The following is a 72,089-nucleotide window of genomic DNA, read 5'->3' as shown; positions in this document are numbered from 1 at the left end:
CACTATTTGAATTGTGAAAGTTTAATTTGGACTTTCAAGTTCCTTTAAATTATGCCCTTTTCAATGTTATTTTTGTACGTTTTATTGAAATGCTTATTTAATCCAATTATCACCATCGGCCTATGTTGCCTCCTCATTTTTTTGATGTCCTCTCCTTTATCTGTTTTTACCTTCACTTAAAACCATCTCTCTTATCTTTCTTTCTTCTTCCAGCTACTCTCTATGATGGTTTTGGAAGCTGGTGTGAGTCAAATGAGGTGCACAATTCATGCTTATAAAAGGCAACAAAACCTTTGTGGCAGTATTTCATTTTGTTATCAGTTTTACAACACTTGTATCCTTAGTTAACATATATATCATTTTGTAAAGATCTGCATACACTGTTGGCTCAACATAAATATAATTATACATAATGGAAAGAAATATCAATGTTCTCTGGCTTAGTGTCCAGTAAGACTTTTTCACATTACTCTTTCTTCTGCTGTTCATAATATAGATATGGATCTATCTTGTTTGAAGGAGGGAGGGAAAGTCATTATCTTTTCATTCCATTTTCTTAAAAAAAACAAGGAATTGGAGGCCAAAGTCAAATCAGTTACTAGCTAAAGGAATAATTATTTAATTAAAAAAAATATATATATATACAGTATATACAGACATAATCATGCCCGTCAATGTCCTTAAAATTATTTTGTACATACGCCAAAAATGTGCTATTCTAAAACCATCATTGTTTTCTGCAACACAATCTATGTAATATCAGAGTATGTTGCTTATGGTGAAATATGTCAAAAGTTTACATCCCATTCAAAGATTCACACAATAAAAGCTTCTGTGGTTTTGGAATTTATAAATATATCGGCTTAATTTTTTTAATTAAATTTAATTTACATTTTCATATACTTTTACAGCCATATCCTAATTTTTGATTTGTCTAAACATATTGTCAATTTTTTGTTCTCTATTTTGTTTTCTCCACTGCAAAGGAGTTAAATATAATGTCAGCATTATGCTCCCGCACCATTCCAAATGAGGATACAGTTGGTGAACAAACGAGAAGCAAGCTTAAATATGTATGCTCCAGTCACTGTTCATATGCTTATCTGGAGCACAATGGGGGTGTTCAAGGGGTGCAACTTTGATTATATGTTTAATTATCTTGAATATGTTAAACATATAATGAAAGAAGGGAAATTCTTTAAAACAAATGTAACAAAGTTTTTAATTTGACAATAGAACATCCCCTTAAAGGGACATGACACCCACATTTTTTTCTTTCATAATTTAGAAAGAGAATGCATTTTTAAACATCTTTCTAATTTACTTCTATTATCTAATTTGTGTTATTCTCTTGATATTCTTTGCTGAAATGCATATCTAGATATGCTCAGTAGCTGCTGATTGGTTGCTGCACATAGAAGCCTCATGTGATTGGCTCACCCATGTGCATTGCTTTTTCTTTAAATAAGGATATCTAAAAAATGAAGCAAAATAAATAATAGAAGTAAATTGTAATGTTGTTTAAATTTGTATGTTCTATCTGAATCATGAAAGAAAGATTTTGGGTTTAGTGGCCCTTTAAGCTATCTAAATTTTTAATATAATATAACTGGAAAATCAGTGCATGTTTCATTTAAAGTCAGTGAAAGCAAAAATTAACAAAGTAACACGTTAATTTGTGTGTAATAGTTATGCATAAAAATGCTGGTGCCAAAGAGCTTTTTATCTCATATGGACTCAAGCAGCAAAATTGTCTAAATGAAATCAATTTGAATGTCAAAAAGGGACAGTAAAGTCAAAAATTCAACTTTTATGATTCATGTAGAACATGCAATTTTAAGTAACTTATTTTATCAAATTTACTTTGTTCCCTTGGTATTCTTTCTTGAAGAGTAAACCTGGAAGGCTCATAGGAGTATATGTGTCTATAGTGCATATAGTACTCTATAGCAGCAGTGTTTTGTAGCAATATTATACAATATCTAGGTTTACTATTCAACAAGGGATACCAAGAGAACAAAGCAAATTTGATAACAAACGTAAAATAGAAAGTTGTAATTGCATGTTCTCTTTAAACCAAGAAAGTTTAATTTTGGCTTTACTGTCCCTTTAAGGATAGTGCAAGAAGTGCAGGCTGGTATTCACAGTAACCGCACCTAACTGCCACCTGTCTCGTAAGGTTTCCGGTGCATTTATATTTTTTATGCTCCATTATTTATTAAAATGTATCAGCCCAAGAACAATGGATGTATCATCAGGCAAAACAGTTAGACTTTTTATTAATTTAGTTTTTATAAGGGCAGGAAATAAATTTTATTAATATGTAAACTAAGAAGACACAAAAACATAATTTAAATGGACATGAAATCCGAATGTTTTTATTTTGTGATTCAGAAAGAGCATTCCATTTTAAAAAAAAGTTTTCAATTTACTTTTATTATCAAATTCACTTTGTTCTCGTGGTATTCCTTGTTGAAGAGATGTCTAGATAGTTAACGTGCACATTTCTGGAACAATACATGACAGGAAACACTACTGCAACCAATTGTTTTTGTAAATGTGTAACACGTGCATGCTCCTACACCTTCCTACCTGCTTTTCAGCAAAGGATGCCAAGAGAACAACGTACATTTGATAATAGAAGTAAAGTAGATTTTCTCTTTCATTTTACACCCTATCTGAAAAAAAAGCCATGCAGGCAGCTAAGATGTACTATTCAAAACAAGCTGAAATGTATTATAAAGTGGTAAAGGCTGCTGATCTAGTGGGATCTCTGAATACAAAGTATCAGTGGAATTAATGAACTTAACACCTTTTCAAAAACATTTGTAAACCACCTAAAAATCTGTGCAAAGTACTTCAGACAGCTCTTCTACTGTATTAGAAATTACTCCTATGTATTTAACCCTGTGCTTTTTCCAGATGAAAATACCACTGGTCATATGTATTCATGTGTATATCTGTATATACATTATGTCTGTAAATACATATATACACATATAAATACATAAATACACATGTACACACACACACATATATACATGATGTACATCCCAATATTTTAAACTTTTTGTACCATTAAAAGTTATTTTTTATATGACAAGACCAGTGAGTGCTGCCGTTTTTGCTTAGTATATATATATATATTTGACTCCATGGTGCCCTGCCAGATTATTCTTAGGCAGATATAAACCGTGTGATATGGCTCACCTCGTAAACAGATGATGGCGGTGGATCCAATTAGTGTCCTGCAGCCTTAGTTCGTAACTAAGCTAACACACTCACAGCTTCGAAAATGATGTCCAATAATTGCGTCTCTTTGGGCTCTCGCCACTCCTATCGTCTCTCGTGCAAACAGGAGACCGGCAGCAGCAGAAGTCGAATTTGCCTGTGAAGACCCGCACTTAGCGTATGACACGTGCGGGCAGTGAACTAGGTACCTAGTGAAGATTGCTCTTGCAGGGAAAACAACTTCCTTCTCCGTGTTTCACCCAATATAGGGCTTTATCAAGATGACAGTTGTTCCTGGAACAAGGTTTAAAAATCCGCTGCTGCGTCTCCATAGGTCAATTTTCTTCCTTAATTGTCTCTAAAGGTGGAAATCTTTTAAGGTGGATAAGTATATTCAAAAGGTATTTAAAAACTTAGACATGATTTGATTTAAAACTTTCTTGAGACATACGATGATACCAAACATATTCTTCTTTATGAAAAGGACTAACTCGTTAAAAAGATATATAAAAATAAATATAAAAATGTATAATATATGTATAAAAACATGTAAGGGTGGTAAACTGCAGGATTTATGGTATTAATAAAGTTATATACTATGATTGACAAATTAATAAACAAACATAATTGAAATTGAATCTACATGAGAAAATCTAACACTAATCTAGTATGACTATAGTTTTATATATATATATATATATATATAAAAAAACTGCTAAATATAATGGGAAACATTAATTGTAAATAGTGACCAAATCTAACCTACATCAGGTGCTAAAATACATAGGAGGTGCATTATAAAAAATATTGTAATATACTAAAAGGAGGGAGATAAAATTACTAAAATGAGAGGGGGAGTCAAACTCCTAAAAATGGGGACAAATCTAGCTCGGAGTTGAGGCCCTTAGGGTAAAGAGTGTCAAATTTATATATCATCTCTGATTCTTTTTTTAAAAGTTTTCTTTCAAAATCACCTCCTCTCCAATCTCCTCTGACTATACAAATGCCCCAAAATTTTAAATGTTGTAAATTATTATTGTGGATATCCCTAAAATGTTTATATAAATGGGTGTCGAGATTTCCTTTTTCAATGTTATAGAGATGTTCTTGTATCCTGTCTCGTAACATCCTAGTAGTTTCACCAAAATAAAATAGATTGTATGAACATTTTATAAGATAAACAACACCTTTCTGTAAGCATCTAATTATGTCTTTAATATGAAGATTTTCTCCTATTACTGTTACTGAGCTGCTTTTAGTGCTATATTTGCAGGCCCTGCATAAATGACATGGGTAGAAACCTTTTAGGTTCCACCCAAATAAATCTATGTCCGTCACATTTGTTCCCTCTTTTTTTAATTCACTAGGAGCCAGAATTTGTCTTAGGTTCTTTGCCTTTCTAAATATAATCTTAGGTTTAAAGGCAAGTAGATCTCCTATTAGGGGGTCCTTTTTGATTATGTGCCAGTGTCTATTAATAATCTTCCTTAGTGCTGAGTGATTCTCACTGTAGTCTGTAATAAGAGCTACATCATATACATTGCTGTTCATAGTATCATTGGTTAAGGTTTTATCTTTATATTTTACAAGTGAGCTTCTATCTGTCATAGATGCTCTATTAATGGCCCCTTCTAATTCTTTTTCAGAATAACCCCTATCGTAAAATCTTTGTTCTAAGATATTGATTTGTGTTTTAAAATCAATATGGCGAGAATAGTTCTTTCTGATTCTAAGGAACTGTCCTGTGGGTATGTTTTCTTTCCACCCTTTCTGATGACAACTCTTCTTGTGTAAATAATTATTGCAGTCTACTTGTTTGAAGAAAGTTCTAGTGGCAAGGTCACCATTATCTACAAACAATTCAAGATCTAAAAATGAAATGGATGTTTTACTTTATTCATAGGTGAAGTGGAGACCTCTATCATTTGAATTCATGGCTTGGAAAAACAATTTAAGGTTATCTTCTGATCCTCTCCATATAATTAAAATGTCATCTATGTACCTTTTGAAGAGCACGAGGTCCGCGCCAAACTCATGGTCCTCCCAGTTACCCATGAAAATATTTGCATAACTTGGCACGAACCTCACACCCTGTAAATAATATTTGCCATTAAACTCAAAATTATTATTTTCTAAAATAAATTTAATACCTTTTAAAATGAATTGACTCAAATGTTGGCTAATGTTTACATCTTTATCTAAAGTATTCTTGAAGGGATATGAAAGCCAATTTTTTTCTTTCATGATTCAGATAGAGCATGCGATTTTAAATAGCGTTCTAATTTACTTCTTTTATCAAATTTTCTTAGTTCTCTTTGTATCTTTTGTTGAAATGCAGGGACTTATGCTTAGGAGCCTGCACATTTCTGGAGAATTATTTGGCAGCAGTTTGGCAATATTGTTATCCATTTTGCAAGAGCACTGTATGTAGTAGTCCAGATGCCTACATTGTTATCTCTTCAACAAAGAATATCATGGGAACAAATCAAATTTGATAATATAATATTTTTTTAAATGGTATGGAATCACAAAATATTGTTTTTCGGTTTCATATCCCTTTAATCTATTTAATTTATGTTGTTTTAATAATGTAGTTTATTTTAGCTTGCTTTAGTCTCATTCAGGTTTAATTTATTTTCAATTATTTTATCTAAGTTGCTAATGATTCTTTAATTGTTTTACAAAGATCTTATGCTGAATAAAGTCAGTTTAGGGGGAAAGTATGTATGATTGATTCAGTATAAAAAATAAAGTAAAACAAGGATTATCTGTTTTTCATTATTCATCTAATTTCAAGCCATCTACATCTGCATTATTTAAAGTTTAACCCCCTCCCCCCCCCCCCCCCAACTTACATAGTCTGTATCTAATTTTTGCAAATTACTTGTATTTATTCCTGAAAGCTGCTCTCAAGGTTGTGCACATTTTCTGTAACTGGCTATTTTTTTAAGTCTGTCAGAAGTTTAAAAGGTTTTAAGAAATAGCCAGGAAATACAGAAACTGATTTAAAAGCGTATCAATCAGGATCTTATAGCCCTATCTACATTATAAGCAGTCACAGAATATGCTGGCCTTTGCCATTGCATCTAAATTTAGCATTTCAAAGTTGAAAACAATATTGACTTTCTAAGTAAAATTATGTATTATGTGATGCATGATCCATGGGTTACTAGTTTATATAGGAAGAGTGGGCAAATCTCCAAGCTGTTGTCTTTTCCACTCTAGATAACAAGACATTCCATATATCTTCCCATTTTCCTTTTGAGCTAATGAGCTTCCTTGCTGTATATAAAACACAGCTCTGTATATCTTACAAGTAGATTGCCTAGTAGCTGTAAGCCAGTTTTTATCTCATAGAATGGCTGGTTCATTTATATGAAAGATGTAGATTCTATGCCACGTGCCAACCACCAATCATTAATTGAATTGAACCAATTATTAAAAGCATAAAGATTTAATGTAGTTTATATACTATTCTCTATCAGAAAAACCTGCTGTGACACTGAGATACAACCGTATTTAAATCTGCATTAAACATACTTTCTGTGGAGGATATTTGCACTATATAGATGAACCTTATTTGCAGACAAACTATTTCCACTTTCTAGAATTCTGCTGTGAGATACCAGCAACTTTACAAGCGAGCAACACCTATGTAAAGTTGTTTCATGTCCCTTGATGGGCAATATAGGTAAAGCTAATAAAACTAGTAATTATAAAAATAAAGCTATGCCCTTTACCTGTAGTTGGTGTGTACATAACTATAATGTCTGCCACAGTATTGTTACTAGTTAAAGGGACAGTCTAGTCAAAATTAAACTTTCATGATTCAGATAGGGCATGCAATTTTAACAACTTTCCAATTTACTTCCATTAACAAAATGTGCACAGTCTTTTTATCATTACACTTTTTGAGTCACCAGCTCCTACTGAGCATGTGCAAGAGTTAACAGAATTTATGTATATGTAATTGTAATTGGCTGATGACTGTCACATGAAACAGGAGGAGTGGAAAAAAACATAACTGAATTTTGTAAGAAACAAATCTACTACTCCTTTGAAATTCAGACTAAGTGCTATTGCATTGTCTTTTTATCATGCATATGTTGATACTGCAAATCTACTGTATTTACTGGTCCTTTAAGTATTGTATCAGTGCTGTCTGTACATAAACAGCTCAGTATGGGTGAAAGTGAGTATGTCTGCAGTGGGTCACAATGGTATCCTAGTAAAAGGCAGCCCGGAGCGAAGTCCTAGAAGGGGAGGGCTTTTGACCCCCATGATGCAAGAACAAGAGGATGGGACTTAGGTGGAATGTGGGTGGTATAAGTAGGGGGTGGGTGTCAGGAAGTAGGCCTCTTTTACAAAACGGAGGCATGAAGCTGTTAGTGCTCACACCTCCCTGTTAGCAAGCCTACGATGGATTTGAAGGAGCTGCTGGATGCTGCGACGGTCCTGTCGTGAGACAGAGGAGCAGGATGGGTCTTGCAGCAGCTACAGTTGGCAGCAAAGAAGAGCCCTGAGGTGGCTACGCATCAGCGAGCCAGAGGAGGATCGGCCCGGGTGGGGTGCGGAGCAGAAGGACCCGGTCTAGTACGGCAGTGGCCGTTGGTGCTGAGGAGGAAGCATCAAGGGTGGCGGATGTAAGCCAGAGCACGCCGGGATAGGAGCAGTTGGTGCGGTATGTGGGGGCCTCCAGGAGAAGCAGCGGGGCAGCTGGAGGTACTGGTAAGTCCTGCTGAGCTACCAATGATGTGGTGGATGAGCGGGGGGAGAATGGGGGTCTTAAAATGGCGGTGTTAGATTCCTGCAGGGGGATCATGGCGGGTGTTGCCGGATGGCACATGTAGAGTAGGGAGGGCATGCAATTGTGGAGGGGTTAAGGGTGAAGGTAGGTAGTGGAGGCATGTTAGCACGCCGGGTGAGTTTATACAGGTGATGGATGGCCATGTTAGTTAGGGGAGGTTACGGTACCCGCAGTGGAGCAGGACCTGAACATGGATCTGTTTGAGGTGGAGGGGGACTCCCTGCACCTGGTAGACCAGTACAGTGATTTTGAAGAGGTCGATCCAGAGGAAGGCACGTCAGCAGGACCAGAGGACAGGAGCAGGGTGAGTGATGCTGCAGCCCTGGCTCAGTTACTGCAGATGTTTACTTCTGGAGCAGACAGCAGGGCCGGGGGCCTGGGCCATAGGGGGAGGCAGGTGGTCAGAGGGGAGGAGAGTCGTGTGGCAGGTGGGATGGTTACGGAGATGGAGGAACGGGAGAACACCTTATGGCCTGATCCTTTTGCATTACAGGAGAGAAGACTGAGCCCTGGTGGGGCCAGGGGGGAGGGGAGGAGTGGCCAAGTGAGACAAGAAAATTTTTGGAAAAGGGAGTTCCTGGAGATTTTTTCGTTATTGCCTCTGGATTAATTTGTTGAAATCAAGGAGGATTCTAAGGTGGAGCCGGAGAAGAAGGAGGAGGAAGAGAGAAAAAAGAGATACAGAAAATTGCCGAAGACGTTTGCAAATTGGTCCAGGGCTTTCTGCATATTGGCCAGCGTCATAACAGAGAAATGCCCGGAACAAGGGGCGACATTGTTCTGTTACTACGATGAAATTTCATCAGCCTACAGGACGTACGGGGGGATGGCCTGGTGGAGATACGATGAGCAGTTCAGGCAAAGGATAGCGGTGAGGCCAGAGATGTGGTGGGATGATCGAGACATGGGGATATGGCTCGAGATCAAGACGCCATTGAGGGGCCACCAGTCCTTTCGGGGGTCGAGTACTAATTATGGAGGCGGCACATCCAGTGGGACAGCGGTGACTATCAGAAAGGGTCTCTGCTTCCAATTCAATGATGGAACATGTAAATTCGGTTGCACATGTAAGTACAAGCATGAATGCACCACTTGCGGGGGTCTGCACCCCCAGGCGAGGTGTTTTAAAAAAGGGAGAGTGGGAAGGAAGACAGGAGATGTGCGTGTTCTGAGCACGGATGCCGGTGAAGGTAAAAAAGATGGTCCCCTGGTTAGCACGGTACGGTAGGAGGGAGGGCGCAGAGTTGTTGTTGTCCGGTTTTAGTTCTGGTTTTCGGATTCCATTTATTGAGCAACCGGGTATCGGGTCCATGGCAATTTGAAGTCGGCTAGGGAGTATCTGGAGGTGGTGAGGGGCAAACTGAACAAGGAGGTGCAATTAGGGCATATGGCTGACCCCTTCAAGGAGTGCCCTATGGCTAATTTGCAAGTGTCACAGTTAGGGGTAGTATCTAAAAAGGTTCTATGCCAATTCCAGATAATTCATCATCTTTCATATCCTAAAGCGGTCAGGTATGCTTCCTTTGACAGGGCAGTGGCTCTGATTTGGCAGATGGGAAGGGGGGCTTTGCTGGCCAAGGTGGACATGAAGTCTTCGTTTCGGTTGCTGCCAGTGCACCCGGCCTGTCACCACTTACTGGGATGATTCTTTGACGGTTAATTTTTCATAGATCTAACACTCCCTATGGGTTGTTTTCATGTTCTTATTTCAAAAAAATCAGTTCTTTTGTGGAATGGGTGGTGGTACGGCAGGCAGGAGTTTCATCAGTGGTGCACTACCTGGATGATTTCCTGTTTGTGGGTCGGCATAACAGCAGCGAGTGCCAGACGTTGTTGCAGGAGTTCCGAGGGGTGGCGTAAGACTTCGGAATCCAAGTTGCTGAGGAAAAAACTGATAGCCCTGCACGTCCTTCAATTTCTTGGGAATCCACATTGATTCGATGAAAATGGAGTGCAGCTTGCCGTTAGAAAAGTTGGCTGACCTGAAGTCGACATTGGCGTTGTTCTTGAGAAAACAGAAAGTGACGTTAATGGAGTTGCAGTCGTTACTGGGGAAGCTTAATTTTGCCTGTCGTATCATCCCAGTGGGAAGGATTTTTGCTAGGCGTCTCTCACTAGGCAACACAAGGAAGATTTGAAGGTGTGGCGGGATTTCCTGGATGATTTCAATGGAAAGTCCATTATTCCCCAGCCGGGGGTATTGGATTCTGATCTGGAATTGTTTACAGATGTGGCTGGGGGGATCGGTTTCCGGGGCCTAACTTGGGGGGAGATTTTGCGTGGGGCAGTGGCCAGCTGAGTGGGTGGAAATGGGGCTGACAAAGAACATCACTTTTTTAGAGCTCATTCCGTTGTGGGTGACTCTGAGAGAATGGCCAAGGGAGTTAGCTGACAAAAGGGTGACATTTAGATCAGACAACATGGGGGTGGTGATGGCTCTTAACAGGTTGACGGCAAGCTCTCCGCCTGTGATTCATGTCCTTAGGTTTTTTGTTTTGGAATGTATGAGGAACAATGTGGAACAATGTTTTTTTTAAGCCTGTGCATGTGGCGAGTGAGCAGAATTGATCACTGATGCTCTTTCCCATTTGCAGTGGTATCGCTTTTGAGCATTGGCTCCAGACACAGAGGAACTGGGGGACAGGTGCCGAATCTGTGGTCCATAGTGTTCCTGATCTAGCTTGATTGGTAAGTGGAGCGTTGGCTCACAACACGTGGAAGGCATATTGGAAGGTATGGCAACAGTGGTGGTTATTCATAGTCAGAGAGGAGAGAGGAGAGATCTGGAGAGAGGCAGCAATCACTCTTGAGATGGATGGGGGCTTGGTGGGAGGAGGGGGCTTCTAGAGCCATGATTCAGCAGAGGTTATCAGCGTTGGCTTTTCTGTTTCAAATTTTGGACTGGGAAGACGTTACTAAAGCCTTTTTGGTCCTCTTGGTGGCGAGAGGGTGGAAAAAGGGGGAGATACTAGGAGACCGGTGGTATTTTCGATTTTACAAAAAGTGGTGGGGGTCTTACAGGCTATTTGCAGTTCCAAGTTTGAATGGTGCTTATTCAGGACAGTGTTTATTATAGTTTTTTTTTTGGAGCTTTCTGGTTACCTGAGCTGGCAGGGGGGAATAGACGGTACCCAAGGGGTATTCGTTTTTCTGAGGTATGGTTTGAGGGGGGTAGGGTACACATATGGTTGAGGCGGTCAAAAACGGACCAGCAGGGAAAAGGTTGTTTGGTTAGCTTAGGGGCTATTGGGGGGAAATGCTGTCCAGTAGCAGGGCTACAAGGTAATGTGTCGGTAAGGGGTGGGGCAGAGGCCCGTTATTTATTCACAAGGATGGTTCTTTCCTATATAGTTTTCCGTTTGTGGCAGTGTTTAAAAGAGCCCTTGCTGCAGCCGAGTTTGTGGCATCGGAATTTGGGTCACACTCATTCAGAATAGGGGCCGCGACATAGGCCAGTTTGTTGGGTTTGGGGGAACAGGTGATTAAGAGAGTGGGGAGGTGGGAGTCGGGGAGATTTAAAAGTTATGTATGGCCTGCTTTGGTGTTTTGACTAATATGGGCGGTTTTTCTTCTTGTTCTTTTCTAGGTTCCATTTCATGTTGGGTGATTGGTCACTCTTATATTGCAAGAGCCAGGAAGGTGGCCATGGTGAAGGACAAGGGATGCCAGTTGGGGATTAGCAATGACATGGCTGTTTTAAAATGGTTTGGTTTGGGAGCATGAAATGGGACCAGGTGTTGATCAAAGTTGTTGAGTATGCACGGTTGTTTCATCCTCCAGGTATGTTGCTCATTCATGCTGGGGGGAATGATTTAGGGGCCATGCCGCAAAAGGTTTTATTGTAAAGGAAAAAGAGGGACATGGGGAGGCTGTTGGACCTGTTCCCAGGTCTCATTTTGATCTGGTCAGAAATAGAGACTAGATTGGAGTGGAGGTTTGCATGGGATGAGGCGAGATTGGATGCTTCCAGACGGAAGATCAATAGAGAAATCAGTACTTTTGTGGCAAAGATGGGTGGAGTGTCAATTCGGCATGTTGAGTTTGAAGGGGAAGGCTGGAAAGTGTTTTTTCCAGAAGGATGGGGTGCACCTGAACGAGGTGGGTTGCCACCTCTTTAATTTTAATTTAAAGGAAGGGATTGAAAACGCCTTGCAGCTGGGTGGTGGGGCTCGCTGTTGAGGTGAGTCTGTGGCGAGGGGGGGCTTGCTGGGGAGAATTAATTAGAAAAGTGGGGTGTACCTCCTGGATGTCCAGGGGAGAAAAAGTTTTCTGGTGGACTAAAGTTGAGGAAGTGGACTAAGCTAGGCAAACACCTCCTGGGGATTTGGTGGGACAGTCTGTTTACAGTTATATATTTAAGGTTCTTTGTTTATGTGTTTATAATAAAATGTGGCGCTGCGGCCTTTTGCAACCCATTTTGGTGTATGTGTCTTTCTTGCGGAAACATGCATTTAGGGGGTCAATAACCACACAAAATGTTGGAATGAAAAAAAACAACCAAACAGTGCCTTTAATTTGAATGTCACCACTTTACAAGATTACAAGTGGAGCGCAATTTAGCGCTCTCACTCGAGCGTAAACTACACTAGATGGAAGCTTTTTGCGCAAGTCGAATTTGAAACTAAAAAATGTGCAGCAAAAGCATACAGCGACATGCGCAAAAAAAATATTGTGACTGCGTTAACTTCTCCAAAATACTTCAATTGAGCACGGAAACTGGAAATAACCTAACACCATACTTGCATGCTAACTCGACCTCTTATATTCAAGAGAGCTAAATCCGGCATGAATTCTTATGATTTCACATTCCAATGTTCTTCACATATATATATATATATCTATTAAAAAATACTTAGAACATGTTACGCTATGTGAATAACATAGGAATGTGAAATAAGCGTTTTGTGCATCAGTTTTTGTGATTTAGATTTAACGCAGTCAGGTTAGTGCACATGAAAATGTTGTAATCTTAAAGGGACATATTACCCATATGCTAAATCACTTGTAAGTGATGCAGCATAACTGTCAAAGGCTGACAAGAAAATATAATCTGAATATCTCAATTTAAAAAAGGAAGATCATTTACCTCAAAATGTCTTCAGTTTACAAGAGTAAGTTCTCTAGTAAGTGTTCAGTGATATTTTCTAGTCAGCTTTTTGCTGCATCAATTTCAAGTGCTTCTACATTTAGGTATCATGTCCCTTTAAGAAGTGTTATTTAAATATTACATATGAAATATTAAAAAAAAAAAAAAGTTAAAAAAAATAATAATTATTAAAAATACTGTAAAATATTCCAAATAATCCATAGAATACATCTATATATTTTTACAGTAAGTTTAATTTTTTAAAAATAATTTTAATTGATTTTTTTAAAAATATTTCATATGAATATTTCAATAACGCACCTTAAGATTACTAAGTTTTCATGTGCGCTATCCCAAATGCATTAAAATCAAAATTGCGCAAAACCCAATGCACAAAGTTTTACATTCCTCTGTTCTTTACATAGAAAACAATGTACTTTTTATTAATTAATTTATATTTCTATATATATCTGATACTGTTCATGTAAAATAGGTATCTATACCTATATGTCTATAGGAATAGATGCACAGGTATAGGTATATACATCTATATATAGAAATATGTATTTACAATAAAAAGGTCATTATCCTGTAATGAAGGCTTGGTAATACAGTTGCTAAAACTACTGCACTCAAATAATGGCACCTTCCAGCCTTGATGTGAAATTATATATTGTGCACATCTCACTCATCTTGCTCACTGGTGTTTTTGTTACTATCTCTGCTGTTTCCAAGGAAAGTTAACCCCTTCCTTGATATACTTGCTGTTACACAGCTGTTAGAATATAATATAGTGCCATTTAACAATCATGTTTTCTGATGTGGAATACTTTATGTAGAAATTTTTCTCCCCATATGGAAGTAGGCCTTCTATCATTGCAGAAGGTCGACATCTGGAGAGGATATGGCGAGCAGAGACTCTCAGCTTGATGGAAGCGGCAGCAAGAAAGAGCTGAGCACTAAGGCATGTGGGACCAGTGTGAGAGGAACCAGATCCGTGAAGAGTTTAATTTACTTTGACTCTCCCTAGAAGAAGTTGTGTGTCCAGTCTACAGAGTGCAAAGCCCACTTGTTCCTGTGTATCCATATTAAAGCCAACTGGCCCCAAGCAAGAAGCTGGTAGGTTTCAGCCATTAGCTGTGAAGCCATGAAGGCTGTAACCTTGTCGCACAGATTACACATTGCACCTTTAGGAGACTGCACAGTGAGACACCACATAATTGAGAGCATACATCGAGAGAGTTTACCTTTATGAGACTGGCAGTACTACTTAATCAACATGTGTGATAGGTTTATATACTTTAAATTGTTTAAAGTTGTTATACTTCAAAAGCTGCAAATTTAGTGTTATATATTATAACTATTACCATTTACATAGCTAAAGGATAGCTATAAGACAATGTATGACTTATTTTCTTCTTTTTTCATATAGAGTATCTATAAATTAAGGTATACAATCTAGAGTCCATTGTTAATTATACCACTTCAAAATCTATACTGTGTCTTTAAATCTGTGGTATAAGTAAAGGTGTGTCAGATCAGTCCCATATGCAGTGAACAAGTGAGCATGCTCACCAAACATGTCTGCGTGACTATCTGACACACCTGTGTTGTGTTTTTACCTGTGAGCCTGCTGGGCCTGTGTGCCCTGTTATATGCTTTTAACGATGTGTCGCAATAAACTAACAATAACTTTTACCCTGGATTGACTGTCTCTGTGGTGCGCCTCTCTACTGGATTATTTTGTACTTACTTTTTAAGTTGGCAGACTTAATTTGGGGCCGCATAACAGGACTCTCTTTTACTGCACCCACTCTCCTTTGAGCCGACAGGAGGATTGGTTTCTCCACCGCCTGCAGCTATTACGTTGGGAGTGGTGAGTCGAGCACTACACACACAGAACCTTTTTGTGCACTTTGGCCCCAAGCAAGAAGCTGGTAGGTTTCAGCCATTAGCTGTGAAGCCATGAAGGCTGTAACCTTGTCGCACAGATTACACATTGCACCTTTAGGAGACTGCACAGTGAGACACCACATAATTGAGAGCATACATCGAGAGAGTTTACCTTTATGAGACTGTACAGTGAGATGCTGTGTAACCTGATAACTTTAAAAGACTGTATAACTAGATACTTTTAAAAGACTACATATGAGACACTGCACCTTTAAGAGACCACATGGAAAGAGACTGCATGGTGGGAGTTGAGAAGATATAGGAAGAGATTCTAGCCAGATTGCCTTGCCAGAAGAATCAGTTAGGGGAACACCTTTCACTTCTACACTTACACAAATTAACAGGTGCCCCTGTCTGAAAATCGTCAAGGGCCCAAACTTTGTCCACCATTGTAGCATACCTCCCAATATTACCAGGAGACTTTTGATGGGAATTGCATGCTGTGTGCTGGCTGGAGCTGTGGTAGTCCCTAAAATAGGACATTTGACCTGAGAAGCAGGAAGTGCTCCAGGACTACCAAACCATGACAGTCCCATATAATCCAGGATGGTTGCAAGGTCTAAACATGGGGACTGAGTAAAGGCACTACTGTAGTATTTAGGAAAAGTAGAGTGTGACACTGTGTTGCCTCTGTCACACCAATGCTATTGCATTGAGATATTACTAGGAGACTTTCCTGGAATGGGAAAGTTAGGGAACTTGTGGTCCTTAGCCTACTGACATTTTGTGGGCAGAACCATGATGGAACGAGTGGGTCATGGACGAGGGTAAAGATATAGGGAGAGATTCCAGTCAGATTGCCTTGCCAGAAGAATCAGTTAGGGGAACACCTTTCACTTCTACACTTACACAAATTAACAGGTGTCCCTGTCTGAAAATCGTCAAGGGCCCAAACGTTCTCCACCATTGTATAGATAGGGTAATTTGAAAAATCTAACTCACTCCAGATATAGCCTCCTTCACTAGTGTAGTCTTCTCACAAGTGACTACACCAAAAGTTTTTGAAAAAAAGAGATTATAGTGGGGTAGGAAGGGGCGCTGGACTGCAATCTGGAAATGTATATAACTAAGACCTTTGCATTAATTTATATTTAGTTGGGGTCGAGAATACCAATATTAAATCTTATATGAGGTGTGATGGTAAAATAAAATAAAATAATATAATATAATAATCTTCTGTCTTTTAGTTGGGGTAGAGAATACCAATAATATGAGGTTCAAGGTGTGATGATAAAATAAATTTGTATAATAATCTTCTATCTTTGCAGTGATAATACAAAGTGTGCTGCGTAGAAAGCTACTTAGTGAAAGTGTTAATGAAAGTGTTAATCATTTAGTTAGGGTAGAGAATACCAATAATATAAGGTTCAGGTGTGATGATAAAAATAAAATAAAATAGTATAATAATCTATCTTTTCAGTGATAGGTATAAAGTGTGCTGCGTAGAAAGCTACTTAGTGAAAGTGTTAATAAAATTTAAAACATTCCACATGTGGTGACCAGCAAATTTGGCACCACCACTCCCAAGATGAGATATATATATATATATATTATATATATATATAATTACAAGGAGTGCAGGAATTATTAGGCAAGTTGTATTTTTGAGGATTAATTTTATTATTGAACAACAACATGTTCTCAATGAACCCAAAAAACTCATTAATATCAAAGCTGAATATTTTGGAAGTAGTTTTTGTATTGTTTTTAGTTTTAGCTATTTTAGGGGGATATCTGTGTGTGCAGTGACTATTACTGTGCATAATTATTAGGCAACTTAACAAAAAAACAAATATATAGCCCATTTCAATTATTTATTTTTACTAGTGAAACCAATATAAACATCTCAACGTTCACAAATATACATTTCTGACATTCAAAAACAAACAAAAACAAATCAGTCACCATATAGCCACCTTCTTTGCAAGGACACTCAAAGCCATGCCATCCATGGATTCTGTCTGTGTTTGATCTGTTCACCATCAACATTGCGTGCAGCAGCAACCACAGCCTCCCAGGACACTGTTCAGAGAGGGTTACTGTTTTCCTCCTTGTAAATCTCACATTGATGATGGACCACAGGTTCTCAATGGGGTACAGATCAGGTGAACAAGGAGGCGCATGTGGATTAGATTTTCTTCTTTTATACCCTTTCTTGCCAGCCACGCTGTGAGTACTTGGGACGCGTGTGATGGAGCATTGTCCTGCATGAAAATCATGTTTTCTTGAAGGAATGCAGACTTCTTCCTGTACCACTGCTTGAAGAAGGTGTCTTCCAGAAACTGGCAGTAGGACTGGGAGTTGAGCTTGACTCCATCCTCAGCCCGAAAAGGTCCCACAAGCTCATCTTTGATGATACCAGCCCAAACCAGTACTCCACCTCCACCTGCTGGCGTCTGAGTCGGACTGGAGCTCTCTGCCCTTTACCAATCCAGCCACGGGGCCCATCACTGGCCCATCAAGACTCACTCTCATTTCATCAGTCCATAAAACCTTAGAAAAATCAGTCTTGAGATATTTCTTGGCCCAGTCTTGACGTTTCAGCTTGTGTGTCTTGTTCAGTGGTGGTCATCTTTCAGCCTTTTCTTACCTTGGCCATGTCTCTGAGTATTGCACACCTGGTGCTTTTGGGCACTCCAGTAATGTTGCAGCTCTGAAAATAGGGCCAAACTGTGGCAAGTGGCATCTTGGCAGCTGCACGCTTGACTTTTCTCAGTTCATGGGGCAGTATTTTGCGCTTGGTTTTTCCACAGCTTCTTGCGACCCTGTTGACTATTTTGAATGAAACGCTTGATTGTTCGATGATCACGCTTCAGAAGCTTTGCAATTTTAAGAGTGTTGCATCCCTCTGCAAGATATCTCACTATTTTTTACTTTTCTGAGCCTGTCAAGTCCTTCTTTTGACCCATTTTGCCAAAGGAAAGGAAGTTGCCTAATAATTATGCACACCTGATATAGGATGTTGATGTCATTAGACCACACCCCTTCTCATTACAGAGATGCACATCACCTAATATGCTTAATTGGTAGTAGGCTTTCGAGTCTATACAGCTTGGAGTAAGACAACATGCATAAAGAGGATGATGTGGTCAAAATACTAATTTGCCTAATAATTCTGCACTCCCTGTATATATATATATATATATATATATATATATATATATATATATATATATATATATATATATATATATATATATATATATATATGAATATCTGACCGGTATTTGAATGAAGAATAAGTACATACAAATGGCAACAAAATTTGAGCTGACAAACATAATCACAAAGCTCATACCATTTTATCAATTAGTTTTGGATGAGCTTATTGAGGATTTCAGAAGGCTTCTGTGGGCAAAGACAGGACGGGTTTAGAGGCACCAGAAGCCATGTATTAAAATATGTCTCATTGATCAGGACACAGATCTTCTGGAATGTTATAGTAGTAAAAGTTATTTTTTTATATTGCAAAAACATCCTATGTCTTACCATTTTGCAGGTAGTGATAAAATAGAAAATAACCCAAATCTCACTGGAACAGCCAATGTAGTTCAAACACATTTAATTTGAGTGAAATAAAATGTTTTAATTAAAGAAAAAAACATTAGTATCTAGCACGCATCTATCTCACTTTATAAGCACAATCAGTGATTTTATTGGCAATAAGAGGATAAATAAAATAACAACATTCTAAGAATAGGGAGGTTTATTGTATACAATTTGCAACATGGAAATTGTGTAAAAAAAATGCAACGCAGAAATACGTGAAACATATTTTACTGTTGTGTTTTTTCCCAGATATGAATGAGCAGCCTTGCACATATAGCTCATTACTGGGAGATACTTCACGGAAACAGTTATTGCAGAGGCATGGAAACACTTTATTTCGTTATGATGGATTAATCATTTCATTCAACTTGAAGAAATCTTTAAAATACATTGCAAACTAGCTGCTACTATTAAACTGTTCTACATCATGTCAAACATGATAAACACAGCCCTATATGTTCAACGCCGTAAAAATGTATATTTTAAAATGCATTATAAAAATGCAAAGCTTCAGTGGCATAATAATAAGGAAACAATAAAAACAAAAACAACACTGTTTCTTTTGTTTATCTTTATCTATAAAGCAGTAAAGGGGCATTAAAGTAGTTATATAATGTATTATTATTATTATTATTATTATTGGTTATTTGTAGAGAGCCAACAGATTCTGCAGCACCATAAACATAAGCGGTATACAAGATAACATTTATAGGGATCAAATGGGGGGAGGGCCCTGCGAAGAGTCGCAAAGTTGGAGTTCGCTAGTATGAAGGTGATCTGCAAAAAGTTGGGCTCTTAGGCTTACATGCTAAGGAGTTCAAGGGGATAGCAATGAAGGAAAGGGGATGGTATAAGGAAAGGTTAGTGTAGATTGTATGCTTCCCTGAACAGTAGAGTCTTTAGGGAGCGCTTGAAGCTTTCAAAACTAGGGGAGAGTCTTGTGGAGCGAGGCAGAGAGTTCCACAAGATGGGAGCCAGTCTGGAGAAGTCTTGTAAATGGGAATGTGAGGAGGTAACAAGAGAGTAGGAGAGTAGTAGGTTGTGAGCAGAGTGAAGGGGACGGGATGGAGAGTATCTGGAGACTAGGTCTGAGATATAGAGGAGAGCAGTGCAGTTGAGGGTTTTGTATGTCAGAGTCAGAATTTTGTGTTTGATCCTAGAGGCAAGAGGAAACCAGTGAAGGGATTGGCAGAGAGGTGCAGCAGATGAAGAGCAACATGTAAGAAAGATGAGCCTGGCAGAGGCATTCATTATGGATTGTAAAAGAGCTAGACGGCAGCTAGGGAGACCAGAGAGGACAGAGTTGCAGTAGTCAAGGTGGGGAAGGATTATAGAGTGGATTAAGATATAGGTTGTGTCTTGAGTAAGGAAATATCTAATTTTAGAGATGTTTTTTAAGGTGGAAGTGGCAGGATGTAGCTAGGGTTGCCACCTCAGCCATGTTTTCCTGGATACTTATGAGTTACACATGCTGCAGGGTGTGCAGGGAGGAACATGTATTGTGTTTCTGGACAGCACTAGTCATATTCCTCCCTTCACACATGGCAGCATGTGTAACTTATAACTTTTCTGTATTTTAAGGGACGGGTGGCTTCCCTAGGACTAAATGTGAGGAATGAAAGAAAGATCTGAGTCAAGTGTGACCCCAAGACATCGGGCATGTGGGGTTAGGGTAATGTATAAATATATATTGGGGTATGTATAAATATAGGTTGTATATATATATATATATATATATATATATATACACAGTATATATATATACAGTATGTGTATATATATATATAATTATATATAAGGTGTTTGTTTTTATTTATTTATATATATATATATATATATATACAGTATATATATATATATATATATATATATATATATATATATATATATATATATATATATATATATATAATGGTAGCAGTTAAAAAGGGACAGTAAAATCTTGTAGTTACAATCGCCTAGATTTAGAGTTCTGCGTTAGCCGTCAAAACCAGCGTTAGGGGGTCCTAATGCTGGTTTTTACCGCCCGCTGGTATTTAGAGTCAGTCAGGAAAGGGTCTAACGCTCACTTTCCAGCCACAATTTTTCCATACCGCAGATCCCCTATGCCAATTGCGTATCCTATCTTTTCAATGGGATCTTTCTAACGCCGGTATTTAGAGTCTTGGCTGAAGTGAGCGTTAGAACTCTAACGACAAGACTCTAGCCGCAGAGAAAAGCCAGGAGTTAAGAGCTTTCTGGGCTAACGCCGGTTCATAAAGCTCTTAACTACTGTGCTCCAAAGTACACTAACACCCATAAACTATCTATGTACCCCTAAACCGAGGCCCCCCCACATCGCTGCCACTCTATTCAATTTTTTTAACCCCTAACACCGCCGACACCTACATAATATTTATTAACCCCTAATCTGCCCCTCCCCCCAACGTCGCCACTACCTACAATTATTAAAGTGAAGGTAAAGTTCGATAGTTTTGAATTAAATCCTATACATATAAGGAAAAAAAAATGTCACTTTCATTCATGAAAATTTATATATTTACATTGATCCTGTGTTGTCTCCGTTTTTAATTTCCATCTCGCTATATCAGAAATCAACTTTTTTTTTTTTTTTTTTTAACATGTTGGTCACGTTTTTTCACCAGCCAATTGACTTTCAGGCCGTTAGGCAGCCGTCATTTGACGTCAGCATTGTCTTGTATGCTATGCGCATGCGTTTGTTGTTCTCGCTCACACTGGCAAGGCGAGCGCGGCCCCGTTTCGCGCATGCGTTACAAACTTGTATTTCAGGGAGGGTAGTAACCATTATTATTCTTAGAAACTGCAGCAGGACGGGATTACCGCATGCGCATTGTTGACGTAACCGTGTTAATGCGCATGCGCAAATCGTATACTCACCGTGCACGAGCATTGTAGACACGTATAGAGCGGGTGGGACTGCTCTATACGTCACAATATGAAAAATCAGGAAATGGCTCATAGGAGGAGTTTTAAACGGAATGGTAGGGAAAAATCAAAGCCTAATATAATTATAAGTAATATTTTTTTAAAAATAACTTAGCGATTCTGTATGTCATATGTGTAAAAGTACAATACTTGAAAAAGACCGCTCTCACTTTACCTTCACTTTAACCCCTAATCTGCCGACTGGACCTCAAATTAAATTTTTTCTATTTAAATCTAAATACTTACCTGTAAAATAAACCCTAATATAGCTACAATATAAATAATAATTATATTGTAGCTATTTTAGGATTAATATTTATTTTACAGGCAACTTTGTATTTATTTTAACTAGGTACAATAGCTATTAAATAGTTATTAACTATTTCATAACTACCTAGCTAAAAGAAATACAAAATTACCAGTAAAATAAATCCAAACCTATGTTACAATTAAGCCTAACACTACACTATAATTAAATAAATTAAATACAAATACCTACAAATAAATACAAATAAAAACACAAACTAAAGTACAAAAAATAAAAAAAGAACTGTTACAAAAAATAAAAAAAATATTTACAAACATTATAAAAATATTACAACAATTTTAAGCTAATTACACCTACTCTAAGCCCCCTAATAAAATAACAAAGCCCCCCAAAATAAAAAAATTCCCTACCCTATTCTACATTTAAAAGATACCAGCTCTATTACCTTACCAGCCCTTAAAAGGGCCTTTTGCGGGGCATGCCCCAAAGAAAACAGCTCTTTTGCCTGTAAAATAAAAATACAACCCCCCCAACATTAAAACCCACTACCCACACACCCCTACTCTAACCCAAACCCCCCTTAAATAAACCTAACACTACCCCCCTGAAGATCTTCCTACCTTGAGTCGTCTTCACTCAGCCGAGCCAAATTCTTCATCCAATCTGGGCGATGTCTTCATCCAAGCGGGGGCTGAAGAGGTCCATCATCCAGCTGAAGTCTTCATCCAAGCGGGGGCTGAAGAGGTCCATCATCCAGCTGAAGTCTTCATCCAAGCGGGGGCTGAAGAGGTCTTCCATCCGGCTGAAGTCTTCTATCGAGCAGCATCTTCAATCTTCTTTCTTCCGGCTCCATCTTCATCCCGCCAACGCGGAACATCCTTCCTCCACGACGAACTCCAGACGAATGAAGGTTCCTTTAAGGGACGTCATCCAAGATGGAGTTCCTCGAATTCCAATTGGCTGATAGGATTCTATCAGCCAATTGGAATTAAGGTAAGAATAATTCCATCAGCCAATCAGATTCAAGTTCAATCCGATTGGCTGATCCAATCAGCCAATCAGATTGAGCTCGCATTCTATTGGCTGTTCCGATCAGCCAATAGAATGCGAGCTCAATCTGATTGGCTGATCCAATCAGCCAATCGGATTGAACTTGAATCTGATTGGCTGATTCCATCAGCCAATCAGAATTTTCCTACCTTAATTCCGATTGGCTAATAGAATCCTATCAGCCAATCGGACTTCGAGGGACGCCATCTTGGATGACGTCCCTTAAAGGAACCTTCATTCGTCGGGAGTTCGTGGTGGAGGAAGGATGTTCTGCGTCGGCGGGATGAAGATGGAGCCGGAAGAAAGAAGATTGAAGATGCCGCTTGAAAGAAGACTTCAGCCGGATGATGGACCTCTTCAGCCCCCGCTTGGATGAAGACTTCAGCCGGATGATGGACCTCTTCATCCCCCACTTGGATGAAGACATCGGCCGGATTGGATGAAGAATTCGGCTGAGTGAAGACGACTCAAGGTAGGAAGATCTTCAGGTGGGTAGTGTTAGGTTTATTTAAGGGGGTTTGGGTTAGATTAGGGGTATGTGGGTGGTGGGTTGTAATGTTGGGGGGGGAATTGTATGGTTTTTTTTACAGGCAAAAGAGCAGAATTCTTTGGGGCATGCCCCGCAAAAGGCCCTTTTAAGGGCTGGTAAGGTAAAAGAGCTTTACAATTTGTATTTTATAATAGGGTAAGGCATTTTTTTATTTTGGGGGGCTTTGTTATTTTTTTAGGGGGCTTAGAGTAGGTGTAATTAGTTTAAAATTCTTGTAATCTTTTTTTATTTTTTGTAATTTAGTGGGGTTTTTTTTTTGTAATTTAGTGTTTTTTTTGTAATTTAGTTTAGTTGATATAATTGTAGGTAATTGTAGGTAGTTTATTTAATTAATTTATTGATAGTGTAGTGTTAGGTTTAATTGTAACTTAGGTTAGGATTTATTTTACAGGTAATTTGGTAATTATTTTAACTAGGTAGCTATTAAATAGTTATTAACTATTTAATAGCTATTGTACCAGGTTAAAATAAATACAAAGTTGCCTGTAAAATAAATATTAATCCTAAAATAGCTACAATATAATTATTATTTATATTGTAGCTATATTAGGGTTTATTTTACAGGTAAGTATGTAGCTTTAAATAGGAATAATTTATTTAATAAGATTTATTTTATTTCGTTAGATAAAAATTATATTTAACTTAGGGGGGTGTTAGGGTTAGACTTAGCTTTAGGGGTTAATACATTTATTAGAGTAGCGGTGAGGTCCGGTCGGCAGATTAGGGGTTAATAATTGTAGGTAGGTAGCAGCGACATTGGGGGGGGCAGATTAGGGGGTAATAAATATAATATAGGGGTCGGCGTGGGTTAGGGGCAGCAGATTAGGGGTTCATAGGGATAACGTAGGTTGCGGCGGTGTACGGAGCTGCAAATTAGGGGTTAAAAATAATATGCAGGGGTCAGCAATAGCGGGGGCGGCAGATTAGGGGTTAATAAGTGTAAGGTTAGGGGTGTTTAGACTCGGGGTACATGTTAGGGTGTTAGGTGCAGACATAGGAAGTGTTTCCCCATAGGAAACAATGGGGCTGCGTTAGGAGCTGAACGCTGCTTTTTTGCAAGTGTTAGGTTTTTTTTCAGCTCAAACTGCCCCATTGTTTCCTATGATGGAATCGTGCTCGTTTTTTAATCTGGCCAAGTCCGTAAGCACCGCTGGTATTGAGAGTTGCAGTGGCGGTAAATTATGCTATACGCTCCCTTTTTGGAGCCTAACGCAGCCCTTCTGTGAACTCTAAATACCAGCGGTATTTAAAAGGTGCGGGGGGAAAAATACACGCCTAGCTAACGCACCCCTTTGGCCGCAGAACTCTAAATCTAGCCGAATATTTTTAAGCAGACATGCAATACATGATCACATTTAACATTTTTTGTATGCAATTAAACCTTGTTTGCTGCAATTGTTATTTCAGAGCAGACGGACAGGGTTATGGAGCAGCAGTCTTTAGACCGCTGCTTCATAACTTGTGTTTCTGGCGAGTCTGAAGACTCGCCAGAAACACGGCCCTTCAAGCTCCGTACGGAGCTTGATAAATATGGACCTATGTATTTACTGCCCCTTTAACCACTGCAGTGCAAAACAGCTGCTAACAAAATAGGTCTAGGAAAAACGTTTATAAATTTGTTTTTGCCTAAAAAATTTGCATTTTTTTGCAGTACCTTTTTAAAGCATTCGGCTAGATCACGAGTTTTGTCGGTAAGGCTGTGCGGTGCTAACGCTCCTTTTTTTCCACCGCTCCCTTAAGACAACGCTGGTATTACAGGTTTTTTTAAACCTGGCGTTAGCCGCAAAAAGGTGAGCGTTGAGCAGAATTTAGCTCCACATCTCACCTCAATAACAGCGTTGCTTACGGTAGCAGTAAGCTGGCTAAACGTGCTCATGCACAATTTCCCCATAGGAAACAATGGGACTGAGCTGGCTGAAAAAAAAACTAACACCTAGAAAAAAGCAGCGTTCAGCTCCTAACGCAGCCCCATTGTTTCCTATGGGGAAAGAAAAAATATGTCTGCACCTAACACCCTAACATGAACCCCGAGTCTAAATACCCCTAATCTTACACTTATTAACCCCTAATCTGCCGCCCCCGACATCTTCGCCACCTGCATTATACTATTAACCCCAAATCTGCCCCCCCAACATCGCCGCAACTATATTAAATTAATTAACCCCTAATCTGCGTCCGCCAACGTTGCTACCACTATAATAAAGTTATTAACCCCTACACCTAAGTACATCTAAATAATATAACTACAATTCAATAAATTATTCCTATTTAAAATGAAATACTTACCTATAAAATAAACCATAAAATAGCTACAATATAACTAATAGTTACATTGTAGCTAGCTTATGATTTATTTTTGTTTTACAGGCAACTTTGTATTTATTTTAACTAGGTACAATAGTTATTAAATAGTTGCTAACTATTTAATAGCTACCTAGCTAAAATAAGTACAAAATTACCTGTAAAATAAATCCTAACCCAAGTTACAATTACACCTAACACTACACTATAATTAAACTAATTACCTAAACTACCTACAATTAATTACAATTAAATTCAATAAACTAAATTGCGAAAACAAACACTAAATTACAGAAAAAAATACAAGAAGTTTAAACTAATTACACCTAATCTAAGCCCCCTAATAAAATAAAAAAGCCCCCCAAAATAATAAAATGCCCTACCCTATACTAAATTACAAATAGCCCTCAAAAGGGCCTTTTGCGGGGCATTTCCCCAAAGTAATCAGCTCTTTTACCTGTAAAAAAAGAATACAATCCCCCCCAACATTGCAACCCACCACCCACACACTTCTACTCTAAAACCCACCCAATACCCCCTTAAAAAAACTAACACTACCCCACTGAAGATCACCCTAACTTGAGCCGTCTTCACCCAGCCGGGCAAAAGTGGTCATTCGATCCGGCCAGAAGTCTTCATCCAATGGGACAGAAGAGGACATCCAGACCGGAAGAAGTCTTCATCCTATCCGGGCAGAAGAGGACATCCGGACCGGGAGAAGTCTTCATCCAAGCGGCATCTTCTATCTTCATCCATCTGACGAGGAGCGACTCCATCTTGAAGACATCCGGCGCGGAGTATCCTTCCAGCATGAAGACTAACAACGAATGACGTTCCTTTAAATGATGTCATCCAAGATGGCGTCCCTCGAATTCAGATTGGCTGATAGGATTCTATCAGCCAATCAGAATTAAGGTAGGAAAAATCCGATTGCTTGATTTAATCAGCCAATCGGATTGAAGTTCAATCCGATTGGCTGATTGGATCAGCCAATAGAATTGACCTCACATTCTATTGGCTGATCCAATCAGCCAATCGAATTGAACTTCAATCCGATTGGCTGATTAAATCAACCAATCGGATTTTTCCTACCTTAATTCCGATTGGCTAATAGAATCCTATCAGCAAATAGGAATTCGAGGGACGCCATCTTGGATGACGTCATTTAAAGGAACCATCATTCGTCGTTAGTCGCCGTGCTGGAAGGATGCTCCACGCCGGATGTCTTCAAGATGGAGTCGCTCCTCGTCGGATGGATGAAGATAGAAGATGCCGCTTGGATGAAGCCTTCTCCCGGTCCAGATGTCCTCTTCTTCCCGGATAGGATGAAGACTTCTGCCGGTCTGGATGTCCTCTTCTGCCCCATCGGATGAAGACTTCTGGCCGGATCAGATGACCACTTGTCCCCGGCTGGGTGAAGACGGCTTAAGGTAGGGGGATCTTCAATGGGATAGTGTTAGGTTTTTTTAAGGGGGTATTGGGTGGGTTTTAGAGTAGGGGTGTATGGGTGGTGGGTTGTAATGTTGGGGGGGATTGTATTCTTTTTTTACAGGTAAAAGAGCTGATTACTTTGGGGCAATGGCCCGCAAAAGGCCCTTTTAAGGGCTATTTGTAATTTAGTATAGGGTAAGGCATTTTATTATTTTGGGGGGCTTTTTTTATTTTATTAGGGGGCTTAGATTAGGTGTAATTAGTTTAAACTTCTTGTAAAAAAAAATTATTTTCTGTAATTTAGTGTTTTTTTTTTTCCATAATTTAGTTTATTGAATTTAATTGTAATTAATTGTAGGTAGTTTAGGTAATTTATTTAATGATAGTGTAGTGTTAGATTTAATTGTAACTTAGGTTAGGATTTATTTTACAGGTAATTTTGTACTTATTTTAGCTAGGTAGTTATTAAATAGTTAATAACTATTTAATAACTATTGTACCTAGTTAAAATAAATACAAAGTATGCAACTGTTAGTTATATTGTAGCTAGCTTAGGGTTTATTTTATCTGTAAGTATTTAGTTTTAAATAGGAATTATTTATTTAATTTTGTTAAATTAATTTCCTTTAATTTAAATTATATTTAAATTAGGGGGGTTAGGGTTAGGTTTAGACCAAGGTTTAGGGGTTAATACCTTTAATATAGTATCAGCGACATTGGGGGTGGCAGATTAGGGGTTAATAAATGTAAATAGGTGTCTGTGATGTTAGTGCAGGCAGATTAGGGGTTAATACAATTTAACTAGTGTTTGCGAGGCGGGAGTGCGGCGGTTTAGGGGTTAATATATTTATTAAAGTGGCGTCGATGTCCGGTCGGCAGATAAGGGGTTAATAATTGTAGGCAGGTGGCAGCAACGTTGGGGGCGGCAGATTAGATGTTAATAAATATAATGTAGGTGTCGGCGATGTTAGGGGCAGCAGATTAGTGGTTCATAGGTATAATGTAGGTGGCGGCGATGTCTGGTCGACAGATTAGGGGTTAAAAAAATGTATTATAGTGTTTGCGATTTGGGGGGGGCTCGGTTTAGGGGTTAATAGATAGTTTATGGGTGTTAGTGTACTTTGTAGCACTTTAGTTAAGAGCTTTATGTTCCGGCGTTAGCCCATAAAACTCTTAACTACTGACTTCTATATGCGGTAGAAGTTTTGACAGGAGAGGGTCTACCGCTCACTTCTTCCAAGACTTGTAATACCAGCATTAGGCAAGTCCCATTAAAAAGATAGGATACGCAATTGACGTAAGGGGATTTGCGATAGCCTCGAGTCACGGAAGAAAAGTGAGCGGTACACCTGTACCTGCCAGACTCGTAATACCAGCAGGCGTTAAAAAGCAGCGTTGGGACCTCTCAACGCTGCTTTTTAAGGCTGACGCCAAACTCGTAATCTAGGCGACTGTGAGTATATTTATTTTACCTTTATTGCTATGGCAAGTTAGGGACAGATTTAAATGAGATCCTGCACTGATCAAGAAATCACTCTGTACAAGGTTACAGGGTCAAGATTCTGAATCTTGCAGAATCAACACATGCCTGTCAGGGTCAGAAAACAGACCATTACTTCCATATTACATTTCAGGTAAAGCTGAAAACATAAATAATTAAAGTATACTGTATATATATTTTTACTACACATAACTGAAGATTTTTATGGGGAGTTACATTTTGAACTTAATGTTTCTTGAAACAAATAATTTTGGACCATGAAGAAATATTGCTACACTATCATTCTTATGATTCATTTTATACAACATATAAAACTATTGCATGTAGACTATATTCATGACTAGTTGTTTAATTTTATAGTTACATTTAAATATATCCAATAGTATTGTGCCAGCTTCTTTATGGTATTGGCTACCTACATCAGTGGTTATTTCAGGAAGGACAAAAAAAAATGTTGATGAACTTTGACAAAAGGAAAAAAAAAGGATAGTTTTTATGTTACCAGTTCTATGTTCAGGGATTTTTTTAAAGGCATATTTGTATAACTTATCTCAACCTCTCTTGTTACCCATAAACAAAAGGAATAGTGGGCTGTTTCATCCAAGCAAAATTATTACCTAAAACATCATCATATTTGGGTTGCATGAGATCTGTTAGAGGGGACATGGTGCTCAAATGCTTTCTATCATGCACATGAAAGATCAGCATGTCCCTAAAAATAGCAATTTTAGCACAAAAAGGTTAATAAAGCTATTTAAAGGAAAAGTCTACTCCGGAATTTGTATTGTTTAAAAATATAGATAATCCCTTTATTACCCATTCCTCAATTTTGCATAAACAAAACTGTTATATTAATACAGTTTTTACCTCTGTGATTACCTTGTATCTAAGCCTCTCAGACTGCACCCTCATTTCAGTTCTTGTAACAGACTTGAAATTTAGCGAATCAGTGCTGACACCTTGGCACTTCCACGGGAGTGAGCACAATATATGGCACACATGAACTAGCACTATGAAAAACTGTCAAAACTTACTGAGAGAAGAGGCGGCCTTCAAATTAGCATATGAGCCTACCTAGGTTTAGCTTGTAACAAAGAATACCAAAAAAACAAAGCACATTTTATTATAAAAGTAAAGAAAGTTGTTTAAAATAGCATGCCCTATCTGAATCATGAAAGTCTAATTGCGATTAGACAGTCCCTTTAAATGTAATGTCAACCTAACAGGGAGTGAATGTTTATCTCCCGAGAATTTACTGTTTTTTGACACAAATGAACAACACCTTCAGAAAAAGCTAATTTTTATTTCATGATTCAGATAGAGCATGCAAATTGTAAAAACTTTACTTTGTTCTGTTTGTATTCTTTGTTGAAAAGCATACCCAGATAGGCTTGGGAGCAGCAGTGCACTAGTGTAAACAAGCTATTAATTGGTGGCTACACATATATGGTTTTTATCATTGGCTCACCAGATATGTTCAGCTAGCTCCCAGTAGTGCATTGCTGCCCCTTCTATAAAGATACCAAGAGAAGAAAGCAAATTTGATAATAGAAATAAATCTGAAAGTTATTTAAAATTGTATGTCTTATATGAATAGGTATAGTATGGTTAAAATTTAAATGTGCATGGTTGCATTTCAATTTTATATAGAAAAATGTTTGCAATATACTGTCGTTAGCAAAAAAAATTGCACTTGGGGTGCCGCATAGCATGGCAAAATGTAACATTGCACAAGGGTGTAGGTAATGTGTCCACAGGTTACACTGGGCAAAGTATCGTGTGATGTAGTACCTACGTACATATGACGCAAGGTCTTAATTGGCTGTTATGCCTGTCTTATCAAAACTGATAAAAGAAGGTTGCAAAGGGGACTGGTGGGACAGGCTAGCAAGGCACACCCCACAGTCCAAAACTAGCCTTTATAAATCTTTTCAGGCAATCGGGAAGTAATAATTAAGTAAGCAATTCATTAATGAGAAATAAGAACACTGCAAACAAATAACATTACTTTCCCTTTAATGCAAGGAGGGACATGAAACCCAATTTTTTTTCTTTCATAATTTAGAAAGAGCAAGCCGTTTTAAACAACTTTCTAATTTACTTCTATTATTTCATTTGCTTCATTCGCTTAATATCCTTTGTAGAAAAGCATATCTAGATAGGCTCAGTAGCTGCTGATTGGTGGCTGCACATAGATGCCTTGTGTGATTGGCTCATCCATGTGCATTGCTATTTCTTCAACAAAGGATATCTAAAGAATGATGCAAATTAGATAATAGAAGTAAATTGGAATGTTGTTTAAAATTGTATTCTTTTTGACTAGTGAAAGAAATTTTTGGGGTTTGATGTCCCTTTAAGTTATTATTCAGGGCTGATGATCTAAACTTCAGCCGTGGTTTTTCTCGCAAGTAGTAATAGTATGGAGGTTATGTCAAACTTTTTTGACAGGTGGACACGCCCCTTTCTCCTCCCCTAAACCCGCCCCTTTCCACTCCCACTTTTACGCCCCTTTTTGATATCAATTTGATATAAAATTGATATAAAAAGGGGGATTTTGATACGAATTTGATATAAAATCGATATTAAAAAAGTGTTTTTAATACGTATTTGATATAAAATTGATATTAAATAGTTTTTTTTATTAGGATTTGGATTAAAAGGTTATAAGAGGTTATTAAGCTTATTTTGATATGGTTGATTAGGAGCTTTATAAAAGACTATAAAGTTTAATGTTATTTTATTAAAAAATGTGTAAATTATACTCTGATATTGTATTCTATTAAAAGGGGGTATAAAATCTTAATATATATATCCTCTATAATGTTCAATAGGTTTAATAAGGCATGTCAGGACTTGTCTTTTGCCAGAAATTCTAACATTATGTTAGGGCCGTGTCTTTTAACCAAAAACAATGAGGCGTGCCAGGACTTATCTTTTTGTCACAAAAATGTTATGTGGCATGTTAGGACATGTATTTTACTCAAAACAGACTAATATCTCACACGTATTTCGTAAAAATCATATAAATCAATGATTTATGAAATAGCTGTATACTGCCTAAAGAATGGAGTCTGCTAACGTCAATCGTGGACTTGTATTAAGAGAATTATATCATAATCCTATAAACCCCGGGTCATTAGGCGGTGTTGAAAATCTGTACAAAGCAGCTAAAAAATATGGATTCAACAGAAAAAAAATTGTAAAATTTTTAAATCAGCAAGATGTTTATACGCTACATAAACCAGCCAGACGTATTTTTGAAAGAAATAAAATATATGCATCTTCTTTAGATATACAATGGCAAGCTGACCTGGTGTCCATGATAGATTACCATAAATATAATGACGGTATAAAGTATATTCTAACCGTTATAGATTGTTTTTCTAAATACGCTTGGGGCGTTGGATTACATAATAAAACTGGACCAAGCATCGCAAAGGGTTTTGAAACAATATTCAAAGATGGTCGTGTACCTATGAAAATACAGACTGATAAAGGCAAAGAATTTTTAAATGGAACAGTACAGAAGTTATTGAAAAAATTAAAAATTCAACATTTTGTCGCAAACAACTGTGTTAAAGCAGCAATCGTAGAACGATTTAACCGTACTTTAAGCCTTAAGCTCTGTTATTTTTACTTATAACTATTTATATTTTTAAAAAAATGGTATCTGTATCTGAAATGAAATGTGTATATTAATTATGATTTAACAGTGAAATATTTCCTAACTTTATTAGGATAACAACATGCAACAGAGTTTTGAACAATCTGTCATTCAGCCCTTTACTCAGGCCTGTAAGTCATTTTTTAAACTTTTATTTCTATATGTACATCTAATTACATTAACTTAAGAAATGACAAGATAATTTATGTTCACAGGTTATATGACAGACTCACAAATACTGAATATAACAAATGAAAATGCTTTAGCCGAACTGCTTGCAATCGCTGGCGAAATAGACAGTACAAAATATTTTAGTACAGATGGTAAGCCTGCTAAAATATGTTTTAACTACTGTAAATTGTAAAAACAAAATTTTAAAACTGTTTGTTTTAACTTTACAGAAGCTATGTCCGATGCACGATTTTTGGCCGCGGTTGAAGAAACAGAGCAATTACAAGACCTTACTACAACTGGCGCTGTGATGACATCAAAACAGACCGCTGATCATAACAGTAATGGTAAGATTTGTTTTGCTAATCTGTATGTTTTAAGCTATGCAAACATTATTTCATGTGTTTATATTGTTAAGCTAAGCCTCTCTCTATATATATGTATGTATACATAGCTTTATATTTATTTTAATAGGTGCATACATTTCTGATGATACAGACCTGTTTACAACGCCGTATGTTAATAATATCCAAACGTATGTGCCGCCGCCAGCGCCTCGTAAGAATGTTATGAAAAGGAAAATGGATTTTAATGCCAAGGTCAAACAGATGGTTTGGGATGATGAGGAGACGCAGACTCTTGTAATAAATGGTCAGTTTAAAGCAACCTAAGCGAATATCTCTCTTAATATTACTGTTAAATACTATTCTAAATATCCTTTTTTCTTTTTCTTTTTTTTTTTTTTTCAGAAACACCTAAGCGAACGAAAAAAATAACTGTAACAGCGGACGTACACATACCACAGACCAAAGAAAATGTAAAAGAAAAGACAAAAAAAATGAAAAGTAAGTTTGATTGTTTTTAAAAAACAAAAAAAACAAAAAAAAAAAACTTTTAATTATGTACTTACACAAATATTTAGACAAATTTGTATTTGTTCTATTAGATTCATCAGCCGATGCAATAGTGATAATAGAGGACTGTGAAGAGCCAAAAGCTGAGGTTCCAAGAGACAAAATCAAGTGTCCAGCTGAAAATAAACCAAGAAAAAAGCCAAGAACAGACAATAAGATTTCTAAAGTGACAAAACGTAGAATGCCCTTGCAGAGTCTCACAAACAACACACACAATTCAGAAAATGATGAGTGTTTAACGGATAAGCAGTGTTTAAACTGCGTCGGCTTAAGAAAGGACTTGAACACACTACAACATAATTTTGATAACTTTCAGCGCAATTTCATAAATTGTTTCTTTCACTATTTCACCTCTTTTAATCTCATGAACAATGTTGATGTAGATTTTCAGCAGAAACAGGATGATCATAAGACCGGGACCGCGTGACTATCAATGGTTGGACACGGATTGAACTATAGGACAGCTAGACGACTAAAAAGACTAAAAAGATCGTACAGGGTAAGAAGTGTGAAAAAAGCAATAAAGATGTTGAGAAGGGTGCGCCGTCTGCGGCGGTCTACACCATCAAGGTATAACACTAATCAATTACCCATACCACAAGATTCTGTAGGTGAGCCAGCATGTCACAATACACATACAGTATCAGAAACACATTCACAGCTTCAACCAGAATCCGTACATAGTCAAGCTCTTACAGAACCAGATGTTGAACACACCCCTGAACAGAACCATGACACTGTTTTTTTAGAACACATAGCCAGCTATGAAAGACAGCTTAATCGTTTTCGTACAACCATGTTCTATGAACATTTCAGATTTATTAACCTGGACAGGTTAAATTCATTTGAAGAGGCTGTACAGATTGTGTATGATGCGATAGAAAATATAATGAGTAAGATCCGTACTGAAATAAGGGTTGGTGATCTAGTTCAGTTGCGGTTAGAAGGTGATGAACTGGAGAGACCTTTGTATTCTTTGAGAAGGGATGTGGATTGTCTAAATGCTGATTCTTTTTTAAGAAATGTTGCAGGGTTGTTGCAGAGTAATGCCGAGTGTATCGGTAATGGCTGTTTAAGGCTTGTTGTCATTATTATTAGAAATAGAGCAGGCGGTATTTTGAGACGTAGAAAGTTGCGTTCCATTACCTATAGCACCATCTTAAATACAAAAAGACAATTTTTGTTTAATTTTAATAACTATGATAATAATTTGTGTTTGGCAGCCAGTCTCAAAGCTCTTTTAGAGGGTAAAAGTGTTGCTACAGATGCCATACTAATCGAACAAGCCAGGGAGATGCACAAAATACTACACATACCGGATGATAGACTTGTTACTTTTAGTGATATTCACGCTTTTGAAAAACATTTGAATGTTACAATAAAAATACTTTATCACAATCAGGGTTCCTGGCAGTATTTTTGTACAAGTGAGCACTGTGCGGATAAAGTATTATTTATTCTGTACCATGATAAACATTACTACGGTATTAAAAACATTAAATCATTTATCGGGAATGATTTCTTCTGTCAGTATTGTCAGTCTGTTTTTCATCACAAGAACAAACACACATGCAGATACTTTTGTAGGGCTTGTCACAGAAAGAATTGTGTTGACATTACATCTGAAATAGATCGCTGTTCCAGTTGTCGTGTTTTTGTTCGTTCGCAGATGTGTTTGACTTTGCACATTGAATTAGCAAAAGATGGTAAAGTAGATTGTGTTGCCAAAGAATATTGTGAGAAATGTTGTGGTTATGTTAGGAAAGATGGTCACAAATGTGTCCCTCCAACCTGTAAAGTTTGCCGTTGTAAGATTGATGAGCTTGACACCCACCTGTGTTACATGAGGCCTTACAAACCCCCAACATCAAACACTACATACATAGTTTATGATTTTGAATGTACGCAAGAAACAGGTGTACACAAACCAAATTATGTTTACGCTAGTTCGATAGATGGTGCATTAGCTTGGGAGATTTTTTGAAATGGTACGATGAGAACAAGCATAAAACATTTGATTTTCAGAATGAACTTAAAACATATTGTAAGCAGGATGTAGAGGTTTTAAGATTGGCTTGTGTATGTTTTAGAAACAGCGTCATGGATATGACGCTCAAAGAAGATGTTATTTACAAAGAAAATGGTGAGCAGGATTTTGTTGTGAACTGTATTGACCCTTTCCAACTCACTACACTAGCATCTGTATGCATGACTATGTACCGGTTCAACTTTTTACCTGAAAACACCATCGCTATAGTCCCCTGTGATAATTACCACAAGACACAAAAACGGTACTCTACATCCTCCATACAGTGGCTTCTGTACATCTCACATAAGGAAAATATTAACATACAACACGCTTTACATAGGGGTGAACGAAAAGTGGGTAAATACTATTTGGACGGTTACAGCGTGATAAATAACATCCCTACGGCATTTGAATTTCAGGGATGTTTTTACCACGGTTGTCCTGTTTGTTACAACGAAAATGATGTAAACAATGTCACAGGTACCACCTACGGACAATTATATTACAAACATCTCATTAAAAAATACTTCTTACTGTCATGCGGTTTTGAGGTCCGCGAGCTTTGGGAACACGAGTGGACAGATATGTTATCCTCAGACACCGAACTACATGCTTTTCTCATTGAAAAGCAGTTCCCAAAACCCCTGGATCCCAGAGACGCTCTTTATGGTGGGCGCACAAATGCCATTAAATTGTACCACAAAACAGAGCCGGGTGAAAGCATACACTACTATGATTTTACCAGTTTATACCCATTTGTAAACAAGACAAAAGCTTACCCCGTGGGTCATCCACGAATCATTTATGAGAATTTCAGGAACATTAATTTTTACTTTGGTATTGCTAAAGTACAAATGATTCCACCCAGAGGTTTGTTTTTTCCTGTTCTACCTTTGAAATTAAATGGTAAACTCATGTTCCCGCTATGTCTGACCTGCGCCACCGATAACAACACGACGCAGTGCGAACATGGCGATGAACAGCGTGCGCTGACGGGTACATGGTGTACGAATGAAATTCAGGTAGCTGTAGAAAAGGGGTACAAAATTTCTAAAATCTATGAAATTTGGCATTTTGACAACTACAAAAAGACCTTGTTTGAAGATTACATTAAGTTACATCTGAGAGATAAACAGGAAGCCTCTGGGTATCCGGATTGGTGTACAGATGATGATAAAAAAAACCAATACATTAGAGATTACAAAGAAAAAGAGGATGTAGAATTGCGTTCCGATCAGATAGCGGTAAATCCTGCAAAAAGACAGATCTCTAAATTGTTTCTTAATTCTTTGTGGGGCAAATTTGGTCAAAGGAGTAATTTACCCAACACCAGAATAGTGACAGACCCTGATGAGTTATTCAAGTATGTTTTTCTACCTTATTATGAAGTCTCTGCTTTACATTTCCTAGATGATGAAACAGCTATGCTTAGCTGGAAGTACTCTAAAGAACGTTATACAGTTAACAACAATACTAACATCTTTATCGCTTGTTTTACTACAGCTTATGCCAGACTTGAATTGTACAGAGTTTTGGACGGACTGCAGGAGAGGTGTCTCTACCACGACACAGACTCTGTCATTTTTGTTAGCAAGGAAGGTGATAGGAATCCAACTTTAGGTGACTATTTAGGTGAATTAACTAGCGAACTACCATCAGGTACACACATCACAGAGTTTGTATCTGCCGGCCCCAAAACTTACGGGTACAAACTGAATAATGGAAAAACGAATTTAAAAGTAAAGGGTATAACTCTGAACTCTGCTAACACCAACATAATCAATTTTGAGAGTTTAAAAGATCTAGTGTTGGATTACCCTTCAAATTCTCGTGTAGACACACAAAAGAAACTTTTTATAGAGCAGAAGTCTATTGTCAGAAACAAGCAATACTGGCAAATTGAGACACGCCCGCTGAGGAAAACACAAAAGTGTGTTTACACAAAGAGACTATTATCACAGGACTTTACAACGCTACCTTTTGGTTACTAATTGAGAATCATGGACACACGTTTGCAACACCCCTTTTCCTGTATTTTAGCCGGTCCTTCAAATTCTGGAAAAAGTTATTTTGTTAGACAGCTGTTACATCACTCTGACACGCTTCTGTCCCACAGACCTGATAATATTGTTTGGTTTTATGCCTGTTGGCAGAGATTGTATGATGAACTTTTAAAGTCTTTTCCATATATAAAATTTATAGAGGGTCTACCAAATACATTTGTCGATGATGATTTATTTCCACCTAGTAAAATTAATTTAACAATTGTTGATGATCTGATGGAGGTTGCCAGTGATAGTTGTGAAATTGAAAAAGCTTTTACAAAATACGTACACCACAGAAATCTAAGTATTATGTATCTTGTACAAAATGTGTTTTGCCAGGGTAAAAAAAACAGAACTATCACACTAAACACAAACTATATGGTTCTCTTTAAAAGCCCACGGGATAAGTTACAAATCAACACTTTGGCAAAACAAATGTACCCGGGTAAGTCACATTTCTTTTTAGAAGCTTTTGAAGATGCCACTCGATTACCATATGGTTATTTATTAGTAGACTTAAGAACCGCTACACCCGATGAGTACCGGTTAAGAACCGGTCTCTTTCCACCTGATATACCCGCCGCATACATTTTAAAAAAAAAATTAAAAAAAATCTGATTAAAAAAGGGTACATTTTAATTTATTAGTCATACATTGTCAACCATTAGCGGCGTGTAAACATGTCTAGCAGACTAATCCGTAACTGGCAGGTTTTAAAAACCTTAAGACGTGCAACACCTCAACAAAGAAAGACTATTTTACGCGATGCCTCTAATGATTTAATAGCCTCTATATGTGAAATAGCCCTAAACATTCTTAAAGGTAGATTACCTTTGACACAGCAACAGAAAGGACACCTTAAAAAGTGGCGTAAAATTATAAAAACACTTAGTAATAAAGCCGTTGCTCTGGGTAAAAAGAAGATTTTGGTGACACAGAGGGGTGGATTTTTAGCGCCTCTTTTAGGATTTGCTCTTCCTATACTTACATCCCTCTTTACTAAGAGCTGATGGAGAGTGCACAGAAAATGTATCTTGTCCCAAAACAACAGTTGGACCGTTTACAACAACCACAACAAAATGAGGTAGACATTCGCAGGGCTGTGACAAACCGTTTGGATGCTGAAATAGGTGAAATATTAAATAATTTTGATTTACCAGAGGATGTGAAAATAAAAAAGTACAACGCCGTATTACAGAAATATTTGGTGTATGCAAAGCAAGACGCTAGAGAAAAATCTGTGTTAACACTATTAATGCCCCCGGGAGAATCTATACGCACCGATCATAACACAACTGATGCATCCTTTGAAAAAGGTGATAGAATATTTCATGAGGTTGTTAACAATGTGCATGACCGGTTTAAGAAAAATGCTGAACTACTTCTTTCTAAAATGGCACAAGCCAAAGATATAACTAGTTGGAATGATAATGGGGAGTTTATTTACAAGAACCAAAGAATCATTGGTTCAAACATACTAGACTTAGTACGTTGCGCTACACAAAGTCACAACGTGACCATGCGCAAAACACCGCAAGGTTGGGAGACTTTTATGAAAGCTATGGCTGAACTGAATATTCCAACGTCTGTTGTTGGTAATGTTAGAAACCGGGATACCTTTGATCATCTAAAAATGGAGATTAGGGATGTTACCCATTTACCAGAGACACTACCGCAACATGATATTTTACCATTACCTACAACACCCACCAGGGGGCTATTTACACCTCAGGGTTACCTGATGCAGAAGAAAAGACCTAAATCGCTTTTTAATCCTTCAACATGGTTGAGTTTGTAAAGCTTAAAATGTATCCATGTTTATATAAAAAAAAAAAATGACACCATAACAAATATGTAAAATAATGAAAATTTATTAATACATGGAAAATACATGATTTTATACATTGTGATGTAATATTCATTATGGATTTTTTTATCTTAATTGTTAATAAAGCTTAAAGTATTTTGTTTGTGAAAAAAAGTGTCTGTGTTTATTTAAAAATGAATACACATTAAATACATACTTGGATTATAACATTCATTACAAGAGTTGCAATAATAATTTGTTATAGCAAAATTTACAAGCCCGTACATGTTTTGTTATAACAACTCCTACAAGTTTGTACATATTCATTGCAAAAAGGATTAATTCTCAAATTTAATTTACAACGTCGTACATATTGCGAGACTATTTTATCATTCTTTTTTAAGTCTGATGAAAAGAAATTGAGTACTTTATCAAAACTCATACCCTTAGACATACAATGCATAAAAAAAATACAATATTGACCACACACCACAGAGAATGTATCTTGTATCTGTTTAGTCTGAAATACTATTCGAGTTGTATTCCTTTTTAAAAAATTTAAAAATGATTTAGGAAATACGTTGTTGTACGGTGAGATTCCATACGAATCAAAAAAATACCCAACACCCCTTTGATCAAAATAAATTGCTACCCAATGTTCACCAGCACGTGTGGAAGGGTCGGTGTTAATAATAAAACCTATAGGTCTATTTCTTAGTCTTTGTTTTGGTAATAAATCACACGGGTATACACCGTCAAAGACTGAACGTGTATAAGGATCTCTGGTTAGGATTCTTGTTATTTCCAAAGTGTTCATCTTTGTTTATAGATAGTCGTACAAGACTTCTCTTCTTTGATTAATTTCAATAATATTATCAAATACACTATAAATAATCATATTAATTGTTCTTTCAAGTGGTCTTGAAAATCGGATTTCAGCTCTGAGATTACCACTGCGTATAAGAGAGTAGTGTGAACCACACTCTTGGTCCGGTGACAAATCAAAGGCAAAAAGTGTGTAACCACGTACATACTCTTCTCTATTAATGAGTATTCCAGCATCAGAATTTTGTTTACCAGCGATGTTGACTAATGATATGTATTCACGTATAGCATTTCCATTTTCAAAGTCTGGTTGAAAAGGTTTTGTTGGTATTTGTTCACCATCCAGATACAAGGCTGCAAAATTCACATAGTTATGTTTGAAACATAAGGGGTTCTTGTCATAAGCGCCAGAGAAAGCGTCGTTATCAACAAATCCAATAACGACGGTTTTTGGTAGTTGTCCAAGAAATAAATTTTCCTGATTGCAGACACGCGAGCCGGCGGCCACGGAATAGACCTTTAAACCGACTCTGTCCAGAGCGTATTTTGCATTTCCTGTTAGGAGTCCTTGCGCATGTCCTATGCGTACAGCCGGGGATATCTGTACTCTTTTGACAAAAAGAGAGGCGTTTAAGATTTGAACTTTATACTGTTCTGCTTCAGCGCTCATAATAGAAAAAGCATCTTTATTCCTTATAAGTTTTATTTTCAGATCGAGTCCATTCAATAACAATTTTTCTTGGAAAAACAGATCACTATGTAGATGACCTAGCAATTCAATAGTTTTACCACGCTCTAACATACGTCCTCTCTTTACAAAACCACTATTATCACCATCTAACTCACAATTATCGTGTAACCCTGCTGCATCTTTATAAAACAATCCTGCTGTAAATTGCGTGGATAAAGCATCTGTGCTGTAGTTGAGAATTGTTTCAATGTACGACCGGTATGCGTATAGGTTATTTGATTGTGAGATGAGTCTGTCTCCTAATGTAACATCGACTTGGTTAAACAGCGTGGCTAGTGGATAGTTGATGAGGCTAACGCGTGCTCCAGCAGGCGGAGCTGTATTGTCTTGTTTGACTATTTTACAGGTTATATACATCAAAGTGTTGTTCAGGTCAAAATAATGATCGCCACTTCCTGCTATATAAAATTCCAGGGGTGCATTTTCAGTTATAGCTGTGAGTGGCTGTATTTCGACATACAGTGATTTTTCTATACCCGTTTGTGTCGGCTGTATTTGAAATATGTCGAGTTCTGATTTGGTACATTCTAATGATCCGTTGTGTATGAAAGCCATATTTTGATCAGTATTTCTAAAAGATGTCATCCACTGAGCGTCTTGATGTTTTCTGTTTCTTTTTGGGCCTGTGTATCACCTTTTTGCTTATGAATTGTGATGAAATTGGTGGAAACGTAGCTCGACGCTTCCTTTTTGGTTTTCTCTTGTTACTGCTATAAACAACACCAGATCCCTCTTGTGGCCCGCTATTCATTTTATTCATAACAGCAGTTGAAACACGCCCCACAACATCCTTTGCTATACCTTGTGCCGCTGTTTTCATATGCGGTTTTACTATATCTAGTCCACGTCGAAAAAGTGGGACAGCCATCCTAAAAAGATTACGAAATATACCGCCTAATCCACGGCCGTACATATACGAACTACCGTGAAAACCTGGTAGACCATTACCAGCTTGTGTCCTATAATAATTACTGTAAACCGCCGGGTCACCATAAACCTTAACAGCCACCATTCTTTTAATAAAAGTTGTTCTTGCGCTGCCTAAAGTGTAGCTTAATGATTGCCTTTCCGTATTTAAATCCCACGTTCTTGTTCTGATCGTTCTTAATTTCAATTGTTATACGGTCAAAATGATGATTGTTTACAGGTATGTAGTCTGGCTTGGTGTACCGTTGAGTGATGATTTCATTATTGCCACCTGTAATTTCTACTGTTCTTAGTAATGGTACATATCCGTCACCCACACGTTGATGTTCTATGATGTCTGTATAGATAAAGAGTGTGTAGAAGCCGGCATTTATATCGCTATATATTTTGCCACCATCATTCTTTACTCCTTGATTGTTAATCCCCAATATATGCGCCAACTTTTCTGAGGTTGAGATGGTAGAGTTACCTAAGATACGCACAGCTCTACCCAGTTCGTCGTATTTAAGCTTTACATCTACGTTAATGGCTTGGAGAGATACTAATTTTTCATTGATAGTTTTTATTAAATCGTTTATATCTTTATAATAGCCTGCTTTTATGGCTAACGGCGTAGTTACATTGTTTGGTGACGTAACAATTATTCTAGAATCAGCGGCATCTAGGGTGTCCCACGTATGGGGGTATTGTATCTCCGTTAGAGCCACTTCCCATTCTCCTTTTAATATAATGGGTTTAGCTAACTTTGTTGTAAAACTAGATATCTTATTTGCAGGAAAAATGTTGTACGATGCGTTACTAGGTAACGTTAAGTAAAATGGTGATGCTTCCATTATTCTATATAGCGGTTAACTGACTTTTGGGTATCCAGCTGTTAAATTTATCCGGATAGCCCTTCCATTTAACATAAACGTACTCCTTTCTCCTAAAACTTTTCTGTTTTAAGATTTTTTCAATTTTGTAAATTCGTTTTTTATCTTGTGTTATTTTTTGAAGTTCTTCGGGGTAAAAGCTACCTTCGATAGACTCATCAGCTAAATCTTTCACTTTGTAAAGAGGTTTAAATCCTCTTGTATTCAGACCTTCAATTATAAAAATTTCATCTGTGAAATTTTGCTCATAACCTTTTGTGAACGTGTTCTTATGTTTCGAAATCCTGACGTGGTCACCGATTTTTAAAACAGGTTTAACCTTTTTAGTTTTTGGAGAGGAACTGTAAATATTTTTCCAGACGACGAGTGAATTTTCTTGCGTCACTTCTACCGGTTTACAACGTATGGTTCTGTGGTATGTATTATTATAACTATGAATTAATTTGTTCAATATATTTATATATCTGTGTGTGTTGTGATGTGTAAAATAGCGCCACATTCTAGTCTTTAAAGTACGGTTAAATCGTTCTACGATTGCTGCTTTAACACAGTTGTTTGCGACAAAATGTTGAATTTTTAATTTTTTCAATAACTTCTGTACTGTTCCATTTAAAAATTCTTTGCCTTTATCAGTCTGTATTTTCATAGGTACACGACCATCTTTGAATATTGTTTCAAAACCCTTTGCGATGCTTGGTCCAGTTTTATTATGTAATCCAACGCCCCAAGCGTATTTAGAAAAACAATCTATAACGGTTAGAATATACTTTATACCGTCATTATATTTATGGTAATCTATCATGGACACCAGGTCAGCTTGCCATTGTATATCTAAAGAAGATGCATATATTTTATTTCTTTCAAAAATACGTCTGGCTGGTTTATGTAGCGTATAAACATCTTGCTGATTTAAAAATTTTACAATTTTTTTTCTGTTGAATCCATATTTTTTAGCTGCTTTGTACAGATTTTCAACACCGCCTAATGACCCGGGGTTTATAGGATTATGATATAATTCTCTTAATACAAGTCCACGATTGACGTTAGCAGACTCCATTCTTTAGGCAGTATACAGCTATTTCATAAATCATTGATTTATATGATTTTTACGAAATACGTGTGAGATATTAGTCTGTTTTGAGTAAAATACATGTCCTAACATGCCACATAACATTTTTGTGACAAAAAGATAAGTCCTGGCACGCCTCATTGTTTTTGGTTAAAAGACACGGCCCTAACATAATGTTAGAATTTCTGGCAAAAGACAAGTCCTGACATGCCTTATTAAACCTATTGAACATTATAGAGGATATATATATTAAGATTTTATACCCCCTTTTAATAGAATACAATATCAGAGTATAATTTACACATTTTTTAATAAAATAACATTAAACTTTATAGTCTTTTATAAAGCTCCTAATCAACCATATCAAAATAAGCTTAATAACCTCTTATAACCTTTTAATCCAAATCCTAATAAAAAAAACTATTTAATATCAATTTTATATCAAATACGTATTAAAAACACTTTTTTAATATCGATTTTATATCAAATTCGTATCAAAATCCCCCTTTTTATATCAATTTTATATCAAATTGATATCAAAAAGGGGTGTAAAAGTGGGAGTGGAAAGGGGCGGGTTTAGGGGAGGAGAAAGGGGCGTGTCCACCTGTCAAAAAAGTTTGACATAACCTCCATACTATTACTACTCTCGCAGACTCCCACAGGGACTGACCTGGTATCGGAAAAAAGGGGCAGTACCTGTGAGTGGCAAGATGTCTCCTTTTGAATGTAATGAAGCTTGCTGGTATCGGCACACTTTAGAAATTAAATCCTGCAGCCAATATAAATCACGTTACTCTGCCTTCTGCGTATAGCATCTTACAATCGCCTATATTTTCTTATGCATGTATTTTTCTGTTAGGGTTATAAGTATTTTGATGGTTTTGAGAAAAACTCCCCACCTTTTATTTTGCAAGAAAAAACTGTGAGATCTGTAGTGCAAAAATCTTTACAGAATTACACTGGGATTAGAGAGAAAGTTTCATTTACGCCCATAGAACACCCATGTTACGCCTATTTTACGAACAAAACAAAAATTAAAAATTACACTTTGTATTTTATACTTATAAGTACTAATTTCTGTGTGTTGTTGCACATCCAGTGTACAACTTTCCAATTTACTTCTATAATTTAATTTGCTTCCTTCTCTTGTTATCATTTGCTGAAAGGTTTATCTAGGCAAGTTCATGAGCAGCAGATAAACTAGGTTCTAGCTGTTGATTGGTGGCTGCATATATATACCGATTGTGATTGGCTCACCCATGTGTTCAGTTAGAAACAATTAGTGCATTGCTGCTCCTTCAACAAATGATACCAAAAGAATGAAACAGATTAGATCATAGAAGTAAATTATGCCTAGTTTTAGAGTTCTGCGTTAGCCGTCAAAACCAGCGTTAGGGGCTCCTAACGCTGGTTTTGGCCGCCCGCTGGTACTTAGAGTCAGTCAGGAAAGGGTCTAACGCTCACTTTGCAGCCGCGACTTTTCCATACCGCAGATCCCCCTACACCATTTGCGTATCCTATCTTTTCAATGGGATCTTTCTAATGCTGGTATTTAGAGTCTTGGCTGAAGTGAGCGTTAGAAATCTAATGACAAGACTCCAGCCGCAGAGAAAAGCCAGGAGTTAAGAGCTTTCTGGGCTAACGCCTGTTCATAAAGCTCTTAACTACTGTGCTCTAAAGTACACTAACACCCATAAACTACCCATGTACCCCTAAACCGAGGCCCCCCCACATCGCCGCCACTCTATTACATTTTTTTAACCCCTAATCTGCCGACCGCACACCGCCGCAACCTACATTATCCCTATGTACCCCTAATCTGCTGCCCCTAACATCGCCGACCCCTATATTATATTTATTAACCCCTAATCTGCCGCCCCCAACGTTGCCGCTACCTACCTACAATTATTAACTTCTAATCTGCCGACCGGACCTCACTGCTACTCTAATAAAGTTATTAACCCCTAAAGCTAAGTCTAACCCTAACACTAACACCTCACTAAGTTAAATATAATTTTTATCTAACGAAATAAATTATTTCTTATTAAATAAATTATTCCTATTTAAAGCTAAATACTTACCTGTAAAATAAACCCTAATATAGCTACAATATAAATTATAATTATATTGTAGCTATTTAAGGATTAATATTTATTTTACAGGCAATTTTGTATTTATTTTAACCAGGTACAATAGCTATTAAATAGTTAATAACTATTTAATAGCTACCTACTTAAAATAATTACAAAATTACCTGTAAAATAAAACCTAACCTAAGTTACAATTAAACCTAACACTACACTATCAATAAATACATTAAATAAAATACCTACAATTATCTACAATTAAACCTAACACTACACTATCAATAAATTAATTACATACAAATACCTACAAATAAATACAATTAAATAAACTAACTAAAGTACAAAAAATAAAAAAAGAACTAAGTTACAAAAAATAAAAAAATAATTTACAAACATTATAAAAATATTACCATAATTTTAAGCTAATTACACCTACTCTAAGCCCCCTAATAAAATAACAAAGCCCCCCAAAATAAAAAAAAATGCCCTACCCTATTCTAAAATAATCTAACCCAAACCCCCCTTAAATAAACCTAACACTAAGCCCCTGAAGATCTCCCTACCCTTATCTTCATCACGCCGGGGTATCACCGATCCGTCCAGAAGAGGCTCCGAACTCTTCATCCAAAGCCAAGCGGGGGCTGAAGAGGTCCATCATCGGGCTGAAGAGGTCCATCATCCGGCTGAAAGTTTGATTCAAGCGGGGCTGAAGAGGTCATCATCCGGCTGAAGACTTCTATCAAGCGGCATCTTCAATCTTCTTTCTTCCGGATCTATCTTCATCCCACCGACGCGGAACATCCATCCATGGCCGACAACTTCCTTTAAGGGACGTCATCCAAGATGGCCCGTCCCCTCGAATTCCGATTGGCTGATAGGATTCTATAAGCCAATCGAATTAAGGTAGGAAAATTCTGATTGGCTGATGGAATCAGCCAATCAGATTCAAGTTCAATCCGATTGGCTGATCCAATCAGCCAATCAGATTGAGCTCGCATTCTATTGGCTGATCGGAACAGCCTATAGAATGGCGGAGCTCAATCTGATTGGCTGATTCATCAGCCAATCAGAATTTTCCTACCTTAATTCCGATTGGCTGATAGAATCCTATCAGCCAATCAAAATTCGAGGGAGCGCCATCTTGGATGACGTCCCCTTAACCCCTTAATGACAACTACGTACTAGGTACGTCATCGCAAAAACTAACAGTTAATGACAATAGACATACCTGGTAACGTCAGTTGTCTAGCAGAGTGCTGGAAGCGATCACAATCGCTTCCAGCATGCTCGAGGGTATTGCAGTGATGCCCTCGATACTCTGAGCCTTTCTGCACCGGTAGCGATGGTGCCCGTTGTCCGGGTGTGAAGGAGCGTGCGCGTGCGCGATGCGCGTGCACGAGGCGGGTGCTCGTACACGTTGAACGTGCATGGGGGCGCATGCATGTGGCGCGCGTGCATGCGCACGTGCACGTGCGCGCATTAGCCACACTGACACCCAATGAATGAGGGCAGACAGGGAGAACAAGGTAAAAAAAAAATATTAAATATAAAAGGATCTGGGAGGGGGGAGGGAGGTGGGGTATTGTGGGGGGGCTGCTACACTACAGAAAGAGTTTTAAGTTAAAAATAAAATAAAAATACTTAGGTTTTTTGGGGCCAACTGGTACTGGCAGACAGCTGCCAGTACCCAAGATGGGGCGTAATTAGGTAGGGAGAGGGTTAGAGAGCTGGAGGGGGGATCAGGAGGTTGGGGCCAAGGCAGGGGTCCATCACAGCTAAAATATTATATTATTTTTATTTAAAAAAAAAAAAAAAAACTCTTTTATTTAGTACTGACAGACTTTCTGCAGAGTACTTAGATGGCGGGAACAATTGTGGGGTGGGGGAGGGAAGAGAGCTGTTTGGAGGGATCAGGGGGTGGGATGTGTCAGGTGGGAGGGCTGATCTCTAAATTTAACCCTGCAAGCTCCCTACAAGCTACCTAATTTAACCCCCTTCACTGCTGGGCATAATTAACGGTATGGTGCGCAGCAGCATTTAGCCGGCCCTTCTAATTACCCAAAAAGCAACGCCAAAGCCATATAAGTCTGCTATTTCTGAACAAAGGGTGATCCCAGAGAAGCTTTAACAAAATTTTTTGCCATAATAGCACAAGCTGTTTGTAAATAATTTCAGTGAGAAACCTAAAATTGTGAAAAATGTAAAAGTTTTTTTTTTTTTTTTTGCTCGCATATTGGCGAGAGAATGGTGGCATAAAATATTACCAAAATGGGCCTAGATCAATACTTGGGATTGTCTACTACACTACACTAAAGCTAAAATTAACCCTAACAAGCTCCCTAATTAACCCTTCACTCCTTGGGCATTAAAAACAGTGTGGTGCGCTAGCCCAGCATTTAGCGGCCTTCTAATTACCAAAAAGCAACCCCAAAGCCATATAAATCTGTTATTTCTGAAAAAAGGGGATCCCAGAGAAGCATTTACAACCATTTGTGTCATAATTGCAGAAGCTGTTTGTAAATAATTTTCAGTGGGAAACCTAAAGTTTGTGACAAATTTTGTGAATTTTTTTTTTTTATTATCGCATTTGGCGGTGAAAATGTGCATGAAATATAACAAAATGGCCTAGATCAATACTTTGGGTTGTCTTCTAAAAAAAATATATACATGTCAAGGATATTAGGTGTATTCCCCTGACAGATTTCAGGGTTCCAATGTACTAGCGCTAATTTTGAAAAAAAGTGGTTTGGAAATAGCAAAGTGCTACTTGTATTTATTGCCCCATAAATTGCAAAAAAAGCAAAGAACATGTAAACATTGGGTATTTCTAAACTCAGGGAACAAAATTTAGAAACTATTTAGCATGGGTGTTTTTTGGTGATTGTTAGATGTGTAACATATTTTGGGGGTCAAAGTAGAGAAAAAGTGTGTTTTTTTCCATTTTTTTTCTAATATTTTATGTATTTTTTTTTAGTAAATTATAAGACATGATGAAAATAATGGTATTCTTTAGAAGTTCCATTTAATGGCGAGAAAAACGGTATATAATATGTGTGGGTACAGTAATGAGTAAGAGGAAAATTACAGCTAAAACACAACACTGCAGAAATGTAAAAATAGCCATTGCTATCTAAGGGTAAGAAGATTGGAAAAAATGGTCCGGCTCATTAAGGGGTTAAAGGAACCGTTCATTCGTCGGGAAGTCGTCGGCCAGGATGGAAGTTCCACGTCGGGGCGGATGAAGATGGATCCGAAGAAAGAAGATGGAAGATGCCGCTTGATACGAAGACTTCAGGCCGGATGATGGACCTCTTCAGCCCCCCGCTTGGATCAAGACTTCAGCCGGATGATGGATTCCTTCAGCCCCCCGCTTGGATCAAGACTTCAGCCGGATGATGGACCTCTTCAGCCCGATGATGGACCTTTTCAGCCCCCCGCTTGGATGAAGACTTCGGAGCCTCTTCTGGATGGATCGGTGATACCCGCGTGGTGAAGATAAGGTAGGGAGATCTTCAGGGGCTTAGTGTTAGGGTTTATTTAAGGGGGGTTTGGGTTAGATTAGGGGGTATGTGGGTGGGGGGTTGTAATGTTGGGCGGGGGGTATTGTATGTGTTTTTTTACAGGCAAAAGAGCAGAATTCTTTGGGGCAATGCCCCGCAAAAGGCCCTTTTTAAGAGCTGGTAAGGTAAAAAGAGCTTTTCAATTTTTATTTTAGAATAGGGGTAGGGCATTTTTTTTTATTTTGGGGGGGCTTTGTTATTTTATTAGGGGGCTTAGAATAGGTTTAATTAGCTTAAATAGTTGTAATATTTTTATAATGTTTGTAAATTATTTTTTTATTTTTTGTAACAGGTTCCTTTTTTTAATTTTGTACTTTAGTTAGTTTAATTTAATTGTATTTATTTGTAGGTATTTGTATTTAACTTATTTATTGATAGTGTAGTGTAGATAATTGTAGGTATTTTATTTAATTTATTTATTGATAGTGTAGTGTTAGGTTTAATTGTAACTTAGGTTAGGATTTATTTTACAGGTAATTTTGTAATTATTTTAACTAGGTAGCTATTAAATAGTTATTAACTATTTAATAGCTATTGTACCTGGTTACAATAAATACAAAGTTGCCTGTAAAATAAATATTAATCCTAAAATAGCTACAATATAATTATAATTTATATTGTAGCTATATTATGGTTTATTTTACAGGTAAGTATTTAGCTTTAAATAGGAATAATTTATTTAATAAGAGTTAATTTATTTCGTTAGATTTAAATTATATTTAATTTAGGGGGGGTGTTAGTGTTAGGGTTAGACTTAGGTGATGTTAGGGAGGGCAGATTAGGGGTTAATACTATTTATTATAGGGTTATTGAGGCGGATTAGGGGTTAATAACTTTATTATAGTAGTGGTGAGGTCCAGTCGGCAGATTAGGGGTTAATAATTGTAGGTAGGTGGCGGCGACGTTGGGGGCAGTAGATTAGGGGTTAATAAATATAATATAGGGGTCAGCTGTGTTAGGGGCAGCAGATTAGTAGATTGCGGCGGTGTACGGAGCGGCAGATTAGGGGTTAATAGTATAATGCAGGAGTCAGCGATAGCGGGGGTGGCAGATTAGGGCTTAATAAGTGTAAGGTTAGGGGTGTTTAGACTCGGCGGTTCATGTTAGGGTGTTAGGTGCATGACTAGTAAATGTGTTTCCCCATAGGAAACATATGGGGCTGAGTTAGGAGCTGAACGCTGCTTTTTTTGCAGGAGTTAGATTTTTTTCAAGCTCAAATGGCCCCATTGTTTCCTATGGGGGAATCGTGCATGAGCACTTTTTTGAAGTGCGCCGCCGTCCGTAAGCACCGCTGGTATTTAGAGTTGCAGTGGCGGTAAATATGCCTATACGCTCCCTTTTTGGCGCCTAACGCAGCCCTTCTGTGAACTCTAAATAACCAGCGGCTATTTAAAAGGTGCGGGGGAAAAAAAGCATGCATAGCTAACGCACCCCTTTGGCCGCAGAACTCTAAATCTAGGCCGTTAGAAAGTTGTTTAAAATTGTATTCTCTATCTGAATCATGAAGAAAATTTTGGGTTTCATTGTACTTATGTACTTTTAAATTATGATTTACACTGTGCATATTTGATACAATTTATTCCTATGTAATTTACATAAAAGCATTTACGTTTGTGTGAAATAAAAAGTGAATTCTGTATATGAACTTTTAAAAGAATTAGAAAGCACACAGTTTTTAGAATTAAACTAGTGGGGAAGGGGACAATGTAAATAGAAATAAAGTATATTATTTTCTTACTACATATAATTAATCATTTTATATCACAGTCCTCAGAGTGTATAAAGGGCCACTAAACCCAAAATCTTTCTTCATTATTCAGATAGAGAATAGAAATTTAAACAACATTACAATTTACTTCCATAATTTTTTTTTTCTTCATTTGTTAAATATCCTTATTTGAAAGAAAAAGCAATGCACATGGTGAGCCAATCACATGATGCTTCTATGTTGCAGCATCCAATCAGCAGCTAGTGAGCATATCTAGATATGCTTTTCATCAAAGACTATCAAGAGAATAAAACAAATTAGATAATATAAGTAAATTAGAAAGATGTTTAAAATTGCATTCTCTTTCTAAATCATAAAAGAAAAAATGTGGGTGGCATGTCCCTTTAATGTCATTTTGAGTTTTAGTTCTGTTTCAATGTATATTTAAAATTTAAAATATAAAGCAGCCGTAATATTGCAGCATAACCCACATCATTTTCTAATTGATTAGTACTGCAGAAATATAAGAGTCTATCACATTTCTGTAGAAAAACTTCTCAAATAACTTATCTACAAAAATTCCTATAGTCAACCTTTCGAAAGAATTGTGATTGTCCCCATAATGTCAATTAATTTACATGTTAGCAAGAAGATTCCATATAAAACCTGCCTCCATTTAATCACACCTATATATCCCCAGTGTAACCTATATATCCCCAGTGTACACCTATATATCCCCAGTGTAACCTATATATCCCCAGTGTAACCTATATATCCCCAGTGTACATCTATATATCCCCAGTGTACACCTATATATCCCCAGTGTACACCTATATATACCCAGTGTAACCTATATATCCCCAGTGTACATCTATATATCCCTAGTGTACACCTATATATCCCCAGTGTACACCTATATATCTTCAGTGTACACCTATATACACCCAGTGTAACCTATATATCCCCAGTGTACATCTATATATCCCCAGTGTACATCTATATATCCCCAGTGTACACCTATATATCCCCAGTGTACACCTATATATCCCCAGTGTATACCTATATATCCCCAGTGTACACCTACTGTATATATCCCCAGTGTACACCTACTGTATATATCCCCAGTGTACAAGAAGAAAGGTTTTGTCTATTGCTATACTATTTGAAATATAGGCATGCAATTCAACCTTAAGTTTGTGGCAGATATCACAATTTTTCAAATGTCATTTTTTAGAAAGAGTTCTCGTAAAAGAACACTGATGAGATGTCTGCAGGGTTCACCTGCTATATGAACTCATTTAAAAACACCTCTGATCTTTTCACTCCATGCTTTTGCTGCTAAAGCAACATAATTCACATTTCCCAAGACAAAATGTTTGTTGTAGGGAGACCTGGAAACATTGGCTTGTAAAAAAATAAATATTTTTATTTAACTGCAGTTCATCCACCTACCTTTAGACAATGCTATATAGATAGGAAAGATAGACAAACAGATACATAGAAAACATACAGATAGGTAAACAGATAGACAGACAGACAGAGATAGATAAACTATAAATAGACAGACACATATTTATATATATACACATATATATATACATGGAGTGCAGAATTATTAGGCAAGTTGTATTTTTGAGGATTAATTTTATTATTGAACAACCATGTTCTCAATGAACCCAAAAAACTCATTAATATCAAAGCTGAATAGTTTTGGAAGTAGTTTTTAGTTTGTTTTTAGTTATAGCTATTTTAGGGGGATATCTGTGTGTGCAGGTGACTATTACTGTGCATAATTATTAGGCAACTTAACAAAAAACAAATATATACCCATTTCAATTATTTATTTTTACCAGGTGAAACCAATCTAACATCTCAACATTCACAATATACATTTTCTGACATTCAAAAACAAAACAAAACAAAATCAGTGACCAATATAGCCACTTTCTATTGCTAGGACAGTCAAAAGCCAGCCATCCATGGATTCTGTCAGTGTTTTGATCTGTTCACCATCCACTCATTGCGTGCAGCAGCAACCACAGCCTCCCAGACACTCGTACTGAGATGTGGTACTGTTTTCCCTCCTTGTAATCTCACATTTGATGATGGACCACAGGGTTCTCATGGGGTTCTAGATCAGGTGAACAAGGAGGCCATTGTCATTAAGATATTTTCTTCTTTTATAATACCCTTTCTTGCCAGCCACGCTGTGGAGTACTTGGACCGCGTGTGATGGTGAGTCATTGTCCTGCGATGAAAATCATGTTTTTCTTGAAGGAAGTGCAGACTTCTTCCTGTACCACTGCTTGAAGAAGGTGTCTTCCAGAAACTGGCAGTAGGACTGGGAGTTGAACTTGACTCCATCCTCAACCCTAAAAGGCCCCACAAAGCTCATCTTTGATGATACCAGGCCCAACACCAGTACTCCCACCTCCACCTTGCTGGCGTCTGAGTCGGACTGGAGCTCTCTGCCCTTTACCCAATCCAGCCCACGGGCCCATCCATCTGGCCCATCAAGACTCACTCTCATTTCATCAGTCCCATAAAAACTTAGAAAAAATCAGCTTGAGATATGTCTTGGCCCAGTCTTGATGTTTCAGCTTGGTAGTGGTCTTGTTCAGCTGGTTGTCGTCTTTCAGCCTTTCTTACCTTGGCCATGTCTCTGAGTATTTGCACACCTTGTGCTTTTGGGCACCTCAGTGATGTTGCAGCTCTGAAATATGGCCAAACTGGTGGCAAGTGGCATCTTGGCAAGCTGCCAACGCTTGACTTTCTCAGTTCAGGGCAGTTATTTTGCGCCTTGGTTTTTCCACACGCTTCTTGAGACCCTGTTGACTATTTTGAATGAAACGCTTGATTGTTCGATGATCCACGCCTTCAGAAGCTTTGCAATTTTAAAGAGTGCTGCATCCCTCTGCAAGATATCTCACTATTTTTGACTTTCTGAGCCTGTCAAGTCCTTCTTTTGACCCATTTTGCCAAAGGAAAGGAAGTTGCCTAATAATTATGCACACCTGAATATAGGGTGTTGATGTCATTAGACCACACCCCCTTCTCATTACAGAGATGCACTCACCTAATATGCTTAATTGGTAGTAGGCTTTCGAGCCTATACAGTTTGGAGTAAGACAACATGCATAAAGAGGATGCATGTGGCTCAAATACTCATTTGCCTAATAATTCTGCACTCCTGTATATATATATATTATAGATATATATATATATACTTGAAGAAAATAGATATCTCCAGAGCGAAGTAAAAAATAGAAATCTTATTACAATCCACTTGTGGTAAAAGAACATGGGAGTCACCATAAGCACTTAAAAAGAAAACACACGTAAGCAACAGGCTGACATGTTTCGGCCTTATGCCGTAATCGTAGCTGACATTGTATAAACGTGTAAGCGAATTAAAGGAACAATAGTTCTCTGATAGGTTAATCTTTAACCAATCACAATAGTTCAATTTAGTGCTAATATTCAACCTCTTATATACTTTGCTTGCCTTGGATGAAAGGTTAAACACATAATACAATATAATGCAACCTAATATTTCCCTGCTAACACAACAGGTAACTTGTGTATCGTAATTTAACATAATGCACTAAAGTTCAATACAGATATTTTGAGTGGTTTGTAAGATCCTAACGGCTAGCTCAAAAGAGAGAGGAATGACTGTATTTACGGGAGAAGACAAAGTGTATACATAATCTGCAATATCCACATATAAATATAAATTTTACAAATAGGTCAATTTTAATATAATTATCATATACGACCCCATTGAATATCGGTTGTACTCTATACATAAATACAAGCATGATAGAATAAATGCATTAGTTCAAAGGTATATACAGATTTATGAAATGAATGTATTAATCTATACATGTCTGGTCCTATATGAAACAATGTAAAATGGACCGTAACTATATATCTCAAAAGTATAAACTATACTCCATAAGTATATCTTATTAGATATACAAATAGAGTATATGAGGGAAGATAACTAGAACAATGGAGCACTTATATCGAAAATTCGACAGTGCTAAAATGACATTTTGTCTTGGTTTATCCACGTTCGTGTTATCACACGAGTAATAGAGGCATTTGTACATCAATACAGGACTCTGGTATTTGCATGGATGACAACAGGATCTAAGATAAAAATTCCAACTAGGATAGGTTAAACATACTAGGAAGTTGGTATTTACTTCCAATAATTAATAAGATCATATTCTGAATTAAGGCCTTGGGGGACCTTGTGTATGTAACTTAAATATCCAGAACATGTCACGTTTCCCAAGTGCCCTATCTCTGTCTCCACCTCTAGGGGGGCTTTTGACCCATTCAATGGCTTGCCATTTAAGTGTATTTTTTCTCTTGTCATGTATGTTTTTGAAATGTTTGACCAGCGGTGTGGTGGCATCACCTAATTTGATCGAGGACAAATGATTCCTTATCCTCGTATTGACATCATTAGTGGTGAGGCCCACATACTGCAGATGGCACTCTACGCAGGTCAATACATAAATGACATAGGATCAATCCACGTACAAATTTTTGTACATTCAACATCCAGTGGTGCCCATCTTCCACCATCTTCCGAAAGTACATAAGACATTAACGAACGTTCAGGGTCGACCGATAGTCAGTGGGATTGGCTCTATGTTTGAACACCACTCCCAGTGGCTAGATGCCATACTCCATCCGTTTGTGATATCTCTTCAGAGCTATCTCAAGGATATAAAGATCTCATAACCTGGTTGAAATATTGCGCTGGGAAGGGAAGAACGTTTGGGTAACAGTGGATGTTACAGCACTTTATTCGTCATCCCACATGATTTGGGTTTACAAGCCCTATCGTTCTTCCTTTCCAATTATTCTAATTTCACACCGGCTTTTGTTGAATATATTTTGAGAATTGCAAGGTTTCTCTTAACCCACAATTTTTTCAGGTTTGAAGGTAAATTCTATCTCCAGAGGTGTGGGACAGCGATGGGGGCGAAATTCGCCCCCTCCTATGCTAACCTCTATATGGGGTGGTGGGAGCTGTCCCACATCTTTGGAGATGGGAATGCCTTCAGAGAAAGTATTGCCTTTTACAGGCGCTACATTGACAACCTGATTTTCATCTGGCAAGGTGATCCAAGCCTGGTTGAATCCTTTATAGACAATTTGAATAGCAATTATTTTGGCTTAAGGTTTACCTATGAAAAACATAAGACCACTATTAATTATCTAGACCTTACACTGACAGCAAATAGTGATGGACAGATACTAAGTGATCTTTAGGAAAACCAATTACCAAAAACACTATTCTACATGCCAGTAGTTGCCACCCCAAACATGTACCTTTTGTGGTAGCCAAAGGACAATTCATTAGAATAAAGCGCAATTGCACAGAGGAAAAAAATTATATCAAGCAGAGAACAGAAATGCGAGAGAGACTAAGACAGAGGGGGTATCCCAAACGTATTATTGATAGAGCAGCTAAGGCAGTGGATAGCTTGGATAGACATTCCCTATTACAACATTCAACTAGTGCTGGAAAATCCAAAAAGGTAGAATTAAGACATAAAGATCAAGTCACCTTTGTTACTGAATACAGTGAGGAGTATAATACCATTTGTGGCATTGTAAGGAAGCATTTTATGATGCTTGCAGCCGATGATAAATTGACACAGTGTGTGGATAACGGCTTGCGCTGTTCTTATAGAAAGAGCAGGACATTGGGCAATCTGCTTTCACCTTCCGAATTGCCCTCTCTGACTCCATCACTTCAGGGTTCCTGGCTAAGACATAGGGGGATGTACAGATGCGACAGAACCAGATGTAGACCATGCGAATTTGGTATTTTTTCGAATAAATTCCATTCTGAAGTAACACATGAAGAATTTGACATTGGTTCGTGCCTCAACTGTACATCCTACTATGTCATTTATGTATTGACCTGCGTAGAGTGCCATCTGCAGTATGTGGGCCTCACCACTAATGATGTGAATACGAGGATAAGGAATCATTTCGTACTCTATCAAATTAGGTGAGGCCACCACACCACTGGTCAAACATTTCAAAAACATACATGACAAGAGAAACAATACACTTAAATGGCAAGCCATTGAATGGGTCAAAAGCCCCCCTAGAGGTGGAGACAGAGATAGGGCACTTGGAAAACGTGAAATGTTGTGGATATTTAAGTTACATACACGGGTCCCCCAAGGCCTTAATTCAGAATACGACCTTATTAATTATTGGAAGTAAATACCAACTTCCTAGTATGTATAGCCTAACCTAGTTGGAATTTTTATCTTAGGTCCTGTTGTCATCCATGCAAATACCAGAGTCCTGTATTGATGTACAAATGCCTCTATTACTCGTGTGATAACACGAACATGGATAAACCAAGACAAAATGTCATTATAGCACTGTCAAATTTTCGATATAAGTGCTCCATTGTTCTAGTTATCTTCCCTCATATACTCTATTTGTATATCTAATAAGATATACTTATGGAGATACTTTTGAGATATATTGTTACGGTCCATTTTACATTGTTTCATATAGGACCAGACATGTATAGATTAATACATTCATTTCATAAATCTGTATATTACCTTTGAACTAATGCATTTATTCTATCATGCATTGTATTTATGTATAGAGTACACCATATTCTATGGGGTCGTATATGATAATTATATTAATATTGACCTATTTGTAAAATGATATTTATCTGTGATATTGCAGATTATGTATACACTTTGTCTTCCCCCTGTAAATACAGTCATTCCTCTCCTATTTGAGCTAGCCGTTAGGATCTTACAACCACTCATAATATCTGTATTGAACTTTAGTGCATTATGTTAAATTACGATACACAAGTTACCTGTTGTGTTAGCAGGGAAATATTATGTTGCATTATATTGTATTATGTGTTTAACTTTCATCCAAGGCAGCAAAGTATATAAGAGGTTAATATTAGCACTAAATTTAACTATTGTGATTGGTTAATGATTAACCTATCAGAGAACGATTGTTCCTTTAAATCGCTTACACGTTTGTACAATGTCAGCTACGATTACGGCATAAGGCCGAAACATGTCAGCCTGTTGCTTACGTGTGTTTTCTTTTTAAGTGCTTATGGTACTCCCATGTTCTTTTACCACAAGTGGATTGTAATAAAGATTTCTATTTTTTACTTCGCTCTGGAGATTTCTATTTTCTTCAAGTCTACCTACTTCCAGGACTTCCGGTGAGCGAAGGGGAAGCTCGCACACTCTAAACTCTGAGCCCCGCTGAGGACTTTTTACCCCAGTTCAAAATCGCCTGGCTGTGGTTGACACGGGCGTTGATTGGCTGTTGGATATCACGTGGGTGGACGTGCCCCCAAGCGTCTTGTGTATTGCCTCTGAAGGAACGGACGGATACGGAATCCCGGTGTAATCGAGTCCCTGGAGACACAAAGGTAGCGGGAGTGGGCGCATGTAAGGCTGTGTGATGGGCACGGGCTGTCCTGCACGGACCCATTCAGATACCGCATTTTCTTTATAAAACACCGGGTTTGATGGCCCGATTCTGAGCGAGGCTACAAGTGGTTCTTTATCAGCTTATATGGGACACAGTGAAAACAGCAGGGGCCAGAGGAGTGATTTTTAGAGTGTTTGCTTTATATTATTAGCTGCTGTGTGAACTTTTTCTCTTCATTGATTATATATATATATATATATATATATATATATATATATATATATATATATATATATATATATATATGTATATATATATATTATTTGAAAGAGGATAAACTCCTTGACCATGCAAGGAGTTATTTTAATGTGTAGTGTATGCTGTCTTTAAGGGATAGGGGTTCCTTGATATCTCCTTACTGTAAACACATTAGATAGGCACTTTTTTATGGCAATTTCCTATTAATGAAGGGTGTGAAATCCCTTATTTTAAAGAAGGGATACTCTTCTTTCCAAAATGGGTTCTCATACCCTTCTGTGTAGATTATGGGGGCCACCAAGGGCATTAAAAGAGCACCTCTACCCCTTTAAAAACACCATTATTTTTAGTAGGGCAGGTGACCATCTGCAAATTAGAGGGGCATGTGAAGCCTTTATCAAAAGAAGGTCTTCCTCTCTTTCAAAGTAGATGTTTCATCCCTTTGTAATAAAATCATATGGAGATAGGGGCTGGGTAATGACCCCCCTCCCCCCCTTCATAAAAATCACACAGATAGTATCCTCTTTCCTCAACTATTTTCCACTATGGTAATTCCAGTGCCCTCCTTACACCTTTTATTCCTATTAGTCCATCCCCCCACCTAGTAAACCCACTTCCTTTATTTGCTATGCAAAAGGAAAAGAAGCAATTAAAATGTAACTATTTGGTTATTTTTTTCCACATTTTTTTAAATAGTAAAGTAATGTAAAAGCTGTTTAAATTTTATCATAAACAAATTTACCAGTATCAGTGCACTTCCTACTAATGTTCATTAGCTTATACGCACTTCCTACTAATGTTCACTGAGCATTTGCAAGAAGTGCCTATCAACCAATGACTAATAACAGGAAGTACCAATCAGCCAATGAGAATTAGTAGGAAGGTCATATCTCATTCAGCTGTAGTTTCAGTTTAAATGTAAACAGCTTTTTTTTTTTTCCCCCAAGAAAAAATAAACATGTTTATATGTTTCCCTTTCAGATGTATGATAAAATATTTTAAAGGGACAAAAAAAATTCAAAATTAATGTCATGATACTGATACAGACAGGGCATACAATAAAAAATGAAAAAGTTTCCAATATATTTTCATTATTAAAATGAGCACAGTTTTTTTATATATGGACAGTTTCTGAGATATCCACTTCTACTAAGCATGTGCACAGTACATATGTAAATCTGTTATTGGCCAATGGCTGCCCTAAGATACAGGTGACAGGGAAATAAAAGAAAACTTTGAAATTGGTTACAAAAACATCTACTACTCATTTGAAATTCAAAGTAAGTGTTTATACATTGCTTATTTATTATGTATTTGTTGATGATTTAACTTTAATGTATTTTATTGTCTTTAAAAATTAGAATTTCCCAGATATGGAAGTATTCAGTTATACAAAAGATTAGATAATATAGAAGAATTCATATAGTGGAGGGATTATCTCTTTTAATAACATCAAAGGGATTATCTGTAACAATGTACAGTGATTTGGATGACCTATCAGGGCACAATTTTATTTTGGACAATTCCTCTTATATCATATGAAGAACAGTCTCTTTAGTCTGCAATGTCAGAGATACAGAAGCAATGACTTACTTCCGGAATTGGTTTGTTATCTCATCTTAACATATCAAAACCAATAATGGCCTGGAGCTATAAAAAAAGAAAACAAACAACAAAAAACCCACAGAGATGAAGTGGTTGACGTTCATCATTGTAACTGTCCTGAAAAACCAGTGCTATAAAATAAGCAAAGACATGAGTTTGCATTTCTACAATAATAGTTGTTGCAGATATTGTTTCTTGACAAACAGCCTTTCTAAGGATCATAAATTGTGCTAAACATTTGCCCTACTTCACCAATATATGACTACAGAAGGAATTCAGCCAGACAGCGGCAGACTAATTGAAAAATCATTCAGCTGAGATACAGTAAGTATACCATGCACTTTATACAATGCTGTACAGAAACTTGACACAAGTGGCTTCCAGCATCAGCTAAGCAATTGACTAATCAGCAAATCTAAATGAAAATAATCTGTGTTTCCCTTCTTTGCACGCGTAATTTGTATATAATAATGCATTGATAAAGAGTAAAAATTCCAAAGGCTTTGAAGAGAATGTATACAAAGCACATCACTGCAAACTCTTTTCAAAGAAATGGGGGGGGGGGGGGGTATTGACAGATAAACCTGCTATACAGGGCCCAGGAGCTGATGTTTCAAAAAGCTATTATTCAAAGATCATTATCACCGTTTTCCATTAGCAGAAGTAAGTAAATGCTTTTCCTATACAGTTCTTTTCAGGAGATTGTTTTGTTTTAAGAAAAAAAAAAGACAATACCAAACTGCCAATTGTTTTGTATAGATCTATAAATGTAACCTTTTTTTTTGGGGGGGGGGGGGCAATGATTAAGCATTGATGGTCTCATAAAATCTATCTGCAGTGAGCATACTTTTACATTTCCCTTTTTCATGTCAGTTGCAAGGATTTACAGCGTTTTTTAAGTAGAGAAATCTTTATCCCAGTTATACATTGAATGCAAATATGTCATAATTTAAGTTCAGTTTGCATTTCACTAACAAAATAACTGAAAACATAATATTCCTCGAAAGCCTTAAACAGACATATTGTATGTAGCAAGCAACTACAATAATTAGTATTTCTGTTTATTTATTAAATCCATCTAGTGTAGAAAGCTTTTCCTTTTATTGGTGCATGGGCAGACCCCTCCAATTTTCCAATTTATCCAATCATAGCTCTATTTTTAGCACAATTTACAAGGTTTAGTTACACTCTTGGAAAAACCTGATGGAACCCATGTTCATGATTTCCTTTGCTGTGGCAGACAAATTTGAATGAGTTATTCTCTGATCTAAGTATTTGCCGTTCAGAATGTTGCAGGGACAGGTTCACTTAATCATTCTTGAGCATGACATAGGCACACCAGTCTTATTTTCACATTTTTAGGAGTATTTTACAGCAACAACATTAATAATTTAAATTGTATATCTCTTTAAACCTTTAACCCAGTTAGTATGATTTAGATTTAGATTTTAGAGGTATTTTCCCTGCAAAATAAATAATGACTACATAATGCAATGTTGGTTTATTTTCTCATACACTGTATAGAGGATTATAATTTGAGTTTAATGCCTTTTTAAACCCCCAATGCTTAATAAGGAAATATTTCACATAATAACCACCATTCAATCTATATTTATTTTGTTGTATCTGACTCTCTGCATGTCTATATATTCCTATCTCATTCTCTCTATTCATCCATAATGTGTATTTCTTGTTTTTTTTTTCTCTCTGCTTAAATATTCTTTCTCAAAATTTTATTCAAGAAAATACATCATCCTGTCCACAACAGAATGCTTTTAAAAATATCACAGGAAATTTTGTGCACAAACGATCATCAGGGTTTTCTGATTATAGTAAATACAAATCTATTGGAAATTACAATGGTTTTCTTAAAGTAATACATGCATTAATGAATAAAACATGTAGTATATGGAATTATTGTGTATGAGTTACACATGTTTTAGGAAGCAAAGACAAATGAAATAATATTATTCCATTTTGATGATTTAGTTTATATGTTTCTCAGTCTTTTTCATACATACATTCCCTAAAAAATATGTTACACTATAGTGATAAAAAAGGGCATTTAAAGTGTAATGTAAAAATTTTAATCAAATTATGCATTAAAAATTGTATCATCAACATGAATTAAAATGTGCATAAAAACACACACAAAATTTGAATTTAAATTACGCTGTATAACTTGTATTTAAATGTAATTTCAAAATACAAATTTAAAATAGGAACCAAGAGTGTAAATTAAAACAGTGCTTTAGCTTTGTGTTTAAAAATTGGTTTCTCGCAGCTTTAGTGATTGGGCAGAACCAGCGGCATTCTTTGTGTGTATCTAAAGTTATCTCTCATGACTGGTTGTATACCCTAGGCATGTTATACATACAAGTCTTGCTGATTTTTATAAACAAATATAACCTGGTGAGTTTGTTCCAAAGTACTCAATTTATTTTATAGCTAGAGAATGAAAGAAGGGATCAAATACCCTATATAGTTTGTTGCTGACCACTAGACCATAACCATCAAACTTATAGAGCACACATAAATAACACACTGACAACAAAGGAGTTGGGTAAAGACTGTATAGTTCAACTTTATTAACGGCTTCAACACCAGATCATTCTACCCTTAGAGATAAAAGTTAGTTGGGGTCAATAGGGCTCTAATACTATAATCCCTGCTAAGATGGTCAGGGCCCTGGCTCATAATAGGTGGATAAATCAACCTAGGAATGAACAATAGTAGAATAACTTGTTCTATAGCTAGTTACCACCCAAGAAGAAGCCTCTTTTTGCTCAGCATGTACCTTTCACAGAGAACTTTCCTGAAGCATACCAGTCTGATCCTGACTTCACAGTACAGTCCAGCTCGAAATACTAGGCAATCCCTCTCTGAACGAGAGAAACAGCAAAACTCCAGACGTACGTTTTGGCCTATTGTAAGCCTCATCAGTGAGGGTCAGCCATATCCCTCTAGGCACACTGAGCAACGGGTCCACGTCTGGATTCCCGCATCACACTTAGTGAGTAATAGATGGAGCCTGGCTACAACACCAGATGGGACATTTACACAAGCTCTTCATCCCAAACCTGGATAAACACCCCCAGGTTTGGGCCTGGGGATGTCTCTCCCACTCTAACATCACTCTGTCACTGCCAAAGTAAAGACCAACAGCCTATGTTACAATCAATTCCAAACTTTAAGGCCCCTGGACCATCTAGAAATACAGCATGACTATCCAAGGTAAGTAAAAAAAATTACAAGTTCGGACTTACCACCTTGAGAACAACTAAAACATTAAGAGCCAAGCGACTAAGCAATCCTAGCAGCATATTTAAACTCTGATTGCCAACCACAGAACAGGGAGAAAGAATGGGAAACCTCCCAAGTCCAGAAAGCAAGAAAAGGCCAGGGCCTACATGACTCTACTTTTTATACTAGTAAGAAGGCCACCCCACACACTTGCAACAAATGTTACCACCACAACAAACTAAAGTGCCCTGCAATTTGATTTAGGTCAAATTGGAAGTGAATGCAAAATAATGTACAAGAAAACAGCATGGTTTGATTTGTATTTGCTTTAAACAAAACGTTCTCTCCTGTAGCATGTTTGCTCTCCCCTGCAATATTCTAATTTCCAGAGAGCTTTATTACTTGTTTCGTCTTTCAGTTTCTGCTCCCTAATTTCAAGAATTGACTGAAGTCTGCTCATGCAAGTGTCTGTATGGTATTTTTCCATGCAGTAGAATTTTAGAGAATCAGGCCCTCAGTCACATTAATGAATACATTTACTTAGCACAAATATTTATTTTTTCCTTAAAACAAAATGTAGTGAATCTCTTTTTAAACTTTTACTTTAATTTGTTTGGTTCAATAAATTGTATATAACATGCAGCCATAGTTTAAATGTAGTCAATTTCATATTAAAAACCTGATTTTTTTTTTAATTAATTTTTATCATGGATTAGAATAAGAAGGATAATAATTGTACTGCACTAGTTGACTGGGATTGGTAATCATTATAAAAAGCCTACAAAAGCAGTAAACATAATGTATCAGGTAAATAAAGCATTGGACATTGTATGTCTGCTGACCAGACGTACAATTGCACAATCACTTGCTTGTGCAACACCGCTCCCCACTCTCGTGCAAGAGCAGGGCCTATCAGTCAACATGAACAAACGTGTTTGGGGTGTTTTATCTCTGCCATCTCAGAAGTGGCAGAGAGGGTAAGAAGCAGTGGTCAGCTACTTCTTACATTGCAAAAGCCTCACAAGAGCTCAAACGCAGCATCCTCTGCTTAATAAATTGAGCCCATATATATATATGTATATATGTATATATCTATATATAATTTAACATATAAACAATGTAGAGCCCTAAATGAGATAACTATTAAACAATCAGATAAAGGAGGAAATGTTGTAGATCTCAATACAACTGACCATGTTAGGAATGTCTAAAACAAGTCAGAGATAGGTCACATTATGAATTGTTGAACAGTGACCCAACTATTGAATATCAATTTGAACTTTAATTTATTTTACAACAAGCATTAACAGAGGACCTGATCAACATATCCGAATTTGACTTTATATACGTGAAAAATCCCAAACTTGCAACTTTTTATACTATCCCCAAATTACATAAGAAAATAAATCCTCCACCGGGCTGTTCGATAATATCAGGACAGGGCTCCCTAAAAAAAAAGAATCACAAAACATAGACTATTGTCTTCAATTGTTTGTGGAAACTTTACCATCATATGTAAAAGGCAAAGGAAATGTCCTTAGAAAATTGGATGGCCTTGCCGACAACAGTCTGTTGGTAGCTATAGATGTGGAAGCTTTGTATTCTTCTATACCTCATATTTTGGGGAAAGATGCTTGCAAGTACTACCAGAATCAAAGTTGGGGTGAATATGTTGACCAGACCAGTTTTTTGATAAAATTATTGGAATCCTTGATAAAAAAATTCTACCTCCAGATATTAGGCACAGCAATGGAGGCCTGTCGTGCCCCAACATATGCCTCTGTCTGGGGAAATGGGGAGCTGAAAATGTTCTAGACGTTGCTGACTCCCATGAAGAGTGTTTGAATCTATGGATCCGCCAAATTGATAACGTGCAGGTAATATGGAATGGCCCAATTGAGGAATTACATCAATTTATGAAGCAACTTAACAATAACTCCTTGAACTTACAATTTACCTATTCCTTCAGTAAGACTGAAATAACCTTTTTAGATTTTAGGATTACTAATAAAGATGGCCTAATCCAGACTAACATGTATAGAAAGGAGATATCAGCAAACACTATATTAAGAGCAGATAGTTACCATATAAATTCAGTAAACAAAGGGATTGCATACAGTCAGATTCTTGGAAAGAGATTATTGTCACAAAAAAATTGAAATAAAGTTTTTAACAAGTTAAAAAAGTAACAAGAGCATAGTTACTTTAGACCCAACAAGAGGCCAGAAACGAGAAAAGAAGAGAGATGGATATAAGATTAATTTCTAACTTTAATAATAAGTGACAGGATATAAAATCTATAAAAAAAAACAAAAACATTTGAATGTATTATGCTTAGATTCACAGGTAAAATAAATTGTAGGTAAATCACTGTTAATGACCCCTAGACAGGCACCAAATGTGAGGGACAAATTGGCCCATAGTCATTATGTCAATCATCAAGGAAAAATAAGGAAAAATAAGTCAGGGAATATTCCCTGTGGTAAATTCAGCATAAGTAAATATCTAAAAAAGGGAGACATATTCTATGATGTCTTCAATATAAAACATAAAATTAAGCAACATATTACTTGTAGCAGTGAAGGAGTGGTCTATCTGGCCTACTGTGATTCCCCCAAAGATTGTTGGGAAAACTTATAGGAATCTTAAAGAAAGGATTAAGGAACAAAAAGGTTCAAGACAGTAGTTTGGCAGAGCAATTATTCTTATATCATAAAAGTTTCCCAAGTGTATTATCAGTGATGGGTTTAGAAAAAAATTGACATGCATCACAGGAGAGGGGATCTAGGGCGTAGTCTATTACGGTCTCAGTGTAAATGGATTTACAATATGAAGTCTTTGAAACCTCATGGTTTAAATGAGGTGATTAATTATGCCCCCTTCCTATGTTGATACACACTAGATGGTGATGCTATTATAGTCCACATGGTGAATTATTTGTATCAACACTAATAAACTAGATAGTATACAGAAAGGTTAGAGTAATGATCCCTTTAATGTATGAAAACTCAATTAGGTGGTGATATATTCTAACCCACTAATAATTGTATTATTATTTTGATTAACACTGATGGCCATGGCAAAAAAGTGCTTTAAACAAACAATGGAACTGTTATTCCTTTAAGGAAATGGCATTTAGTTGTAGTATACTCCTTATAATTATCCACCTCTAATAGTGATGTGAGAAACACTATTGACGGTGGTGTAAGGAGGAACTTAAGCAAACAGTTTAAATTTCCAGATGGAAGAATAGAGTACAGCATTGTTACACAATGGAGAAGCCACATTAGATTGGCCTGAGCGGCAAAACACCTGTAGGGTTCTATTAGGTTACTTGGTGAGGCCGGCCGAGTACCACCACTATATGTGATCACTTGAATTTGGAATAAGGAGGAGCGGCATCGGTATCGCACATGGAGGCGTACTGAAGAGCAAGACTACTCAGAAGGCAGGATTATACAAGATGGTGGAGCAAGGGTGAGATTGTTTACTATCCTCAGTGAGGACCACAAAATGGAGTGGTAATCTACTAAGGTACCTCTAGGCGAGGATATTGTTCAATGCTCTGTCAACGCTGTATTTCTGTTGCCTTGACCCCTGCTGCTGGCATGTTTGTGTGTTCTGCATTGCTTTACTAACTTTCACATGGCTGCTTGTTACCTCTGCTTAAGATGCTACATGTGGATTATATTTAATGGATCAAACCTGTATGTCTTAAAAAGTTTTCATTCCAGTTTCACAAGGGAAAGTGAACTAATTAATAAGTTTAACATGCTTATCTCTCTGATCCAAGCCTACTAGCCTTTTTCAAGGCTTTAGAGTGACTTCATTTTCCATCAAAGATCCATTATGGCCTCTTCTATGTATTCACTATTAGCCTGCTCTTATTTTTCTAGTAGCCACTAGTTTATTAATAATGTTTTTTAGGTGCATTTTTTTGTTATGGGTACTATGTTTATTATGTGTATTGACATTAAATCATTGTACTTTGTATTGAGATTATGGTGTGCCTTTTTTCATCCCCACTTTTTGGTAACCTATGTGGGTAAATTTTGAACCAATGGGAAGTTGTTGGCTAAGGCCCCTTTTTTCAAACTCTCCTTTTTCTTTTCTACATATTTTAACCCCCCTTTTCCCTTTTTTTGACTATATACAGTATCTCACAAAAGTGAGTACACCCCTCACATTTTTGTAAATATTTTATTATATCTTTTCATGTGACAACACTAAAGAAATGACACTTTGCTACAATGTAAAGTAGTGAGTGTACAGCCTGTATAACAGTGTCAATTTGCTGTCCCCTCAAAAACACTCAACACACAGCCATTAATATCTAAACCGTTGGCAACAAAAGTGAGTACACCCCTAAGTGGAAATGTCCAAATTGGGCCCAATTAGCCATTTTCTCTCCCCGGTATCATGTGACTTGTTAGTGTTACAAGGTCTCAGGTGTGAATGGGGAGCAGGTGTTTTAAATTTGGTGTTATCGCTCTCACACTTTCTCATACTGGTCACTGGAAGTTCAACATGGCACCTCATAGCAAAGAACTGTCTTAGGATCTGAAAAAAAAGAATTGTTGCTCTACATAAAGATGGCCTTGGCTATAAGAAGAATGCCAAGTCCCTGAAACTGATCTGCAGCACGGTGGACAAGACCATACAGTGGTTTCACATGCAGATTGGTCTGCATGGATGTCATCCCAGAAGGAAGCCTCTTCTAAAAATGATGCACAAGAAAGCCTGCAAACAGTTTGCTGAAGACAAGAACACTAAGGACATGGAATACTGGAGTCATGTCCTTTGGTCCGATAAGATAAAACTTATTTGGGTCAGATGGTGTCAAGCGTGTGTGGCGGCAAACAGGTAAGGAGTACAAAGACAAGTGTGTCTTGCCTACAGTCAAGCATGGTGGTGAGAGTGTCATGGTCTGGGCCTACATGAGTGCTGCCAGCAATGGGTAGCTACAGTTCATTGAGGGAACAATGAATGCCAACATGTACTGTGACATACTGAAGCAGAGCATGATCCCCTCCCTTCAGAGACTGTGCCGAAGGGCAGTATTCCAACATGATAACGATCCCAAACACACCTCCAAGACGATCACTGCCTTGCTAAAGAAGCTGAGGGTAAAGGTGATGGACTGTCCAAGCATGCCTCCAGACCTAAAACCTATTGAGCATCTGTGGGGCATCCTCAAAAGGAAGGTGGGGGAGCGCAAGGTCTCTAACATCCACCAGCTCTGTGATGTTGTAATGGAGGAGTGGAAGAGGACTCTAGTGGCAACCTGTAAAGATCTGGTGAACTCCATGCCCAGAAGGTTCAAGGCAGTGCTGGAAAATAATGGTGGCCACAAAAATATTGACACTTTGCCAATTTGGACATTTCCACTTAGGGGTGTACTCACTTTTGTTGCCAACAGTTTAATGGCTGTGTGTTGATTTATTTTGAGGGGACAGCAAATTTACACTTTTATATAGGCTGTACACTCACTAATTTACATTGTAGCAAAGTGTCATTTCTTCAGTGTTGTCACATGAAAAGATATAATAAAATATTTACAAAAAGGTGAGGGGTGTACTCACTTTTGTGAGATACTGTATATATATATATATACACCTGTGTGTGTGTGTGTATATATATATATATATATATATATATATATACATACATACACAGTATGTGTGTATATATATATATATATATATAAAATATATATATATATATATACTGTATATATACATATACAGAATATACATATAGATATATACATATACAGAATATATATATATATATATATATATATATATATATATATATATATATATATATATATATATATATTTCCGTTTGCATGCACAGTAAATATTTCATGCTATAGCTTATTTACCTCTTCAATTGACATTTATGGTATTTGGTACACAGTACTGTAAAATTTTCTCTCCTTTAATGTTATTCCAAAGATCAGTTTTACCTTGCATTTCAACCACCACCTATACTGAAAATGTCTATACTGCAGTAATAGCTATAGAAAAGATAAGTAAACAACAATTAGCAGAAGAAATCACACTCCCAGTGGGGGTGGGAGGAATAGTTATTACAATTTTATTTTCAATCGCTCTAAATATTGGGCTTTGTGAATGCAGTCAGACCAAAGATAAGGAAGCATTTGTGTTCATAGAAAATGATAAAATAAGGAGATCTGCTCTCTATGCCAGTTCAGTCTGCTCAAATGGGTTGTGGTTTCAAAAATCAAAAATAGTTATATAAGAAAAAACGTTAAGTAGAAAATTCCCATAATTTATACTCTGTATAACAAGTCAATTGAAATGCTTTAAGGGGAACTTTTAGTATGGTGCCCCTTTAGGTTTGATTGGAAATTCTGTGTTAGATGCCCTTATACAGATGGTTATAGCTCATGTATAGGTTTACAGGTTGAGCTGCAATCTGGCAGTTAACCACACAATGGCAGTCACTTCAAGTCATAAAAGTAAATCCATTCAGTGCGTTTTCATGATTAAGAAAGTTAAAGAATCTTGTTTGCAAACAGTGCGAACATGTGACCATGTTTCCCCTGTTTCTTTTAATGTGCAAAATAACTAATTGTCTATGTGTGAATTTTTCAAGAGATAGTACAGTTTCATGCATACTGTGATGCATTTCTAGTGTCAGTTTTCTGGTTTCTAATCCCATTTAAGATACCTTAAAGGGACACTGTACCCAAAAACTTTATTCCGTGATTCATATTGAGCATGAAATTTCAATCAAATTTCAAATTAACTCCTATGATCAAATTTTCTTCATTCTCTTAGTATCTTTATTTGAAATGCAAGAATGTAAGTTTAGATGCCATCCCATTTTTCTTGAACAACCTGGGTTGTCCTTGCTGATTGGTGGATAAATTCATCCACCAATAAAAAAGTGCTGTCCAGAGTACTGAAAACAAAATAACGGTTAGAAGCCTTCATTTTCAAAAAAAGATAGCAAGAAAATGATGAAAAATTGATAATAGGAGTAAATTAGAAAGTGGATTAAAATTGCATGCTCTTTCATAATTACAAATGAACAAATTCGTGTTCAGTGTCCATTTAAGGAACATTAAACAAAAAATGTAAAACTCAGTTAATCTATATTATTTTGGATTATGTTAGCAGCCTCCCCTTGTGCTATTGGGCGAGTCATGCTGGAAGTCTGCCACCTCTGAGCAAGCCTGTGCCCTATCTTCAGCTTTAATGTATGTGTATTATTTTTTTGCCTATTGCCCCTGTAATTTACCTCTACAATTTGCTCTTTTCCCCACTGCCTCTAGGGATACTGGCGTGCATAATATAATTTTTTTCCTGCAGTTTGGTATTGCTACGTATTGCACAGTTATTACTTAGGTCAACCCAATACACAAACTCAAAATTATTTAAAGGATCTGTCTCTGGACTGCCTAGAATTGCAGAATGCTGCAAATTATATTAAATGGACACTGAACCAAATTTTTTTCTTTCACGATTCAGATAGAGCATGCAATTTTAAGGAACTTTCTAATTTATTCCTATTATCAAATTTTCGTCATTCTCTTTGTATCTCTTTATTTGAAAAGCAAGAATGTAAGTTTAGATGCCGGCCCATTTTTGGTGAACAACCTGGGTTGTTCTTGCTGATTGGTGGATAAATTCACCCACCAATAAAAAGTGTACTGAACCAAAAATTGTCTGGCTCTGTAGCTTAGATGCCTTCTTTTTCAAATAAAGATAGCAAGAGAATGAAGCAAAATTGATAATAGGAGTAAATTAGAAAGTTGCTTTAAATTGCATGCTCTATCTGAATCACGGAAAAGAAAAATGTGGGTTCAGTGTCCCTTTAAAAAGATTTAAATGCTTGTAAACATTTATTTTGTAATTAAATCTTTGAAATGTAGAACATAAACCCCACAATTTTTCTTTCATGATTCAGGTAGAGCATACAGTTTTGCTTCATTCTATTGGTAGCCTTAGTTGAAGGAGCAGCAGTGCACTTCTAGGTGCTAGCTAAACACACCAGGTGAGCCAATAACAAAAGGAATATATGTGTGGCAACCAATCAGCAGCTAGGTCCCAGTAGTGCATTGCTGCTCCTGAGACTACCTAGGTATGCTTTTCAACAAAGGATAGAGAGAGCATAAAGCTAATTAGATAATCAAAGTAAATATAATATGCATATTTAAAATGAACTGATATAATTTTTAATAATAATCAAAGCTTATTTTAAATGCTCTGCCTGTGAAGAAATACACGTAATGTAAAAAGAGTGATTGGTTTCTGACGCATTTCTTTCAACACGGTAAAGAAGTTTTTAGTCTTTAAAAAAAAACAATGAAAATTCAATAACAAGATAATTATGTTTTATGGCAGAGTTAACGTTCTCCTACACCTGCAGACTCCTTTTGC

At 37.1% G+C, this 72,089-nt stretch overlaps 2 protein-coding genes across 2 annotated transcripts; one reads left to right on the top strand and one right to left on the bottom strand.

Annotated features, from left to right (window-relative positions):
- Positions 1-32,419: 32,419 nt before the first annotated feature.
- Positions 32,420-37,666, top strand: LOC128647502 (uncharacterized). Its single transcript, XM_053700287.1, has 7 exons — positions 32,420-32,468; positions 32,553-32,660; positions 32,739-32,855; positions 32,983-33,159; positions 33,258-33,353; positions 33,455-33,921; positions 36,955-37,666. The coding sequence occupies exons 1-6, from the start codon at positions 32,420-32,422 to the stop codon at positions 33,847-33,849; spliced, it is 942 nt and encodes a 313-aa protein (XP_053556262.1). The 3' UTR covers positions 33,850-33,921; positions 36,955-37,666.
- A 2,460-nt stretch (positions 37,667-40,126) lies between these two features.
- On the bottom strand, positions 40,127-41,434 carry LOC128647501 (uncharacterized protein F54H12.2-like). The gene has a single exon (XM_053700286.1). The coding sequence runs from the start codon at positions 41,432-41,434 to the stop codon at positions 40,127-40,129; it is 1,308 nt and encodes a 435-aa protein (XP_053556261.1).
- Positions 41,435-72,089: the final 30,655 nt, after the last annotated feature.

This window comes from Bombina bombina, chromosome 2 (genome assembly GCF_027579735.1).
Source record: "Bombina bombina isolate aBomBom1 chromosome 2, aBomBom1.pri, whole genome shotgun sequence".
Classification (NCBI taxonomy): Eukaryota; Metazoa; Chordata; class Amphibia; order Anura; family Bombinatoridae; genus Bombina; species Bombina bombina.
The sequence above is the reverse complement of the archived record's forward strand: the minus strand, read 5'-3'. Positions and strand labels throughout refer to the sequence as shown.

What these genes read in the sequence shown, in the direction of transcription:
- LOC128647501 (XM_053700286.1), bottom strand. Translation starts at nt 41,434, where the DNA reads ATGGCTTTCATACACAACGGATCATTAGAATGTACCAAATCAGAACTC.
- LOC128647502 (XM_053700287.1), top strand. Translation starts at nt 32,420, where the DNA reads ATGCAACAGAGTTTTGAACAATCTGTCATTCAGCCCTTTACTCAGGCC. An exon ending in AAAATATTTTAGTACAGATG is followed by an intron (nt 32,661 to 32,738) that starts GTAAGCCTGCTA and finishes TTAACTTTACAG; the next exon opens with AAGCTATGTCCGATGCACGA. An exon ending in GCAGACTCTTGTAATAAATG is followed by an intron (nt 33,160 to 33,257) that starts GTCAGTTTAAAG and finishes TTTTTTTTTCAG; the next exon opens with AAACACCTAAGCGAACGAAA.